The 72,089-nt window shown below is 34.4% G+C and overlaps 7 protein-coding genes and 1 pseudogene across 7 annotated transcripts; 1 reads left to right on the top strand and 7 right to left on the bottom strand.

Annotated features, from left to right (window-relative positions):
* Window positions 1-15,321: 15,321 nt before the first annotated feature.
* Window positions 15,322-16,423, bottom strand: LOC143566769 (uncharacterized). Its single transcript, XM_077053376.1, has 2 exons — window positions 15,491-16,423; window positions 15,322-15,410 (listed from the first exon to the last, which is right to left on the bottom strand). Exons 1-2 carry the CDS (start codon window positions 16,381-16,383, stop codon window positions 15,404-15,406), a joined length of 900 nt encoding a protein of 299 aa, XP_076909491.1. The 5' UTR covers window positions 16,384-16,423; the 3' UTR covers window positions 15,322-15,403.
* A 45-nt stretch (window positions 16,424-16,468) lies between these two features.
* Window positions 16,469-17,916, bottom strand: LOC143566788 (uncharacterized). The gene is made up of 2 exons (XM_077053394.1): window positions 16,623-17,916; window positions 16,469-16,515 (listed from the first exon to the last, which is right to left on the bottom strand). Exons 1-2 carry the CDS (start codon window positions 17,914-17,916, stop codon window positions 16,469-16,471), a joined length of 1,341 nt encoding a protein of 446 aa, XP_076909509.1.
* A 2,812-nt stretch (window positions 17,917-20,728) lies between these two features.
* LOC143566787 (uncharacterized) lies at window positions 20,729-22,945 on the bottom strand. The gene has a single exon (XM_077053393.1). It carries the CDS (start codon window positions 22,943-22,945, stop codon window positions 20,729-20,731), a length of 2,217 nt encoding a protein of 738 aa, XP_076909508.1.
* Window positions 22,946-28,207: 5,262 nt separating this feature from the next.
* LOC143566786 (putative inactive receptor kinase At2g26730 pseudogene) lies at window positions 28,208-28,940 on the bottom strand (annotated as a pseudogene).
* Window positions 28,941-30,311: 1,371 nt separating this feature from the next.
* Window positions 30,312-31,451, bottom strand: LOC143566785 (putative inactive receptor kinase At4g23740). Its single transcript, XM_077053392.1, has one exon. The coding sequence runs from the start codon at window positions 31,449-31,451 to the stop codon at window positions 30,312-30,314; it is 1,140 nt and encodes a 379-aa protein (XP_076909507.1).
* Window positions 31,452-37,372: 5,921 nt separating this feature from the next.
* Window positions 37,373-42,048, bottom strand: LOC143566784 (putative inactive receptor kinase At2g26730). The gene is made up of 2 exons (XM_077053391.1): window positions 41,508-42,048; window positions 37,373-38,044 (listed from the first exon to the last, which is right to left on the bottom strand). Exons 1-2 carry the CDS (start codon window positions 42,046-42,048, stop codon window positions 37,401-37,403), a joined length of 1,185 nt encoding a protein of 394 aa, XP_076909506.1. The 3' UTR covers window positions 37,373-37,400.
* Window positions 42,049-50,497: 8,449 nt separating this feature from the next.
* Window positions 50,498-55,893, top strand: LOC143566768 (transcriptional corepressor LEUNIG_HOMOLOG-like). Its single transcript, XM_077053375.1, has 15 exons — window positions 50,498-50,637; window positions 51,728-51,825; window positions 51,918-52,024; window positions 52,328-52,471; window positions 52,567-52,626; window positions 52,709-52,784; window positions 53,017-53,066; window positions 53,201-53,482; window positions 53,573-53,672; window positions 53,768-53,871; window positions 53,942-54,091; window positions 54,394-54,546; window positions 54,631-54,750; window positions 54,834-55,040; window positions 55,669-55,893. Exons 1-15 carry the CDS (start codon window positions 50,600-50,602, stop codon window positions 55,804-55,806), a joined length of 1,827 nt encoding a protein of 608 aa, XP_076909490.1. The 5' UTR covers window positions 50,498-50,599; the 3' UTR covers window positions 55,807-55,893.
* Window positions 55,894-56,451: 558 nt separating this feature from the next.
* On the bottom strand, window positions 56,452-65,349 carry LOC143566773 (ABC transporter G family member 32-like). Its single transcript, XM_077053380.1, has 23 exons — window positions 65,044-65,349; window positions 64,008-64,128; window positions 63,835-63,923; window positions 63,663-63,747; window positions 63,430-63,589; window positions 63,258-63,334; window positions 63,133-63,186; window positions 62,656-63,048; window positions 62,270-62,551; window positions 61,844-62,160; window positions 61,600-61,760; window positions 61,393-61,496; window positions 61,154-61,310; window positions 60,927-61,049; window positions 60,396-60,487; window positions 59,971-60,303; window positions 59,093-59,383; window positions 58,931-59,014; window positions 58,719-58,852; window positions 58,137-58,364; window positions 57,888-58,059; window positions 57,553-57,807; window positions 56,452-56,828 (listed from the first exon to the last, which is right to left on the bottom strand). Exons 1-23 carry the CDS (start codon window positions 65,316-65,318, stop codon window positions 56,556-56,558), a joined length of 4,260 nt encoding a protein of 1,419 aa, XP_076909495.1. The 5' UTR covers window positions 65,319-65,349; the 3' UTR covers window positions 56,452-56,555.
* Between the last annotated feature and the right edge of the window lie 6,740 nt (window positions 65,350-72,089).

The following is a 72,089-nucleotide window of genomic DNA, read 5'->3' as shown; positions in this document are numbered from 1 at the left end:
TACACCAAGTATAAGCCAAATTTCCTATTTGTTTCAAACACAACCAGAACAAATGCATTTCAGTGATGATAATAAATCTAATCTATAGTTAACATTTTATATAGTGATTATTGTATTGGACACATTTTCATTAGTAGTTATGAGAGGAGTTTTAGTTGTTTCGGTTTCGGTTCAGTTAATCGGTTACAATTTGCACCTCTATCTTTAACATACACATTTATATGTTTTGGAAAGTGAATAATTGCTTTAGAAACGTCAAATCCGGAAAGAATACAAGAACACAAAATGGGCCCCATTAGAAAGCCCAAAACTATACCGAAAGACAAAGCCCGCCTAGCCCAAAGACATTGGAAAAAGTCCAAGAGAAAGCAAAAGTGTGTACATAATTTCTTTATTTTCGTAGAGTGGTCTTAAAGAACCGAAATAACTTGTTTCTTTAATTATTGTTGTGGTTTAGGGCTGTTCACAAGTCAAGTCGAACTAAACGAAGGCTTGCTCGTTGATTGGCTCGTTTACAATTGAACCGAACCAAACGGCCGAAATTCGAACCGAGCGAAAATAGAAACGAACATTTTTCGATAAAACATCGAGAGATTTTCGAGCATCATTTATTTATTTTTCACTTTGAAATTTTCAATAAGAATCGAGTTTTAAGGTTGTAAATAATATATTTTGAAAATAAATTAGTAGTTTTTAGACAAACGTGTAATATTTTGTAAATTTTTATGAGAAATATATTTGAACTGAGATATAATGAACATGCAAACAAACTTCTGGTATTCTGAAAATTTGAAGTAAACAAATTAAACTATAAAATTGATGGAACTGGAAAACTTTTAAAAGGTTTAAAAAGTTGTATAATTATATTTATGCGTGTTGTCTATATATTTATATATTTGTTCATATATAAATTATATATAAAATGAATTTAAAATATTCGAGTCGAACCGAACCGAGCAGACCTTTGCTCGTTGCTAGGCTTGTTTACAAACTGAACCAAGCAGAGCTGCTCGTTACAATCGAACGAAAAACCGAGCTTGCATTTGTTCGAGCAATTTCAAGCAAGCGACAAGCGAGTTTGAACGGTGAGCGGTTTGGACGGCCCTACCGTGGTGTAGAGCTGCACAAATCGGGTACACCTTGAAAACCCGAACCGGTTCGGAACCGGTTTTTTCAACCCGGGTAGAGAATGACACCGGTTCCAGTCAGGAACCGGTTCGGTTCCCGACCCGAACCGGTGCCCAGATATGCGAACTTTTAAGAACCGGGTAGGGTATGAACCGGAACCGGTTTTTACGTAAAAACCGGTTCCACCGGTTTTTTTTGAAATTTATAAATTAGAGCCGTTAGGAACCGGTTCCAACGGCTATATAGCCGTTTTTGACCGTTGGAACCGGTTTTTTTAACTATAAATAGGGTTTTTTAACCGTTTTTGACCGTTTGACCGTTCAAACACGTGACTGACAGACAATAGTACAATTCTTCTTCGTCGAAACAAATAATTTTACCAAAACAAATAATTAGTCGAACAAGTTACAAATAATTTTACCAAAACAAATAATTACAACTCTTCTTCGTCTTCATTCTCTTCACCCTCGTCTTCGTTATCGGAAGAAACCCCGTCCTCCGCCTCCTCATCATGAATATGACGTTATCGGAAGGAACCGGTTCCAACGGATATATTGCCTCAAAAACCGGTTCCAACGGCTATATTATCGTTGGAACCGGTTCCAACGGCTACTTGGTGTCTAAAAAACCGGTTCCAACGGCTATATTACCGTTGGAACCGGTTCCAACGGCTAGTTTGACTTTTTGTTTGACCCTTGAAAAAAACCCGGTGGAACCGGTTTTTCCGGGTACGACCCGAACCGGTTCCAAATAAGAACCGGGTAGGAACCGGGTTGGAACCGGTACTGAAATATATATAGTAGAACCGGTCCCGATTTTCGGGTACAAAAATACCCAAACCGGGTATTGTTCCAACCGGGTTGGAACTGGAACCGGTTCCGGTTCGGTTCCACCGGTTAGGTTCCGGAACCGGTTTTTTTGTACACGTCTACCGTGTGTCCCCAAATGAGGGGGAACCTGCCATTATTGGGCCTGGTGAAAGCCTACAATAATCTGGGCCGAAACCGAACAAGTAGTGGAGTCGGCATCTTTGCTGTCCAACATGAGCGGCCCAAATGATAGTCCATATACATGGTATTGGATATCATCATAGTTAACAAATTATTGGAAAATCATGGTCACTGTTTAATTTAGAAAAAATTAGACTTAATCATGTTAGTGTTGGGAAAACTTGATATTCAAACAAGAAAAAAGAGAATGATGCAATAGGAAAACTTGAAACCCTATACAAGACGAAGTGCCGCTATCAAAACAAATATTGGCCATAAAAGGTACACATATAAATATACTTTTAGTAAACGGATCAAAGTTATAAGTTTAATAAACGTTATAATTAAATTTTAATTTTATCATTTTTGAAAAATATTTCTTGGGACGAGTATAAAACTAGTTACTAAAGATGGGATGATGCCCCCCTACATTTCGAGTATTAGTCATTCACGATATGAGGCCGATAAGTGCCTAACAACCCTCGAGTTACTCCATTTGCTTATCCTGGTGATCTTTGACTTCAGTCATGAACTTTAGTTCTTTAGTACCAACTAGGTTAGAGCCCGTGTTTCACACGGGTGAAAAATATAATAAAAATAAAAAATTATTATATGTAATATGTAAATTCAATTGTTTCATATAATAATTTTTATTTATGACTTTTTATTATTAAGTTTTTGATATATTATAGGGCTGGCATATCGTGTATACCCGTACACGATAAGACATGAACACGAAATGGGTATACCTGTGCACGACACGAAAACTTTTCGTGTACCTGTATACTAAACATGAACACGAACATGTTAATACATGTAAACACGATAATATACGATAAGAGCTGTTTAGTAACACATATTTGACAACCTGTTTAGGGAAATAAAAGTCGTCAAAAGTTCATAAAAGTCTTAAAACAAAACATAAATTCATGATCCTTAACAATTTTAAGACAAAAAACCATAGAAGCAAATAATAACAAGCAAACAAAAGTCGTTGAAAGTTCATAAAAGTCTTAAAATAAAGCATCCGAATTCTAATCAAATAACATCAAGTTCCAAACTTCCAAGCTCCAATTGATCTTTCTTCTCAAATCTTCAATTCCAAGCAAGCAAACAATCAAACCTACACACAAAATAAGTATAGTCAATTAGTCATATTAATCATATGGACAATTGGGCATATTCATATAGTTTTATCAAGCAATATTACTAAGTAGAAGGAAGCACCGGCGGGCGGCGGCGGCTCTGACAACGGAGAGGAGAAGCTGAGAAAGTCCGGTGAGGAAGTGGTGCCGGCTGAGAAGTGGTGGCAGAGGAATAACCGGAGAAGGGCGGCGGGCAAAGAGAGGTTTGGCCGGAGAAGTGGTGGCGGCGATAGAGAAGTGAGTTAGGGTTTGGAAACGTGAAAGTGGAAAAGTGAAAGTGGAAACGTGAAAGGGTTTGGGGATAAATGGATAATAATAGTTTATAATTATAATATTATATATATATATATATATATATATATATATATATATATATATATATATTTAATTATAAAAATCTAACCAAGTACTTACAGGTAAACAAGTATTTTACCTGTTAAGACACGAAAATTAACAGGTAAATTCGCGTCTACCTGTTTAGTACACGAAACCTGTTAAGGCCTTACCGTTACCTGTTAAAGTCGTGTAGGTACGTGTCGTGTATTCGTGTCTTGTGTATAAATTGCCAGCCCTAATATATTATGCACTATAATTTTAAATTGAAAATCAAATCTTGATGTTTGATTTATTTCAATTAAAACATTCATACCGATATTGTTATATTAAATATTGTGTGTATAAAAATGATATTTATAACAAAATGTTGTCATAGATTTAAAAACTAAATTTACAAAGACTAAGATTTTATTGTAAAAGAAAATAAATAAAAATATATTATTTTTTAAAATAAAAAGAGAAATGATGAACAATTTTAAATGGACGTGTTAAAGAGGTATGAGAAAACAATGTCATATTGTGAATTATAAAAATGTTAACAATTAAATGTAATATTGGTTTTATACTTGACGAGAAATCAAATTTAAATATATTAAGTCAAGAAATCAAACACAATTACTATTTTTATGGAGTTGGTAAGCATATTTGGTTTAAAACATGAGGTATTCGGTTCGACAATCGTATCACATAATAATGTATTTTTCAAAATTTTATGAAGCCTTACGGGTCATGGGTTATAATAGGAAAATGGGTCATGGGTCATAATATAATAGGAAATAGTGACATGACATCTATTTGCATCATATGTGGAGTGTCTAGTTAAATGCCGACAACTTATGTTGCTTTTAATAGTATAATAATAATAACAACAACAACAATAAATTCTAATAAACAACCTCACTATCACCAATTTATATGGGAGATGAGGGATGACCCTGACTTGCCAGGGTCGAGTCATAATCTCACCCGGTTTTACCGACTCCTCGCTGTTGTGCCGTTTGGCGGGCATGGGGGTCAGGTTTCATCCGGGGAATCCTCAATAGGTGGAGCGCTAGGGGCTCCGTCCGTCCGGACTCGTGACCAGCTCGGGCTACCTTTAGCCAATGGGGGCCGCGTACGGAGTACCCGACGTTACTTAGTTGGTCGTTTCAAAAAAAAGTATCCGCCAATGTCTTTTTTTTTTTAATTTTTTTTGCCAACAAGTTAAAAAAATAGCACAAATAAAACAAAAGTAACGCAAACCTAAGAACATAACTCCAATGGGCCGAAGCCCACAATAGTGATATCGACAACAACCAGTACTCCCGTAGTGTGCTTCATCAATTAGGTCATACTTCTGCTGCATTCAAAATAATCTTGGTATTCATAATACAAAGAGCATATTTGGGATTGAGTTTGAAAAATGTTTATTGTTTTATTGGCTTTTTCAAAAAGCCATTTTAAAAAGACATGATTTGAGGTTTTTGGAAAACTCACTTTTAACCATTTCAAAAAGCTAAAATAAAAAAGATTTTTGTGATTGCCAAACACCTTTTAACTTATTTGATTTTTGAAAACACCAATAAGAAAATAAGCATTTTTCAAACCCAATCCCAAACATGCTCTGACCTTAGATGCACGGAGAAAATTCCCGCCCAAAATGTCTCATTAATGGAGAGAGATTTCATTTTTGTCATTTTAAATAAAAAGTATTCAGAAATGTCCTCTATAAACACGTCTTTGACGACGTGTTAGGCCTCGTCTTTCACGACCTGTTTGCCTCCAACGCGCGTCTTTCACGACCTGCTAACCTCTAACGCGTGTTTCACGACATGTTAACCCTATTAATTGTTTTTTTTTTAATATTGCATTATTGTAATTAGCATTACTCATATTTGTTTTTTTAATAACTTGTAATACATAAAGTTTTATAAAGTTCCAAATATACCGTTGAGACTTACTTATTTTTATCTGTTCACATAAATTTTACTTAAAACGAGATTGGTCAAATTTTATTAAACATTCATTGAACATTTCGATATCAATTTGACACTCGGTTTTGAGTAAGATTTATGACAACATATAGAAAAATAAACACGTCTCAACGACATATTTAAAATTATATATAAATTTATATATTACCAGCTATAAAAGAAACAACAAATATGTATTAAATTAATTATAATAATGTAATATTAAAAAAAACAATTAATAGGCCAAACATGTCGTAAAAGACGCATTAGAAGCTAATAAGTCGTGAAAGACATGTTAGAGGCTAATAGGTCGTGAAAGACGCGTTGAGGCTTAACATATCGTCAAAGATGTGTTTGTAGAATACATTTCTGAAAACTTTTGTTTAATGAGAAAAAAATAAAATTTATCTACATTAATGAAACATTTCAGAAATTTTTCCTTAGATGCGTGAATGCATCAATGTGGTGTCTTTAATGAGTAATGCCATACCCTATTTCTAAGCTTACTAATAAAAACTTAGGGAAAATTCAAAGTTTTGACTTGGGGTTTTTGTAGAAATAGATTGTTATAACATGATTTAATATAAATGATTGGTAGATATAGGCAGAAATATCATATAAAAAGTGTTGGGAGTTATAAATCATAGTGTTTAGAGATTTGACCAATGAGTTTAAGCTCAACAAACACTAGAGAGAAAGTGAAAATTTGGGTTAGAGACCGTAAGATGTCAAATTTGAATCCGATCCCAACCGTCTTTTACTACAGTGAGCCTTTGGACAGCGGGTTTTTCCCTGAAACAAGAGATGATGAGGCTTAGGCTATCCAACGTTGTCTGCAATCGTGAGCGTATGAGATCGACTTTTGCTATTTGGTTACCCCAGGTAACATGGCTTTATTTGTTGATAGCAATTACTTAAAAAGACGTTTACTTAAACCCTATGCGGATAGGCGGAAAATTATATAAAAAGGTTAAAAATGAGCATCAAGGGTAAAAACTCAAATAACAAAATGAGCATTAGCATGTTAAGAATGTGTAATCTAAATATTGGTTAATTATTTATTTAAAAGGTATTTTGATCATTCATTTAAAATTTAAACTTTATCATAACTTACTGTTACATACAAACATTAGAACTACATATATAAGCAAACGAAAGTATATCAATTGACAACAATTAAATTACTACCAAGTAAATTTAAGAAAACTCTATCTTAGAAGGAAAACCCTTTAGAAATCATATGATATATCATGAAATTATAAGCTATTGAATATTTTCAAAAAGACACTTAACCAATTTCACCTATAACACTACCCTAAATCAAAGGAAACCCAAATAAAACTCATGTAGTTGAGACATATTTATATAAGAAATTACCAAAATACCTCTATGATCATCTACAATTTCTTGATAACTTCATGGCCTACAAAGAACTCTTGTTCTCTTTCCTCTTTAGCATCCTCCTCTTCCTTGCTTCTGATGCTGCCATCCTAACCCTTAAATCATCATCCATCACCAAGCATTCAGTTTGATCCAACGGTTTAGATAAACCAATGAAATCATAAATCCCCTCATGAATCCTGACACATGGCTCACCATGATTGGATAACCCATAACTTGACACTCCCACCAGTTTGCCATTACCAACTGCGGAAGACAATGATGTTGTGGTGTTGGAGGGGCAAACATGGTAATTTGTTGGTGACAATGTTGTTCATGATCAACTGTTTTCATAGGACTGCTCCACGTGTAAAAATCTTCCATGTTTCTTGGAACTCCTTTTGCTTTGAGTTCCATATTGTCAAAACTAAGTTGCTCATGTTTAGTTTCCATTGCTTGATGCATTCTATTGTATACTTCCATTAAATCATCTTTTGCCTGTAAAATAATTTAGAATGAATAAACATTTAAACATCAAAATAACAATAAAATAATCAAAAAATTTGTTTTTAATATGATTAAAAAACAGTCAGTGGCGAAGCTTGGACGAGTTTGTCGTGGAGACCGGACTCAAAATGTATTAAAAATTCATAAACGTAGAGAGCCGGGCTCAAATTTTAAATAAAAAACAGGTAAATTTATACTACGTAAAAAAATTTTCTAGCGAAAAAAAGTACATTTACACCACCGCGCAAAAAACAAGCCCCGACCCCTCATTAACTTCGCCCATGAAGACAGTGATTAAAACATCAAAATAACAATATTATAATCAAAAAATTTGTTTTTAATATGATTAAAAAACAGTCAGTAGCGAAGCTTGGACGTGTTCGTCGTGGAGACTGGACTCAAAATGTAGTAAAAATTCATAAACGGACGGAGCCGACCTCAAATTTTAAGTAAAAAACAGGTAAATTTACGCTACGTAAAAAAATTTTCGAACGAAAAAAAGTAAATTTACACCACCGCGAAAATAACAAGCCCCGGCCCTCACTAACCTTCGCCCTTGAAGATAGTGATTACATAAAAAAGAAGGCAAACGGACAACAAAATGTCAAAATTAATAATAATAATAATAATAATAATAATAATAATAATAATTCATTGTTACCTTTCTTTTAGAAACTGTCGTCATTGCAGACGACGTTGAAGGAGTTGTATCAGCTTCCGCCGCCGCCGTCTTCTTCTCCGGTGAAGATTCCGGTACTGATCGTTTCTTAGTCCGGCCCCATTTAAAACTATATCGATTAATCAACTCTTCTTTCTTGAATAATTTGGGAAGATCAAGCAGAATCTTAGCGACTTCAACCTCATCTTCCGTCGGCAATATCTTCCACCCACTGAAGCCGTGCTTTACCGTCTTTTTCATTGCAGTATTCAAATTCAAAACCCAGATGGAGAACTAGTTTCTAATGGTGAATAAGTGAATGAAATATCAATATTTATTTATACACAAAAATTGAATTACCTGTTTACTTGGAGGCGAAGGGTGTAAAAATAATATTAAGAGTTTTTTTTTCCCTTATAATATTATTTTTTGTGTAAAACAAATATGTAAAAGGGTGAGGAAGTGAAGGGGGTTGTGCCACATGTGCATAAGGGTATTTTAGGGATTAGTTGTGTCATGATTTATATTTATTGGGTTATACATATCTTGATTATTCGATTGTTATTGGTTGGTATAAATGAAAATTATTTTGTTTGATCTTAATTATATCTTATAACAGAATTATAAATATATCTTAGCTTGCACCCTAACTTATTTGGTAAGAGCTTGCACCGTAACTTATTTGGCAAATCTTGCTAAAAAAGTTACGGTGCACGCTGAGATACCTTTCTAGATCTGTTAAGATATAATGATTTTTTTAGTGATCTTGTCGCAAGATTATTAGTGTAATATATTTGTGTAATTTACGGTTCGGTTTTAGGCTTTTAATGAAGGCTTATGTTATTTAAATTAAAAAATTTAAACGCTTGAATGGCTAAATTTTGGTTTTAGTTATCAATTATAACGGTATAATTTTGTTCGGTTATGATTCGCTTAACTACTACTTACATGTCTTTAATTTTGGGTTTAGCTGCATATAGATTTAGTATTTTTTTAATAAAAGAAAACGATTTCAACAAAAATAATACACATGTGACAATGGGAATATGACATTCACATAGACTTTGTCATAGTATCATGAGTTAAAGCCTTAAAGCTAGTATTAATCAAACAAAACAATAAAAACTTTAAATTAACAAACGTTTAAAATAAAGCTTGCAATCCTACAACAAACATTTTTAAGCAAAAACACCACTCAATAGCACAAATTGTTTTCATATGAGTATGCTCGTATTGGCACCACCTACTTACCATTCAGTTCAATGCCCCGAGTGACGAAGAGCCGACATCGAGTTGCCAAACCTTCTTGTCGATATGACTCATATGAGCTTTTGGGAAAGATTAGCATGTTATCCTTTTTCATCAGCAAACTAAACATCTAGAGATTGTTGTACGTATACAAAGTCTAAATTGCTAGTAACCTTCCTATTGCAATTCAGATTGCTAACATTTTGACCAAAGGATTAACATCCACTCGCTTGACTATCCTTCATTTCAAGCTATTATTTGCTACCAGCAAAACTTTAGACAAAATGTTTAATAAGACCTTGTCTTTCAAGTATTCAAGTATTGAGGGTTCAAATACTATATGTGAACAAAACAAAAAAAAAAAAAACCGTTAAAAGAAAAAGATAAATGATTTGAGTTCTTTTCCTACAATGCATGATATGCATCAAACACACGAAGGCCAAGGCCCAATTTTGCCGAGTGGGCTATAGCCTATAAGGCACCACACAATCAGGGCCCTTTTAGTATTGAAAATCCAAAAATTCAACAAACCCAAATACATATCAAACAAATCCGACAATTATAATAATAACTAGGTTAGAGCCCGTGTTAGAGGTGCACAAAAAACCCGAACCCGGAACCGGACCCGAAAATATACCCGGAACCAGTTTTTTTATACCCGAACCCGTACCCAACCCTACCCGCAGGATACGGATAAGGTATGCATTTCGGTACCAAAACCCGTACCCGGAACTGGACCCGATTTATACCCGGGAATACCCGAAAACTGGAACCGGTTTCATACCCGGAATAGGGTTTTTCCAATACCCGAAACTGGGTTTATCAAATACCCAATCTATACCCGAAAAGTACCTGAAAAATACCCAAATATACCCTTAAAAATTGTAACCCCTTAAAAAAATCTAACCTATACCTGAGAAAAACCTGAAAAAACCCAAAAAAAACCCCAAAAATAGGGGTTTTTAATACCCGGAAATAGGGTATTCAAATACCCGGTTTTAGAATACCCGGTTCTATACCTGACCCGAACCCGATTCATAGGGTATGGTTTTTAGAGACAATACATGGACCTGAACCCGACCCGGGTATTACCAATACCCGATTTTCCAATACCCGGTCATACCCGAACCGGATTCCATACCGAACTCGGGTATTTGCAAAACCCGATTTGTGCACCTCTAGCCCGTGTTTCACAGGGGTGAAAAATATAACAAAAATAAAAAATTATTATATGTAATACGTAAATTCAATTGTTTCATATAATAAATTTTATTTATGACTTTTTATTATTAATTAAGTTTTTGATATATTATGCACTATAATTTTAAATTGAAAACCAAATCTTGATGTTTGATTTATTTCAAATAAAACATTCATACCGATATTGTTATATTAAATATTGTGTGCATAAAAATGATATTTATAACAAAATGTTGTCACAGATTTAAAAACTAATTTTACAAAGACTAAGGTTTTGTTTTAAAAGAAAATAAATAAAAATATATTATATTTAAAATAAAGAGATAAATGATGAACAATTTTAAATGGTTGTGTTAAAGAGGTATGAGAAGACAATGTCATATTGTGAATTATGAAAATGTTAACAATTAAATATAATTTTGGTTTTATACTTGAAGAGAAATTAAATTTATATACGTTAAGTCAAGAAATCGAACACAATTACTATTTTAGTGGAGTTGGTAAACATATTTGGTCTGAAACATGAGGTCTTGGGTTTCGAAACCCGTATCACATAATAATATATTTTTTAAAATTTTATAAAGCCTTATGAATCATAGGTTATAATAGGAAAACGGGTCATGGGTCATAACATAATAGAAAATAGTAACATGACATCTACTTGACATCCTATGTGAAATGCCTAGTTAAATGCCATATGAATAATTTATGTTACTTTAATATTATAGTTAGATCGGCTATTGGGTCATAAATCTTGCCGCTTTAGGCGTGTGCAGTTAATAATAATAAAAAGCTTCAAATGGTAACTAATTATATGAATTTTATAAAGTTGACGTTTAATAATCGAGCGTGATTCTAGTTCTACTAATAAATGGGCTTCATAACCATCACATCAAATAGCCCAATAACTAGGTTTGTTCACGAAATCGAACGAGGGTTTGCTCGATGCTTGACTTGTTTACAACCTAACCGAACCGAACGGTTGAATTCAAACCAAGCGAAAGTCGAAACGAGCCAAAATCGAATCAAACATTTTTCGATCGAACATCGAGCGATTTTCGAGCGTTATTTATTTCTTTTTTACTTTAAAAATTTCAATAAGAAACAACTTTGAATGTTGTAATGATATATTTCGTAAACATATTAGTAGTTTTTAGACAAACGTGTAATATGTTGTAAATTTTAATAAATTTGAATTAAGATATAATGAATATGTAAACAAACTTCTGGCATTTTGAAAACTAGAAGCTAATAAAATAAAACTATAAAATTGATGGAATTTGAAAAATTCTAAAGGGTTTAAAAAATTGTATACTTATATTTATGTGTGTTGTCTATGTATTTATATATTTGTTCATATATAGTTATATATAAAATAAATTAAAAATATTCGAGCAAAACTGAACCGAGCGGACCTTTGCTCGTTGCTTGGCTCGTTTACAAGCCGAATCAAGCAGAGCGGCTCGTTTACAATCGAACGAGCATTTTAATTTCGAACAATTTCCGAGCAAGCGACTAGCGATTTCGAGCGGCGGGCCCTAAACATAACTTGGCAAAGAACAAAATATATTATAAAGACAACGAAATCAAAGGACTATTGACATAACTTGAATGTGCTTATTTATTTAGTAATTTTCATAAATATGTTGGAAGTCCTTTTCTTTTAGCAGTAGTGGTCCTAGTTTTATGGGTTGTTTTTTTTATTTAACGTATGTTTGGTATGGGGTAATGAAATAGATGAGAGAATGAAATGGACGTGGTAATAGAATTGATAAAGGAATAAAATGGATCATTACCTTTCCATTGTCATGTTTGGTTATCATGTAAGAATAGAATGATTAATCACTTTATTATTATTAAAATTTTTTTAGTAACAATAATAAAAAATAAATAATAGTAATAATAAATGAATATTCATAATAACTATTTTTAAGACCCTCGTGCTGCAATGAGATCTTTAAACCGTATATGCATGGTGCAATGCTAACTCATCAAATTAAAAAAAAAAAATTATTGATAATGTAGTAATAGTTCTAATATAATAAGGTAGCGTTTGGTATGCAGGAATGGAGGACGGAATGGAATGACCCATTGTGAGGGAACGGAGAAAAGTGTGTTTGGTTGATTAAAGGAATGGAATGACCCATTACCTAGTCCATTCCATTCCCTCTAAAACACTCCAATTTCATTCCATCCATACCCCATGTTTTTTTTTCATTCCAGTCCCTCTTTCACCCTACATCATCTCCACCACCCTCCCACCACCACCAACACCCACCATTACCACCCCCCACCACTGCCACCAACCACCAACCACCACCATCATCCGTCCACCGCCGCCGTTACCACCACCACCAACCATCGCCATCAGTGCTAGCCGCCCACCCCCGCCGCCCGCCTTCCCCCGCCATCAACCATCGCCCCCGCTCCTCACCACCACCACCCGTCGCCCATCGCCCATCGTCACCGCTACCCGCCACCACCTCCACTGTTACCCGCCACTACCTCCACTGTTACCGCCACTACCTACCCCCACCCACCTCCAACCACCATTATCTCCTGTCACCCACCACCACCCGCCACCACCATCCACCATTACTGTCCACCAATGCCACGACCGCCACCTACCTCCCACCACCACCTCCACTCACTACCATTTTAATTTTATTTTTTCTTTATTTTTCCTACCTGCCAAACAATGCAAAGTAATGATTTATTTCATTCTTATGTGGTAACCGAACATCTCATTGGAATGATAATAGCTCATTTCATTCCTTTATCCATTCCATTACCACGTTCATTACATTCCATCAGTCATTCCATTATTTCATACCAAACAGACCCTAATAGTTATATTATAATATACAAAACAATAACGATAATTATATAATAATAATATAATAACTATAATTGGAAAATAATGATTGCTGACTTTTTGATTTTTTCATTCGTTGAAGAAATGAAAAAAAAAAAATACTCATACCCAAAAAAATGAAAATCCTAAAAATGAAAGAAGTTTCATTCCATGTGGAAAGATCCATTCCATTCATGCATGGTAACCAAACATGCTTTTTTTCATTCATTTGGAATGACTTATTCAATTCCACATTCCATTCTTCCATAACAAACACTACCTTATTTTTAATGTTTGAATGAGAATTAAAAAAAACTATCCAAAAAACCTTTCTACTTTTATTTTAAGCTTCCCTTTATTTTCTAACTTGAGCATTGAATCCGATCGACCCACATCAATGGTATCAGAGCATTTGTGATCCATGATCCATGGGTACGTGTAAGAAAACCAATGCCGAGTTCCATCAAGAAACACTCGAAACCTTAGGTCGCCATGATGCTCAATTCCAGCATATGATGGTTGAAACATAGAGTGGCATTGTTGCTATTCAAGCCTTACATTCTTTCAAGACCATACCACCAACTAGGGGTGTCCAAAAAGCCCGAACCCGATTAACCCGACCTGACCCAAACCTGACTAAGCTAATTAGGGTCGGGTTAAATAGGGTCAAAAATTATTAATCGGGTTATTCGGGCTAACCCGATTAACCAGGATAGTTATTGGGTTTCGGGTCCGTTTTAGAAAAATAGTCGGGTTTCGGGTTGACCCGAATAACCCGATTACCTATACTTGTACTGGTTAAATTCTACAAAGTTAAAACCTACAACTTTTCAACTCTCAACTATTAGTTATTTGCAAAACAGTCAACAATATAACCAACTAATTCTACTTTTGTTAAAATGCTAATGATTAGAATTACTATCTTTGTTACACCTTCGTGATTGTTTGACAAAACAGTTATATTTTAAACACATCCAAATACTTCCTATGAGTTCATATATAAGCGTAACTCTAGATTCCATGATGGCAAGAAGCCAGTAAAACCTTTGTAGAAAGCGAGCCACTTCAGTAATAAATTTTATGCATGTGGGGCTCTTAACTTGATTACAAGGTACGATAGATGCCATATCTTAGTTAGGTAATTATGTATGTCTATTTAAATTAACCTCAAAATATAGAGTAACCCGACTAACCCGATCAATCCAACCCGACTAACCCAAAACCCGATTAACCCGAACCCGATAAACCCGAACCTTAATAGGGTCGGGTTGCGGGTTAGTTTTCTTTTAGAAAAAACCTGATTAACTCGAAACCCGATCGGGTTAACCCGATTAACACCCCTACCACCAAAGGGTTAGGTTCGTCTTCCAGGTCAATATCTGGTTTCGTGAGGGGAACCATTTTGTCTCCACCTACAACCCTAACCCCTATCTTAAGCTCCAATTCCCACGTTTTGAGGGCGATGATCAAACCGGTTGGCTTTATCAAGCATAACAACTCATTTAATTTAGACGGTGGCCCCAGCTGATTAGGTTCACTTGTCCTTACAGCTTAATGGCATCGCACTACAGTGGCATCGATGGTTAACCAAATTTCGTGGCTTGTTAACAAGGAACGAATTCTTACGTGCTGTTCTAGGTCGGTTTGGACCCACCGACTATGAAGACCCCATAGAGGCCTTGACACGGCTCAAGCAGATTACCACTACTGCCCAATACCAAGAAGTTATGATAGTAAGATCAACGCGATAAGATAAACACCGCCATAGAGTAAGATAAGACAACGTATTAACACAATATGATAAACACCACCATAGAGTACAATTAGACAACAAAATGCATAAAGATATTCCTCAAACCACACACCACATATATACAACTGAGCAATTTACTAGTAAACAGAAAGGGTAATTAAGAACCAAGGTGTCTTGTTTAACATATATACTTTCTGGATGTTAATCATGCAAAGTAACTTCTTCAAGGAGCTTATTCAATCATCTTGGAAGATCAGACACTGCATGAAGTTCATACATTAATACAACATCTACATTCATTAGAAAATCAAAAGAGGAAAACTAAGTAACATGAACTTACTTCTCTACTTGAGGGAGTTGAGAAATCTTGAAATGAGCACGCCATTTGTCGATAAACGGCAAGTCACTTGGATCCATGTCGTCTGGAGTATCGTCGCGAGCTGCAAGAGTTTCCATTATAGTTTTAGTCCTACCTAGAAGCCTGGCTGCATCTTTAACACTAGCCTCCCTCTTCTCTATCGCGTCAGTGTGGCATTTCTTTATTATAGCTTGTGGTAAGTTGGTGAGACAAGCGGCTATTATGTCAGCCATCATCGACTTTAAATGATCGAACAAATCTTGGTTGCTAACCTCATCAATGTTAGGGTAGGTAAGCATGATTGTTTTTGTTATATGATACATTGAGTTGGCACAAATATACTTGTAATGCAAGTGATCATTATCATATCTTCCTTCATCACTTTTGTCTATGCTTTTAGCTGTGTCCCTAAACCATTTAACAATCTCTCCACCTGTTTTCTCTTTAAAGCCGCCTTTCAACTTGTGTCCTAACCATGTTTTGTGGAGATCAACTTCATTCCACAAATTTTTAGCTTCCTTCTGAATGCTGACATAGTCTTCACCAACATTCAGGCTTTCTTCCACGCGTGTCACGTATTTTATACCATCTCTCACGCTTTTCAACAAGCTACGAACTTCATTCGGTTGAAGAGAAACCGCGATGGCAGTTAGGGTTGCCACCGGTAAGCTCCAGGTTTCCGGATATCGCTCTTTTGATCGTAAACTAGGAACATATTGATCACTGTGATCAAACTTTCCAACTCCGGGATAACCTCTAGTAGATTTTTCTTGAATGAGCGTTATGAGATTTTTGGGTGGGCGATTCACACCCTTTTTGATCAATCGGTTCACCGATTTTAAAAGCCCTTCCAACGTCCTGTCGGCAAGCTCCATCTTCTTTTCAAGATGCAAAACATATTGATCAAGATCCTTCTTGTTAAATTGTTCCAAGAAATTACAATTACTATTAATCCCTTGATCAGTACTCCTTTCTTCCGATGAACGAATTAACACGGACTTGAACCACTTCAAACGTTGATAACAATACCAGACACATATCATAAAGATAAAAGGGAACAACGTGGTTATGTTGCATACCACCACAACTCCCTCTTGAAGCTCTATACAAATACTAAGAATCAGCCTTTTCAAAGTATCTATGACCACTTTGAGTCTATGGCTACCAAATGAGAGATCTATACTTGCACGTTTCCACTCATGTAACTTGTGTGTCCAGTGGTTTTCTACTTTAAAGACCTTAAAATGGTTTTTAATGATTTCAGGGGACACTTTAAAGCTTAAGGTTGCAAAACATCTAGAAAGTGGTGCAATTGTGCCAACCACAACTCCAATATATTGTACTACAAGTATTACTATCATGGACCAAGCATAATCCGATTGACACGAGTTCTTATCGAAAATATCTTTAAAAGTCCAGGAAATAGTAAGAGTGTGTGAGACAATGACCAAAAGACATGTTACCCCGGAAGCAGACGTCGTGCGAAAGCACGCCGCTATGAATTGGGGGCTGCCACTTCCTGCCATGATCCAGTAGTTGGTCACATGCTTTTGTAGCTTCTTAACCTTTCGCTCTTTATCTGTTGCTTGTTGGAACTCTTTTGAACCTTGGTCATCTGGTGCTGGTGCTTGGAATTCTTTTGAAGCTTGGTTATCTGGTGCTTGGAATTCTTTTAAAGCTCGATCATGCGCTTCTTGGTATTTCGATTCTATAATCTTTTTGGATCTTAGAATCGCTAGACACGAACATACATGTACCATCATCAATACGAGTAAGAAAGTCACATAAATGGCTGCTTGTATGATATTGCGATGTTTAATTATGCTCAAAGCATTTTCATCATATTTAGGAGCAACATGTTCAACAATACGAGCATCTTTACCGTATGACACAACTCCCGTTTGTATTTGAATGACAACATTGACAACCATGGTGATCACTAGAATACACAAAGCAGTGACGTTCGACAAAAGTTGATTGTTGTCCATGCTTGCTAAACAAGGTAACAGATTGGCCATCATGGTGCACATAAAGGCCATGCTTCCGAGCTTTCCCGCTTGGTCCACAGTACCAGGCATGGAACCACTTAGATCCACGGGTAATTTCATCGCAATAGATATTATAGCAAGAAAAGCCGCATTAAGTCTAAAATACTTACACGGGAACCATAGCTTCCTGCGATGCAAACCATATAATAGATCAGCCACCATTGCAAGGATGCACACCAGAGACGCTGACGCGATATACATCCCAATGTATAACATAGGTGCCGCGTACTTGTCGTCCATATCTTTTTGGTATACAGACTTCAAGTAACCCAACAACCCTTGTGTGATATTTCCAGGAATAATATCGTTCATATCAATTAATACATCTATAATTTTAAGATAATCATCTGTTGAACCCATAGTGACTGATATGATGAATTAGAGTAGGATTGGATTTTGGGTTTGGGATGGGATTTTGTTGTTGATTAGTTGTTGTATTTCAAGCCTGCATATATATAATTAGATAAGCACAACTATAGATTTACTGATGGTAACAAACTATATATATATATATATATATATATCTCCCACTTGTGGCCCAGTGACAAGAAGTCTTGGGTTATTCAGTGAAGACCCAAGTTCGATCCCTACCTGTTTCACTTTGGGTGGATATTGACAATGAAGGTTCTCAGTTCAAATCCAAAGTCAATCCGGTTTTCATCGCATCGTGTGTTACTCCTGAGAGTTCTGCTCTTGTGGTGGCACAGCGACTGTTAAGTGGCAGCCGGCGGTATGGTTTCCCCTGGAACGCTCAAGCCAAACTCTGAAACCAGCATGGGCCCAGTTAAGACGACATAGTTTGGGTAGAGTGGTACAACGGGGCTATTCAAATTAAAAACGGTGCCATAAACACAAAAAGAAATTCATCGTTCTAAAAACTACTAAACAAATATATTACCGGAAACACACATGAATCATGCTCTTCCTTAAAGCTGCTTTAATTTGCAGCAGTCACTACTTTCCAGCTAAACTTGCATTTTATATTTTTGAGTGTGTCCCGAGAATCAGATGCATGATATCATTTTGTGGGGTTTTATTTTGGAATCCAATATATTATCCAATCATCTGGGCCAACCCTTGAAACTTTATTTGCAATAATTGTTCACTCCCACACAGTGCAGTCTATAAAGTGGATTCTGTTGATTGGTTTCTTTAATTACAAAAGCTTTAAAATAATGAACGAATACATAACATCAATGTGGACATGTCACCATGGACACTATTATTAAAGCTGCTCTTGAATACAACAGAACTTGAATAGCAATATTTTGCAAGATTATGTTGAAGATAAATTTGATTTTAACAATCCTGACTATTACCTACGGATAAAATAAAATATATTGATAATTTAACCAATGATACTTTAAATTTACTTTTGTTTCCAACAACAGTTCTGGTAACATAATCATCAAAGTGATATCCTCATATCCGCGTACTCGATTTCGCTCTCAATGATGTTTATGAATGAAATGAGGAAACTTACAAGTGTATCAAGCGAAAATTAGGTGTAGAGTGAGGGTAATTCTATTATGATTACGTTACTAGGATTGTTCTTGGTAACAAAAGTGAAAGTTATGAGTGCTACTGGTTAAATTGTCATTAATACTACATGTAGTAAGGATGAATTGTACAAGCATGTAATAAGGTTTACTTACTATTGTTATCCAAACCAACCATCATGGCTTTCATCATAAAAATACTCCAATATATTCCTAGCATCAAAATAAACATGGACCGTAGTACCATACATGCGAAGGTAACCGGGCATAGGGTAATTAAGCTCTCCTGCCAAAAGCTATATTTCCACTAACATATACTTAGACCACCTACAATGTACAGGAGGTTTTTATGGGTCGTTCGGATTAGGTGGCACCAGGTGGAGGAGGGAAGTTAGTGAGAGAAGAGGGAAAGTGAAGGAGGTCCAGCAGAGCGGACGTGAGGCAGACAAGGTTGTGATGAGAGAGAAGAGAGAAAGTGAGAGCGGACGTGAGACAGACAAGGTTGTGAGGAGAGAGAGGATGTTGAAGTGGTCTTCTGACGCTGTGGATGCTCTTAGTTAATGTTAATGCAATTTCTAGTTAATAGGAGCCAAACTGGCTAATCTATTTTATGATTGGATTTCTATTGAAGTTTGAATATTGGACTTTTTAACAATTAAGTGGTAGCATTACATTTGTTTTGATTTTTGCAATATTTAGATTTTTGTTAACTTCTGATCATGCGTACATATTAGAGAGTATGATTCCATTATGTTTGATATCTTTGTCATCTCTTTCATCCCTTATTGAATTATAAATCCTTTTTCTAAAAAATTAACATCTAGTGCCCTACATCACACCCTCATCAAATTCAAATGTGACTTTCGAGGTATAACATGGGAAAAAACCGAAATATATTATATACAGGATGAGATGAAATAAAAAAAAATCATAATACTACAAAATTTAGTAAAAGAAATGATTAGTACTAATCACAAGTTAGTTGTAGAGACGTGACATTGTTAGAAAAGAGCTAGTTTTCTTACGAAAATATAAGTTTCGACACATTTATGTCAGGATACAGATTCTAACATATTTCCAACGAAAAAAACCCGAATTTTCGTGACACAATCTCTACAAAATTATGTAATTGCATCGAATTTTCGTGACACAATCTCTACAAAATTATGTAATTGCATCGAAAAGTGTCAAACTATTCCGTTTCACATGAATACTGAATTTTTGGGTCTCCCTTTGTTTTCCAATAATAACTTAATTGTTAACACAATGAACACAAAAGCAGAGTAAGATTATACGAGCAGTAGTAAACCAAGACAACAAACCATAAGTCAATGCATTGAAACATTCCTCAAACCACACAAGAAACCAAATATTTATGCAACAATTTACAAGCTAGCAAACTAGGAAATAGGGTACAAATTATGAGAACCAAGGACTTGATCATCACATATATACTTTCTGGTGCTAATTGTGCACATTTTATTCCTCAAGCTGGAGCATATTATTCGATCGATCTCAATGTTATTAGCTTGACACTGCGGTTCATACTCAAGTGTTAACATAAATGCATAAAGTAGGAGGAAATCAACAAAGTGAAACAAATAAACATGACATTATATTCAGGCAAATGAACTTACTCCATTACTTGAAGAACGAACACGGTTTTTGATGAATTAGGGGTCCCCTAAATAGGCACGCCATTTGTCGATAAACGACAAGTCACCTGGATTCATGCTTGGAATGCCGCGATCTTGAAGGGTTTTGATTATTTGTGTAGTCTCACCAAGAAGCTGGGCTGCGTATTGGACACTGGCCTCGCTTTTCTCTATCACACTAGTGTGGCATTTTGTTATTATAACTTGTGGCAAGTTGGTGAGACAAGCGGACATTATGTCAGCGATCATTGACGATAAGTTATCGAATATGTTCTTTTGGTTAACCTTATCATCAATGTCGGTTTGGAAGGTAAGCAAGATTGTTTTGGATATACGATACATCGAGTTAGCACAAACAGACATGCTAATGCTATCATCCTTACTTATGTCCTCCGTGTAAACTATGTTTCTAGCTGTATCCCCGAACCATTCGACAATCTGTCCAGCTCTAATGTCTTGGAAAGCATGATCTTTCAACTTGTATCCTAACCATTTGTGGTGGACATCAACTTCTTGCCACAAAGTTTCTGCAGCCTGTTGAATGGTCACATAATCATGGGTAGCATTGAGGTTCTCTTCCACAAGTGTGACATATACTAGACCTTCCCTCACACTTTTCAACAAGCTATCAACTTCCTTCTTTTCGATTTTCGGAAGAGAAACCGCGATGGCTGTTAGTGTTACCACCGGTAAGCTCCAACAATCTTGATATTCCACTTTTGATGGAACATCATGATCAATGTGATCAAAACATTTAACTCCTTGAAAACCATAAGATCTTTCCAAAATCAGCTTCATGAGATTGTTTGGTTGGCTTTTTTCGCCCTTCTTGATCAATTGCTTCACGGATTTTGATAGGCGTTGCAGTGTTCTCTCAGCAAGCTCCATCTCATCTTCAAGTTGCAAAGCATACGCACGAAGATCTTTATTTTGTTCCGATGAACTAAATACGACCGACTTCAAACAATACAAGACAAATATCATCAAGGAAAATGGGATCAAGGATATTATCTTGCATACCACCACAATTCCCTCTTGAAATTCTATACAAAAGCTAATAGTAAGCCTTTTCAAAGTCTGGATACTAGCATGTTTCCAAACATATAACTTGTGAGTCCAGTAGCTTTCTACTTCAAAGACATTAAAATGTTTTGCAATGATTTTGAAGGACACTTTAAAGCTTAAGATAGCAAAACATCTAGAAAGCGGCGCCACTGTACCAATCACGACTCCGACAGATTGTACTATGAGAATTACTAGCATGGACCAACTATAATCAGAATTATAGTCCTTCATCAAGCCAGCTTTAATAATCCAGGACATAGTAAGAGTGTGTAAGACAGTGATAAAAGCACATATTACCCCAGAAGCGGATGTCGTTGGAAAGCAAGCGGTTATGAATTGGGGGCTGCCACTTTCTGCCATGATCCAGTGGTTGGTCACATGCATTTGTAGCTTCTCAACCGTTAATAATCCTCGTTGGATGTCTTCCAAAGCTCTATTATGACGTTGTTCGTATTTCGATTCTATAACCTTTTTAGATTTTAGAATCGCTAAAGACGAACATACATGTATCACCAACAACACGAGTAACATAGTCACATAAACGGTGGATAGCATGGTATTGCGATTTTTAGTGATGCCCAATGATTGAACATCAGCATACTTTGGTGAAATAATCTGAATAATAGGGACATCTTCTTTGTAGGACACAACTCTTGTTGCTAGTTGAATGGAAACATTCACAACCAAGGTGATTACAAGAACACCCAAAGCTATGATGTTTGTCAAAAGCTCATTACTACCCATGGTTGCTAAACATGGCAATAAGTTAGCCATCATGATGCACATAAAGGCCATGCTTCCAAGCTTTCCGGCTTGATCCACATCACCCGGTATCACACCACTTCTATCCACAAGTAGCTTCATTGCAACAAATATTATAGCTAGAAAAGCAGCATTCATTCTAAAATACTTGCACGGAAACCATAGCTTTCGGCTACGCAAACCATGTAACAAATCAGCCACCATAGCAAGGATGCACACCAAACTTGCTGACCCGATATACAACCCGATCCATGGCATAGGTGCACTATACTTGTTTTCCATGTCGGATCGGTATATAGGCTTCACGTAACGAAGCAACGAATATATAATATTCTTGGGAAGATTGTAGTCGTCGACGAGGTCATCGACAAGTTCGAGATACTCATTTGTTGAGTAGTTGTAACCCATATTGGATTTGATATTGGAGAGGAATTGAAGTTGGGTCTAAAGGAATATTAGGAATTTAAGCTATATTATAAGTTGTTGTATTTCAAATTTGCATATGAGTTAGACTTACGGACGGTAACTAAATATATTACCGGAAACACATGAATCATGCTCTTCCTTAAAGCTGCTTTAGCAGTGATCACTGATCACTACTTTAGTTTGTGACCCAAAAGCAGATACACATGACAGTTTTGTGGATTTTTTTTAAATTTTTTATTAGAAGAATAAAATATTTTATCCAATCCATGAAACTTTATTTACAATAATTGTGGAATTAAAAGAATTCTTGAAAGCTTCCCACTCATAGTACGGTGGTCTAAAAGTGGATTCCATATGATTTGATTTTTTATTTTTCAGTTTTGAAAGCTTTTATTCAATAATGCATATAGTAGAATATATACGTGGCAGTTTGCAATGTTTGGGAATAATAACAACTTCGATTTTTGAAAAATGTATAAACATTTTGCAAAGCACAGTTGAGATAAAAGTATAGGAGTCAAGATTTGCATGCATAAATATTGTTAGTTTACATATCTAATCTGGATTTATACTTGTTATTGTTAATTAGTATATTGCTATTATTCCCGTTCTTCCATCAAATATTCTGTTTTTTTCTAGAGACTCGGGTTCAAATATCCATGGATTCGCTATTTGCTTAATGGCTTCATATAATTCAGAAAACACCAGTTTTCTCGAAGCTTCTAGTTCATATATATCTCTCATCAAAAGGCGCTATTCGATAATGTCTGTCTAGCAAATCCCTAGCTAACCCGTGTGAAGATTCAAAAATTTGTCATACGTTCATTCGCAAAGGTATTCCTAATGGATTGAAGACCATATCAATAGGTCTTCCATCTTGCAAATAACGCATATCTTGTCTAGGTAAAATTTTTGAAATGATACCATTATTTTCATGTCTTCCAACTACTTTATCCTCTACTTTTATTTCACGTTTCTATAAAATATATACATTATTATGATCACAATAGTTAAATTGACCGATAGTTTGAAGTAGTTAACTTTCAACCGGATTCTCTAATTGGTGTGACCGTGTGATGATGAAATGATGAATATTGTTTGCGACGGAAATAGAGATCGCAAAAACTAATCGCAATTTAGAACTAAACTTGGTTGCTAAATCGCTTGACAAAAAGGTCTTAGATATGTTTAATCGCTAGCAATTCAGTCGCAAATCATTTTCGTCATGATTACGGTCACTAACAGATGGGTTGCAATACTGGTCGTTAAAGGAATAGTAACAAAATCAGCCGTAAGGCAATCCAGACGCTCAGTTTGTGATGGTTATAACTAACACTCTGCAAAATTGGTCACAACAATATTGTGGTCACAAAATTGGTTGCAAGCGATTACCGACAAATGTAACCAGCCGCCAAAACACAGGAGGAGAGATCATAAAAAAATTTACTTTTTATAAGAAAACTTATAAAAACCAATCTTCATAAATCACAAACTAAACACATGAATCACACTCTTCCTCAATGCTGATTAATCTTTAGGCGGTATCTTACTGTTCGACTAACGTCCAAAGATTTCTCATTTCTGCGTTATTGCAGGAAACACATGCTCTTCCTTAAAGCTGCTTTCGCGTCGGTCAATACTTTATTTTGTGACCCCAAATCAGATAGAGATGGATGATAATTTTGTGGATTTTTATATATATTTTATTATAGGAACTAAATAAATTATTCAATCTCCTGGGCCAACCCTTAACTTTATTTGCAATAATAGTGGAAAACAATTTCTTGAAAGCTTCACAATCATTGTACGTGATGTCTAAAAGAGGATTCCACTAGATTTTTTTTCTTTTTTCAATTTTAAAAGCTTTTATTCAATAATGCATATAGAATGTACAGTTTAAATTGAAATGTTTGGGAAGAATAACAACTTTAATATTTGAACAAAAAATGGCGATAGCAATTTTCGAACAGTCGCTAGCTGTTGGGTCGCATGATTGGTCGCTAAAGGTTTGGTAACAAAATCAGCTGCAAGCGATTCTCATTCTATTTATGAGCTTATATGTAACATTGTATCTCATTTTATTGTTAATCCAAGCATGATGTATTCATAATTTACACCATTTAGATCACTTAATCCGCACATAAATAATTACAATTTACAAATACAACCAGTTAGCTTATAAACCGTATATTCTTTTTTCAAGTAATTAAGCCGTGCATTATAAAGAATTACCTGGTATTAAATATAGACATGATTTGGTTAGAGATGTTCTGTGTGATGTATCAAGGATAATAATGAATACAATCCCACGAATCATGGCTAGTCAAAGATGAAGATATTCTCTTCATAAGTTATGCCTTACATATAATTGTAATTAAATGTATTCCTAAAATTAGCTTTCAATTCTTGTATATATATATGTCTTATTGTAATAGACAAAGTGTGTTTGATTCTATTCTTCTTCTAATATTGTGATTGTTCATATTCTTCATATAATCGTGGTTCTGATACCATATTAAAGTTGAGTATATTATGAAACCACGATTATATGAAGAATATGAACAATCACAATTTTAGAAGAATAATAGAATCAAACACACTTTGTCTATTACAATAAGATATATATATATACAAGAATTGAAAGCTAATTCTAAGAATACATTTAATTACAATTATATGTAAGGCATAACTTATGGAGAGAATATCTCCATCTTTGACTAGCCATGATTTGTGGGATTGTATTCATGATTATCCTTGATATGATGTTCTAAACGAGCAGGGTTTTCTACTAAAAATGAGACCCATGTTAACTTTTTGACAGATATGTTTAAAGGGAGGTCTACTTTACGACCAGCCGATATTCTTGTGATTGGGTGGGCAAAGGTGAAACGCGCTTGTGTGGACCTTACAAGAGTGCCTCATCTTGTTGGGCTTAGGGACCATGGGTTTACTGCAGGTCAAGCTGCGTCGAAGACCGAATCAGGCAAAGTTGCTAAATATGAGAAAACTTATTTAGAGAATCAGCATGTGTTTCTCCCAATTTCTTTTGATACATTAGGTTTCCTGACTTCGAAGGCTATGAATTTTCTGAGCATGGTTTATCGGGTCATGCATGGTACTTTTTCGGCTCCTAAGTCTCAAAGCTTCGTTTTTAGAAGGATCGGCTTTGGTATTCAAAAAGGGTTGTGTCACAGCTTCTTGTCCGTTTACACGCCACTTTTATTGTAATTGTTGTTTTGAGTTTAATGAGATTAAATATTTAAAAAAATATCATTTAATAAAAAAAAAAACAAATAATTGCATGAGAATCCTAAGAATAAGCAATTACAAATCATAAAAAACAAACTCACGGTATCACATAAAAAAATCATAACACAAAACAACAATATACACATCAATTACTTCATTTCTTGTCGATTGTAACTGCGACAGCCACGTATTTTTGGTCCCATCACTTGATCTTATACTTATGTAAAGTGAGTGGCTGGGCACCATCGATTAAACTTTAATTGAAACCATTACGTCGAAAAGACATCTCAAAACTCAAAAGCATCTTTGGCTCATCATCCACTAAGTTCTTATCAAATATAAAACGCTAGTGTTCAAATTAAGCCTTAAATATGTAATAATTTTGTTTAAGAATAGTAGAATAACGGATATACTATAATATTTTAATTCTTTTATAAATAGTGTATTATTAGTAAACTAGATAACACAAAATCATACTCATATTAAAGATAAAAAATGTTTGTTATTATGGTTAACTAGATTTTTCCCCCGTATTACGGGGGTTATTTTACATTATTCGTTTTTAATATTTATATATGCATATTTGGATTTTAATTTTATTTATTGTAAGAAAGTTAATAATTAATATACTTGAGGTTTGATGATGAAATGGTTTCACAAATAAATGATATGTTATAATCCGGTTTAAAAGCCATCTGGGTTTGGTGATACCCATTACCCGTTTATTTTCTTTATTATAAAATTGTTTCTTAATTATAAATAATATCCTTTTTAAAAATAAAATAGGATATATATTTTTAGTATATTCCTATTTTATATGATTTTCATATCAAATATTTGATGAGATTATTTTTTAATATAATGAGATGTTATAACCCGTTTAAGAGCTATCTGGGTTTTGTGAGACCTTTACACGTGAATTCGGGTCAAATGCGTGAGAAGCCTTCATTTACAAATAAAGTAATCTGATGGCTTGAGAGAATAGTTGTTTTATATTTTTCGTTTTTTAATATTTATTTTTTTTTATTTTAATTTTCTTTATTGTAAGAAAGTTAATATACTTAGGGTTTGATGATGAAAGTGTTCATAAATAAATGATATGTTATAACCCGTTTAAAAGCTATCTGGATTTGGAGACCCATGACCCGCTTATGTTTTTTACTATAAAATTGTTTATTAATTATAAATAATATCTTTTTCTTTTTAAATTGGATATTAAATTTTAGTATATTCTTATTTTGTAGGATTTTCATATCAAATAATTGGTAAGATTAATTTTGAATTTAATGAGATGTTATAACCCGTTTAAGAGCCATCTGGTTTTGGTAAGACCCATACCCATGAAATTGGGTTAAATCAACGAGAGACCTCCATTTAAAAATCAAGAAATCTGGTGACTTCCATAAAAGGGGGAGCGACCACATCGTGACACATAGGATTTTTGGGTTTTCGTTTATATATATTATAAATTTTTTTTAAAAAATAATATCATATGAAAAAGTTATAAATATTATAAAATGATAGAAGAATTAACATGTGACTTTCATATGAAGAGAGAAAATATGCACTATTACTTTTATACCTTTTTTATTTTGGTCTATACTTGACACATGTTAATTAATTATGGTTTCTTATACTTTGTAGAATAACTCAACCTTTATTCATATTCATATTATTGAATTGACATATAATATGTTAAGCATGCAATGTAACCTACTTATTAAATTAACATGTAAGTGTAAGTATTTAAATAAACGACATGTTTAGTTAAATGTGTCTGGTTTATGTTGCATAATCGAGTTAAATGATTCTTCTCAAACACGAATAAAAAAAATCTTCTACATTTAGAATTTTATTTGCTAATTTATTCATCGATTCAAAAGGTTTAGTTTTTAGAACACATCCCAAACAAAGGCAAACAACCTCCCAAACAACTATTTCATGGAAACTTGTCCCAACCCATAAAAATCACACGCAATTTTAGTAATATAAACCACCAAACCGAAAAGCAATCACATTAGATCATACGAGTTTATGGTGTAAAGATACTTGTACTTGGTGTATCTCGGTTGTCCGTTGAAGGGGTTTCATCATATCCCCTAGAGTGGTCATCAGATGATGGTCTCAACAACCTATGGTCCATCATCCGCACCACATCATGCATTGTTGGTCGTTTATCAGGCACAATCAATACACAATCCTTAGCTATTTGCAACAATTGCAACGTCTCAAAATTATGATCCCTCTTTAATTCCATATCAAAAATCTCAAGGCTTGGGTCCTCCCATATAACTGACTCGACCAAGTTCGAAAAATGGACCCCTTCCTCGCCCAATGAGGCTTGCTTTACGGGTTTTCCTGTTAAAAGCTCCAATAACAAAACCCCAAAGCTATAAACATCAGATTTAAATGTGACTTTCCCGGTCTTAAAAGCTTCAGGGGCCCAGTAACCAGTGACATGACGGTTTAAAGAACCTGGCTCGCCAAAAAGCGTGTTGAGGCCGTAGTTAGACAAGGAAGCTTCGTTGGATTCTTGTTGGAGGAGGATGTTTGATGATTTAATGTTGCCATGAACAACTTCAGCTTCGTGTAAGTATGCCAGTCCCTTAGCAGCACTCACTGCAATTCTAATCCGTTGGTCCCAATTGAGTTGTCGTCGCGAATCTTTGCTTCCTACAAAATAGTCATTTACACCTCTTTGATAAATGGATACAATTATACAACCCATTATTCATTATGAGAGATGATTTACAATCCATCTAAAAGTAGATTAATAATATCAATTATTAAAAATCACCTTTTTCGTGAATATTTATAGAATGTGATCGTATGACAAAAGTTAGTATGCAGGAAAACAAAAAGATAATGGAGACAACACATTTCAAAAGGATTATGACAACTAAAGGACGGGGCAAAAAAATGGGAAAACATTTTGAGCAATTATTATACCTCAAACATCAATTGTAACACCATAATTTTATTATGAATTCAAAATAAACCTATCACTTAGTGATTTAGTGTTATGGTGTTTGCGTTTAACAAATGTATCGTAGGTTTAAATCCTTGCAATTAGAGCATTCCCGGTAGGTCCTTTATCCTATCTTTATAATTATATTAAAAATCACTATATTTGCTCTCTTATTTTTAATTAAATTATACTTTATTATACATTTACCATCAACACTTTCTCATCTCCACTTACAACCACTTTCAACAAATATTAAAAATTTGTATAATACGAATAGTGTTTCTTCAAATTTACTCATAAATAACAACATTTTCTCTATCACTCACTTATAAGTTATAACCAGTTACAATCAATTTATATAATATAGATAACTCACTCACATATATATAGATGTCCTATTGTAAATGCTCTTACAAGATTAAATGGATTTTAGGCGAAAAAAATATGTTCTAGAAAATCTCAACCTAAAAAGTTATGGATACAATCACCCTTAACCGTACGTTTTAAGATGTATTCCTTTCCAATTTATACCTTATTCTCTCTCTAGTTGCAAGAAATATCATCACCGATAAAGTGACAAGTGACAGGGAATTCTACGATCTATCTTAAACTTTGGTATAAATTCTTTTTTAAACACATCTATGTTCTTGTCAAATATTTATCTCTTGTTAAACATTTATATAAAATATTTTAGACTAAAGTTTCAAATTAAATATATCACTACCATTTTTATAGATTATTTTTCTCAATAAAGCTATTGCATAGGGCTGTAACCCACTCATCATTGGCACTAAAGCACAATGTTTCAAATTATTAACATTCATGCTTCACGTGTTTCAAGTTTTTTGAATTAAACCATGTAACATTTTCATCTTATCATTAAACCACAACAAAGTTATATATGGCAAATTTTGTATACAAGCTGTTATATAAACCATGTAACATTTTTTTTTCTCGACATATAACGTCTTGTTAGTGTGTCGTTTTAATAAAAGTTGCCGTTTAAAAAATATATATAAACCTACCTTTAAGGCGGCTCGCAATTGTTATGCGGTTTTTATAACTTTATACGACCAATGTAACCTTATATGACTCTTATAATTCTAGTGAAAACTAACCGATGACGCGTAACTAATTGAATATGAAGAAATTACCATGAAGACGATCAGCTAAGCTACCACCCGACATGTAATCATAAACAAGCCATTTCTCATACTCCGAATAATAAAAAGCTATCAACCGAACCACGTTTACGCTCTTCACTTTCCTAAAACCCTCCATTGTTTTTCTGAATTCGACTTCTTTCGCCTTAACATCTCTCAATCTTTTCACCACAACCATCCTCTTCTTCTCCTCCACCCGCTTTTTCGACCCCCCAACGCTCCCTTCCCCAATTACCACCTCCTTTCCCACGACCGTCTGTTTATACGACGTCCCAATGCTCCCTTCCCCAAGAACCTCCGCGGACACATTCAACAAATCGTCCAATTTGAACCCAAACCCGTCCTCCAAAAACACCAAATTGTTAACCTCTACCAAAAGAGGACGAGGCCGTTTGATCTGACTATACATCATTTTCCGTACAAATAAAAGAAGGATAAATAACACTAGCATTGACGATACGGTAATCCAGACGATTAACCGTACGTCACTACCGTGTTTCTTCGGTTTTACCCACTCCGGAGGTGGATTAAACGAGTTGTTGCATTTGTTTGTGGTCGGAGGACCACATAAGTAATCGTTGTTGTCGAATGACGACAACGAGAACTTAGAAAACGGATGTGGAATGGAACTGACTAATTTATTAGACGAGACATCAAGTTTGATTAAATTATCTGCTTCTATGTATGGAAGCTGACCCGAAATCTCGTTTTTATGTATGTAAAGGCGGGTGAGCGAGGTAAGCTCGGAGAAATCATCGGGGAGCTTGTCGGAGAGGGCGTTATCGTGGATGGATAGCACACGAAGGCTAGGTAGCTTTCCGAGTGAGTCGGGTGGTATTTTTCCTACTAGAGAGATGGCGGGCAAGCGGATATAGAGGACGGTGGTGCTTTCGGGGTCACAAATAACGCCTTTCCAGCTAGAGCAGGCGAGTTCGGATGGGTTCCAGGTGAGCTTAGCTGGGTTATAATTAATTCCATTGATGAAGTTGAGGAGCGCTTTCCGCTCGTTGGATTTTAGGGTTTCTTTGGGGTTGTCGTCGCCGTCGCTGCGCGCGGTTTGTAGTGGAAGAATAATAAGTGAAAGCAGGAAAATGGCTACCGGAGACATGGATGTTTGAGAGTGTGTGTGTGTGTGATGAATAAAGGATTAAGGACTAAGTACAGGATGGGGGAGTGAGGAATATTTATAAAAGGTGTAGGGTTTTACTATAGTTTAATTATATGTATATATTAAAAAGTAAATGGTAGTTTACTAAAAAAAATCACTATTTATGAAAACTAACCACCTATTTTTGTACGTATGTAAAGAGAAATTATCTTTTCTTCTAGGTAGTTAGGAGTTCAACTTATTTCTATTATATATAGATACAATCTTTTAATGCAACAACTACTACATGTATTGAAAACAAACTATGGAAAAGAAAGTAGGAAAAGAATAGTAGTTTCTCGAAGCATTTGAGCTTTTATGTTTCTACATTTATATTTTATTCACATGTATGTACGCTTTCTTATTTATTTTTTATTTATTCATTTAACTATTTTGTTTTGTTTGCTGTAGAAATTATAATACAAAACTTCAAAAAGTAAATAGTTTATTTGTTTTGTATAATATGAAACATAGATAGTTCATTCTGGTAGCATGTTTTTAATGTTTAGGATACGAAATTACTAAAGTTCATAGATCAAAACTGGCATGTTTGCTTATGTTGGAATTCGATGGCTTTAGCAAATTGCGTGGCATGTCATAACGGATCAAAATTCCCACCTCTAACTGAAGTTAGCAAGTCCTAAGACGGACCCGTTTTAGTTTTCCATTTCTTATTTTTCAAAAAAAAAAAATTGGTAATACTTTGTCCATTAGATAAAGTGGCAACCTCAAAAGGAGCCAACATTAGAATGAAGCAACTTATATATCAAATCCTTATGGAAAAAAGAGTGTTCGCTGCATCGCGAGGATCGTAATACCAGTTATTAATTAATTTCACTTGGATATATAGTAGAAAAAGAATAATTTTTGGATATCAATTTTGGAGTTGGACAGGTGTGTTTCAATCAATAGGTAACGCTTGCCATAATAAGAAAGTAAAACGCTTTAAACCTACAAGAATTTTGTCCTATCCAGACAACAGTTTTTGAACTTTTCCTAACAATATATAGTTGGGACAAATCTAAAATACTTATCCCGACTACATGTTGTCGGGAATAGTGTTGTTGGTATAGCTTCGTCCCGAAAAGTAACATAAATAGTTATCCCGACTACATGTCGTCGGGATATATATTACAAAAACTTTTTAAGAAAATGTTTTATTTTTAATAAAAAAAATAAAAAATATTTTATAATTATAATAATATAATATTCATTTATCTATGCCGACGACATGTTGTCGGGATATAATTTAAATATTATTTTATTTATTTATCTATACCGACGATATGTTGTCGGGATAGAACATAAATATTATTTTATTTCTTTATCTATGCCGACAACATGTTGTCGGGATAGATTTTAAATACTATTTTATTTCTTTATCTATACCGACGACATCTAGTTGGTATAGATAAATGAAGAAAATAATATTTAAACTCTATCCTGACAACATGTCGTCGGGAAAAAAATTACATAAAATATTTAAAAAAAAATCATTTATTTGTTTATAAAACGAAAAGGATTAATAATAAAAAAATAAAAAACCTATACCGACGACATGTCGTTGGTATAGGTAAATAGCATCATTAAAGTTTGCTGCTAATGCCTCGCCGGAGATTTTCCGGAGATTTTGCCGGAAAACTTTCCGGGGACAAGTTCCGAGACTTAAAACGTAACAAACGCGAGATACAACGCAATGTCAAACATAATATCCAAACAACAAAGTTTTTAACAACAACAAAACAATTTATTTTTCATTAAATCGGTATTACAAATCACATACACGAGATACGAACAACTTCAAAAATGAAATATAAAAACTAAGAAGATCTTGATGTGGTAGTTTGAAGGAGTTCTTAATGGTGGCAAGACGGAGGCGGAGATGTTGACGGTGGCGTTTGACAGAGGTGGTGGCGTTTGATGATGGTCGTTGAAGGTGACGGTGGTGGTTGAAGGCGGTCTAAATTTAATTGTTGCAAGTTGAAGGTGGTGGTTGATGGAGGGTTTGGTGTTAATGAAGTAAATGGATGAATGATGAAGATTTATTATTGAAATGAAGAAGATGGTGAAAGAAGGAATGTTGCTAGCCATTGGATTAAAATTAATCAAGGGTCATAAAGCATTTTCAATTGATCACACGGATCGTGACTTTTCCCGACGACATGTTGTCAGGATAGCACTCCACAAAAATAATAGCGGGTAAATTTCATTTAAACGCATAAGTTAAATTATTTTCAAAATATTTCAGGAAACTTATCCCGACGACATGTCGTCGGGATAAGTTAGCATATTTTTAATTATTATTTGCTTTTTATTTATATGTATAATGCTTTTAAAAAAATTAAAAACTAAATTTTAATTTTCTATCCCGACAACATGTTTTGGGGATTAGTTTGTATTTATTTAATTTTCATATGTTTTATTATTTATTGTGTATTATGTTTTAAAAAAAAAGTAAAACTAAAATTTTGTTTTTCTATCCCGACGACATGTCGTCGGGATAGGACGATGTTTATAATTTTTTTTTTAATTTATATCTCAAATAATTATTTTTATATTTCTCAACTAATTACTTTTGTATTTGTAATACATACAATGATGGCTATATGCATACATACATATATTGATGATTACATGTCGTCGGTATATAGGCTTTGTCACGAAACGTTTACATACATACATACATACATGCATAAATACACACACATACATAGATTTATACATAATTGCATACACACATGCATACACACATACATATATACATACACACATATACATACATTCATACATAACTACTTACATGCATACATTCACATACATACATACACACATACACACAAATACATACATGCATGCATACATATACTTTACGTGCATCATACATACGTGCATTGATGGCTAAATATATGGTTACATGTATGTATGTATGTAGCCATGCATGTATGTATGTGCGTAACCATGTATGTATGTATGTACGTATCTAACCATCTATAAATGTATGTATGTATGAATGCATGTATGTATGTAACCATCTATGTATGTTTGTATGTACGTATCTAACCATCTATATATGTATGTATGTAACCATCTATGTATGTATGTATATATGTATGTATGTTTGTAACCATGTATGTATGTATGTACGTATCTAACCATCTATATATGTATGCATGTAACCATCTATGTATGTATGTAGGTATGTATGTTTGTAACCATGTATGTATGTATGTACGTATCTAACCATCTATATATGTATGCATGCATGTATGTATGTATGTATGCATGCATGTATGTATGTTTGTATGTACGTATCTAACCATCTATATATGTATGTATGTAACCATCTATGTATGTTTGTATGTACGTATCTAACCATCTATGTATGTATGTATGTATGAATGCATGTATGTATGTAACCATCTATGTATGTTTGTATGTACGTATCTAACCACCTATGTATGTATGTATGCATGTATGTATGTATGTATGTATGTAACCATCTATGTATGTTTGTATGTACGTATCTAACCATCTATGTATGTATGTATGTATGAATGCATGTATGTATGTAACCATCTATTTATGTTTGTATGTATGTATCTAACCATTTATTATTTATTTCTAATTTAAGGTGATTTAAAGAAAAGAAAAGGTAAAATTTAAAAAACTCTATCACGACAACAAATCGTCGGGATTGGAGAGTTAATTTTTTATTAATTTATTTGTAATTTAAGATGATTTAAAGAAAAAAAATAAAATATAAAAAACTCTATGCCGACAACAAGTCGTTGGGATTGGATAGTTATTTTTTTATTAATTTATTTATAATTTAAGAATACTTAAAGAAAAGAAAAAATAAAATATAAAAAACTCTATCCCGACAACAAGTCGTCGGGATTGGATAGTTAATTTTTTAATATTTATTTATAATTTAAGAATACTTAAAGAAAAGAAAAAATAAAATATAAAAAACTCTATCCCGACAACAAGTCGTCGTGATTGGATAGTTAATTTTTTAATATTTATTTATAATTTAAGAATACTTAAAGAAAAGAAAAAATAAAATATAAAAAACTCTATCCCGACAACAAGTCGTCGGGATTGGATAGTTAATTTTTTATTTTTTTATTTCTAATTTAACATGATTTTAAAGAAAAGGAAAATTTTAATATAAAAACTCTATCCCGACAACATATCGTCGGGATAGGGTAGTTAATTTTTTTAATATATCTTTCTAATTTACGATGATTTAATGAAAAAGAAAAAAAAAATTAAAAACTTTATCCCGACAACATGTTGTCGGGATTGGATAGTTCATTTTTTATTATTTGTTTTTAACCTACAATGATTTTAAAGAAAAGAAAAAATAAAATATAAAAACTCTATCCCGACAACATGTCGTCGGGATAAGTGTCGAGTCAAAGGTTTGGTTTAGTCAAACATTCTCTAGCGTATTAAAAAGTGACACGTGTGTTGATTAGTTAAAAAAATTTTGATTTTCTATCCCGACGACATGTTGTCGGGATAGGGTTTGATATAGCGACAACATCTTGTTGTCGGGATAGGTGTCGTCGGGATAGGCTAAAATTCTTGTAGTGAAAATAGGGTTTTTGAGTATTTTTGGTAGGTCTACATAGCACTTGCTAGCTTCTTTTGATTTCTAATCATTAATTTAAATTCTAATGACCCATTTCATCTTCATTACTATTGCTATTGTTCATATGTTACTGAAACAATATTGACGCAATCGTCTTTCTTTTATTGTTCGTTAGATTTATTAGTTTAAACGTAATGATTCATTAGTTAAGGAATTATGTTTTGTTCTGATTTGTTGTAATAGTGACATGTTAGCTATAGCAAAGGGTGCTACATAATTACTTTGTAATAGTGACATGTTAGCTATGTCAACTATGACTATTTGAAATACATATTAGGTGTAATCTGAGCTTATTAGTTAAAATGTAATTTGAGCCTATTCGAAATACATTTTTTTTTGTGAGGACAGGATTCGCAAAATTTTTACAAATGTTTGGTTCGAAAAAACTTGGGCTTTGATAGAAAAAGGTAGTATGTGACATAAAAGAATTGCATGGTCGCTTGACCTTAGATCGTCCCTAGTTACTTGATTTTGAACTAAAATGAGGAAATTATCATAAACTTCGTATGCTTAGGGGGTCATTTAGGATTTAATTGTAACTGCTTACTGAAAATGATATATTATAATAAGTTTGATTTTTTAACTTACATGGAATTAAAATAATTAATCATAATTAATTAAAAAGAATAGTGGATTGTTTGGTTCATAAATAAAAATTAAATGAAAATTATTGTTTGCTAGCTTTTGTTAATTTTTGTTCGCTTTTGTTTGATTTGGGACACACACAAAAAAAATTAAAAAAAAAAGAAAGAAAAAAAAAAGAAAAAAAACGAGTGGATAAAATGGTTGGAAAGGCGATTAACATTGGAGAAGATAAAGGTGATAGCTTACCACTTAAAAGATAATAGTTCCACTTAGTCATCAAAAAATTCATATGTTAGATTAATTTAGTGGTTTAAATATGTATAAGACGAGTAGGACTCTTTTAACAATTAATATGTTAAGCTTGTAATGCAAATTGTTAAATTAAGATTAGCATGTATGTGTTAGTATTTAAATAAACGACATGTTTAGTTAAATGCGTTTTGTTTACGTTGCATATATATAATCGAGTAATTAAACGAATCTACTTAAACACGAACCAAATAAAACCTTCTATATTTACGCTTTCATTTATTAATTTATTCAATCAAAAGGTTTAGTTTTAGAACCCATCCCACACGAAGGAAACCAAAATCACAAACAACTAATTTAGATCATACGCAATTTTTTTAACATAAAATCGAAAAGCAATCACATTAGATCATACGAGTTTACGGTGTAAAGGTATTCGTACTCGGTGTATCATGGGTGACCGTTGAAGGCGTTTCGTCATATCCCCTCGGGTGGTCATCAGATGATGGTCTCAACCAAATATCATCCATCATTCGCACCACATCATGCATTGCTGGTCGTTGATCAGGCACCGTCAATACACAATCCTTAGCTATTTTCAACAATTGCAACATCTCGAAGTTATGATCCCTCCCTAATTCCACATCAAAAATCTCAGCCATCGGTTCCTTCCATGTAACTGACTTGACCAAGTTCGAAAAGTGGTTCCCTTCCTCGCCCAATGAGGCATGCTTTGCGGTTTTGCCCGTTAAAAGCTCCAATAACAAAACCCCAAAGCTATAAACATCAGATTTAAACGTGACTTTCCCAGTCTTGAAAGCTTCCGGGGCCCAATAACCCGAGACATGATGGTTCAAAGAGCCTGGCTCATCAAAAAGGTTGTTGAGACCGTAGTCAGACAAGGAAGCTTTGTTGGTTTCTTGTTGGAGGAAGATGTTTGATGATTTAATATTGCCATGAACAACTTCGACTTCATGTAAGTATGCCAACCCCTTAGCAGCACTCATCGCGATTCTCATCCGTTGGTCCCAATCAAGCCGCGTTCGTTGCGAACCTATACTTCCTACAAAATAGTCATTTACACCTCTTTGATAAATGGATACAATTATGCAACTCATCTGTTCTTTATGAGAGATGATATAAATAATTAAATATCAATATAAATAAATATACTAGCAATAATTTTAATTATTGAAAAATCATCTCTCGTGCATTTTTGTTTTGTAGGGTGTGATCACATGATAAAAGTCGGTATGCAGGAAAGCGAAAACATAATAAAGACAACACATTTTAAGAAGACCGTGACACCGAAAAGTTGGAAAACATTTTAAGCAATTATTAGTCCTCAAAACATCACTTGTAACACCATGATTTGATCATGAATTCCAAATAAAACTCGTTACTTAGCCGTCTTTAAAGGTGGTGTACGTTCAAATCCATCCAACTATACAACAATATTGGTTTTTACATAATCTCAACTATGCCTTATTGGCAAATAATAGTCTTAACTTCACTCTTGGCTGTTGGCATTCTAACTAAAGGTACATTGTTTATAACGGTCTGCGACTAACGGAGGACTAACTTCATTAGTTGCAGGTCGCCGAAAAAACCGTTTTTGGCCGGAAACCTCCCACTTTTTTCCAGAAAATGCAAGCACTTCCATTGCCGGGAAATTGCCGAATTTTACTGTAGTGGGTCTTCGTGCGACAGGTTTTCCCCGAAACATGAGGTGGTGAGATTAGGCTATCTAGTGTTGTATGCGATCGCGGTCGTATAGAGTCGCCTTTTAACATTGGGTTACCCCAGGGCCCGTCTCCAAGAATTTTTATGTCTCGGTCGAGCCAAAATAAAAAGGCCCGTAATTCCTAACGAGTGGCAAAATATATAAACTAATTTTTTGAACAACATTAACATTATAACAATTAAAGGCCCGAAAGTCACACTTAGCATTTAGAAATCGGCCTCTGGTCTCTCAATGTTTCTGGAATTCAATCGGCCATTGCTTGAAGCTTCTTGTAAGTTTATTGTTTATTATTTGAAGCTTCTTGTAAGTTTATTGTTTATTATTAATATGATCATTATTATTTATTTTAAATTTAGTTTGCCCGATACCTTAAATGGATTATGGGTGGAAAAAATGTTACACCCAATATATAAGGAGATTAAGATACTAAAGGGCCAATATATAAAATTTTTATCTAACATAGAATAACAATTGCTTCATTTAACTGATCAAAGTAGTGTATACACAATAACGATCGTTCCTTTTTTTTTAGCTAAAACTATTTTTAAAAAAATGATTAAATCACATATAAAATAAAATTTAAATAAAATTATCAAATATAAATTAAACTAAGATAAAGTAAAATATGTGAAGTAAGTTAATTAATATCTATCCTTTCTAATTTGGTGTAGTGGTAGGAAGCAAGGGTTTTTCAATAGAGATCCAACAGCATTTTGGGGGGGATATGGATGGCTCAATGAAGGAAGACTGGGATCCTTGTGATCTGCGGTTCGATCCTGAGAGTGTCCGAGTTTTACCACTAGTGGGTTTTCAGACGGGTGCGTTTTCCCTGGAACTGGAGATAATTTGGAGGCGCTTAAGGGCTTCGTACGTCTAGGTTGGGCCAGCTGGCGTTGGCCTTTTGCCATTGGGTCACCCTATACGGAGTATCTAGGCATTTTATGTTTGTTGGCCGTTTAAAAAAAAGTTAATTAATATCTTTAAAAAAATTCACTATGGCAAAATTAATTGTGTATACCAAAAGTTTTTCAAAAGCATCAAACAATTTAATTGTGTATAATATTACTTTTTTACACAACACACCTCCATCTACTCTTCCCTGCTCATTTTACATAACACCGCTTCTTCTCAACGGAAAAAAATATAGCCATCAATAATTCCTCTTAACTCTTTTTTAACCACTCAGATCTAATATATAAAAATTTGTGTGCCTCAAAAATTAAGTGGTCTGACACGTTGTCCAGGTTGCACTCTGCCAAAGCCGGCTCTGAGTTACCCTTAGGACTGAACTTAATTTATTCGTTAATCGTTAAAAACAAAAATTGCATCACTACTATTTTAGAAATAGATTATTTTTCTCCACAAAGGCCAAAGGCACAAAGCTATTGCACATGAGTGTACCCAACTCATCATTGGGAACAATAAAGTATTAAATTCATGCCACAAGCACACTATGCTATCAAATGTAATAATGAATTTGAACATAACAATTTTTCCCATATCCTTAAGCCTCTTTTAAATCTTTAACGTTATATGATCCCTATAGTATATGAAAACTATTGTACACTCCAAGTAAAAGTTTTATACATGCAAACTGTTATACAAATCATTTAAAGTCGGTGCAAAGTAATGTCAATATGTATAACCTTATGCGATGCAAGTTGTTTGATGCAAGTTGTTTGCGAGCTGTTATACAAATCATTTAAAAGTTGTTCGCAAAATTGGTGCGAGTTTTGCGATGCAATTGGTTATTCATGGAGTGGGTCTGATTTGGTGTTGGCGGGTTATTTGGTTGATTAATCGTGTTGGTGGTTTGAAGAATTGCAGCTGTTGGGGCAAGAGTCTAAGATTGGTGTTGGTTTTTGTCTGGGATTGGGTTCTTATTGTAGAAAAATGAAAACCCTGTAAGATATATTGTATTATTGATTTATTATATATATAGAAGTACAATATAAATACAAGGAAATATAATCAAATGCAATATCCTAACTGGTAATAATATTATAATCAAACTCTAATAATATATTCTATAACTAGGATAGAGCCCGTGTGATACACGATTGATAAAACAAAATAGAAGGTTGTGAAACTATACCAATTAAGAAAAAGAGAAGGCTAACAACAATTTATCCTAGTTGAGTTGGTAAGCCACAAACATTTAAAAGCAAGGTAGTGAGTTTGATTCCTATCAACAACATATTTTTCATTTTATTATTAATGAAGGGGAAATTGTAAAAATGGAAACGTATACACTTGGCATCCTATGTGGAGTGTCTAATTGAATGACATGTGAAAAATTGTGTTGCTTTAATATATAGGTAGATATTCTCCAATACTTATGGCAAAGTTTAAAGACGTGTTCTTGTCTTCCGAATTCTAATCTTAGTTGGGCTGGAATATATATGTTGATGACAAATTTATTCTTTTTGAACTTTTTGGTGGAAGAGGTTCAATTATTTTGCTTGGTGTGATGATGGTTTTAAAGAAAACATAGCGTATGTTTGAAGGCTTGAAGCTGCAAGTTTTTGTCTTTCTGTTTTTGCCAATTGTGTTGAGTCCTTTGACTTGTCGTATGTGTGTTATAATGATTGTTTGGTGAATGTTTTTTGTGGGCTTGATCCAGTTTGTGGAGGCAAGTTTGTCTACTGATATGTTTGTTTTGGTAGGTTTTTAATTTTTTTTTAACAGATGATTATCCGCACGTCGTGATTGTGTTCATTACTTGATTTTATCTCATTTGGAGATGGATATGAAGTGTTGCATGTGTTATTGGTTGGAATACCACAAAAGTAAGTGTTGTTGTCAAAGAAAGGTAAGGGGAGCTTAGAGAATGGATATAGAATAGAACTATTGAAGTAATTAAACGACACGTTAACTTCGACAAATTTAGCGTCTATGTAAGGGAGTTGGCCAGTAAAGTCATTACTATCTAAGTAAAGACGTGTGAGGGTTGTGAGGTTTCCGAAATCTGAAGGGAGATCGCCCGAGAGAGCGTTAAAATGGAGAGACAAAACACGAAGGCTACGCAACAATCCTAATGACTCGGGTGGTATTTTTCCAACTAGAGAGATCGCGGGTAATTGGATGTAGAGGACGGTGGTGTTTTCGGGGTCGCAAATAACGCCTTTCCAATTAGAGCAAGCGGGTTCGGACTCTTTCCATGTGAGCTTAGATGGGTCGTGATCAACTCCATTGATGAATTTGAGAAGCGCTTGCTTCTCTTTGGGATTCAGCGTGTCATGGTGTTTGTCAGCGCTTCGCGTGCTTTGTAGTCGGAGAATAAGAAGTGACAATAGGAAAATGGCTACCGGAGACATGGCCATTTGAGAGAGTGTGTGTGGAGAGGATGGGAATTAAGGGAGGAGTATTTATAAAAGGAGGCAGGGTTTTACACTTTTGCTATATAATAATAATAATAATAATAATAATAATAATAATAATAATAATAATAATAAATTTTGACAAGGGTGCTTTCAATCAATATGTAACACATTCAATCAATAATTTTTTGGTCGATCACTAGAGGATGTGACGTAAAGCATATGACGTACAACAATCATTTGTTTCCGGTTCGACCCATCGTTACAATTGATTTTTCACACTACCTTAACACGTCTTCAAATGTAGAATGTGAAACCCTTTATTATTTGTGACACGCTCACATTTCATCCATACTACAACAGATAGCCTTAGGTGAATGTGACTGATGTGAGTGGAAGCTTGTTATTTGAGCCAACTAGCTAGGTAGGGTGTACTGCGGTATCAACTTGTGGGGCATAACATTGCGATCAATCGTGTTGAAAATGGTTGTTCGAGTTTGAGTTGAGATAATTTTAGTCTTTGTATTGTTGATAGTCAGTGATATTTGGGTTAAAAGGTTAGACCATGTTTATAAATTGTAAAAAATGAATCATGTGTGGGGTTTTTTTTATGTGAATCTAACCCTTTTGATTTTGATCTGCTCAGTTAATTGGTGTCTTGAATTGGGATGGTTTCTTTCATGGCTTCATTGTGAAATTTTATCTTTAATTTGTTTGTTAATTAAATAATTATAACACAAATATTGATGGAAAACATTAGGAAAGTTACATTTGGGTGTTCATACCGTGTATTTTTTTAATATTTTTTAAAAGTAATTGTGGGTAAAGAAAAAAGAAAAGATAAATTATAAAGATATAAAAATAGTAGTATTTAATTGAAAAAGGAAAAAAATTAATTTTTATTGTAATTATATGAATATGGATATGAAATGCCGAATAGGCTAGAAATGCTTTGATAACCATATGATATAAATTACAAAACCCATTTATTGTTATTCGTAAAGAATGAACTGAGAATACTCTTACTGTCTTAGGCTAAGGGTAATGGGGCGCGGATGGCCACCTGTCTCACGAACACTGTTACCCCCTTCTCGCGGATGGGGGCGCGGTTGGCCGGCGCGGGGCAGTCCGCGTGGGTTGACCGTTGGGGAGAGCTGTTGGGCTGTTAAAATAAAAAAAAAATTTCAAACTTATTATAAATATCACAATTCATTTTTTTTAAATCACCCATCTCATTCTCTTTCTCTCAATATTTCTACTAATACCTCTCATTTGATTTTCCAAAGTTTGTTAAAAAATCATGTCGGGTTCGGAAAATTTCAACTATAACGCTCAATTTCAGATGCAAGAGTTGGACTACATGTCTGACGAGGCCTTTCAAGATCTAATGGCATCTCAAAACGCGACTTTTTTCAACTCGGATACACAACCCGAGTTTTCCGTTCCGGAGACACAACCGGGACCGGATAAACCCACAAAACGCTCTCACAAAGGTAAGAAAATGAATAAAACCGGAGAAGCGGGCGGTTCATCAACACCGGCTGTGACGAAGCAAAAGTCTACTCCTTGGAAAAATGATGAAAAATTAGCGTTGGCTAGAGCTTGGATTGAGATATCTCAAGATCGAAACGAGGGTAATTATTTTTTGGTGCATTTTTTTTAATTTAAATTTTTAGTTTTTGTTTGCACTTTACTAAAGTTTTGTTATTTTTTTTATAGCCGACTTTCATAAACGTCGAGTATTTTAGAGCAAAGTTCGGGAATTGTTTTATGAGCAAGTGGGGAGTAGGGACCGAACCGATAATATGATATCGGGTCAGTGTTTCGATATTCGTAAGTTTGTAGGATTATTTACCAACCTACATAACCGAAATGCAAATCGAATGCGACAGAGTGGGTCCGATGATCTTCAAGTTTTTCAATTCACTTGCGACGAGTGGAAAGCGGAGGTGTTAAGGAAGTACGGGATGGTGAAGACGTTTGACGAGCGCTACTTGTGGGACGTGCTCAAGAAGTGCTCGAAATGGATTATGTTAGTTACTCTGGATGCGGATGTCGGAAAAGAATCGTCTAAACGTACGAAAACTAGCGAGTCCGGCTCCTACGTCTCTTCTAGCGGCTCGGAGACTCAAATTAACTTCGACCTAAACTTGTCCGAGGGCGATTTGAAAGAGCAAGGCTCTAGCTGCCCCCCGGTAGGGAACGTGGGAAAAGAACCGCCGATCACGACTTCGGAAAAGAGATTGCTAGAATGTCAATTGGTCTCGAGTCGATTGGTCAAGCCAAACATAATAGAAACCGGATGAAGAGTTTAGAATTTCTAGCCAAGGACTTTAGCCACCTACCGCCATCCGACCAAGCGATAATGGAGGAAGAAAAAGATCGTATTCGAAAGGAATTGACGAAAAAAAATTAAAAACGCTATTTTTATGTATTTTTTTTAGAGGTTGTTGCATTTTAAATTTATGTTTTTATTTTCCTTTTTATTTATGTTTTAATGAAATGTTTTAATTTAGTATTATTAATATTTATTTAGGATATAGTATTAAAAAAAACTCAACCAAGCCCCGGCTCACCTGGACCATTACACCATTTGAGGCTTGGTCTGGGGGCTTGGTTGACATGCCTAGTCAGCGCCACGTGTCATGAAGATGTTGGTTCACTTGGGGCTCAACCAAGCCCCATTACCCTTAGCCTTACATAATTATATTGTTTGATTTAGTTGGGTGCTCCACAAATCCCTGTCAACTTTGACTACTTGAGATACAATTTAATGTAATTATGAGCTTATTAAATTTAACAAGATGCTCCAAATTTAATTTTTAAGGGTCAAAACACTATCCAACTTCTTTTAAGGCTGGGGCTTTTTTTAAAAAGGCGTTGGGACTTGGGGCTCATAAAATCCTTTTATAAGCTTTTCGTTCAAAAAAAACTCAAGTTTTGATCTACGGTAGCATGTAACATAAATGAATTGCATGGTCGCTTAACCCTAAATCATATATGGCAGATCCGTCCCTAGTTATATGTATGCTGGTTTTGAGTCGGAACGATGAAATTATCATAAAGTTTGTATGTTCTTGGGATCCTCTAGGATCCTAACTACTTACTAAAAAATGATTTATTTTAATAAGTATGATTCATGGATTTACTTACATGGAATCATAACTAAAAGAACAGTGAACTGTTTGGTTCATAAATAAAAACGCAATGAAAATTATTATTTGCTAGCTTTTGTATATTTTTATTCACTTTTGTTTGATTTAAGATAGAGGTGAAAAGCTTACCACTTAAAAGATAGTTCCACTTCCACTTCCACTTCCACTTCCACTTCCACTTCCACTATAACATCCGTATATTGGCCTTTGTCCTCACCTAGTTAATACTGTTCTTATTGGCTTACTGTATGGGTGCTTTTAGTCATTAAAATTCAATGATATGTTAGATTAATTTAGTGGTTAATCTATATATGTATGGCACGAGTAGGACTCTTAGCATATAAGCGAACGAGTGTAGCTGGACTCAGTCTCAAAGGATCACGAACGGAGCTTAAGCTTTAGAAATATAGTTCAAAAAGATCGAGTCGAGCTAGAGCCTTGTGCGATGTGTCAAATGTTTGAAAATCACATCTATGCTATTTGTGATGAATCGCTTGGGTCACTTGTCACTCCTACATCTCATTGAGAGAGCATAGCGATTAAGGAAAGTCATGCAATGGAAGTGCTTGCATTTCCTGTCCGGAGTTGTGACTAATCCATTGATGAGTCCTTGGAAAGACGAGCTCAGTGTCACATATCAAAAGCGAAACAGAATGGTTTGCCCTCAAGGAATGAAATGGGTCTTTTCAAATAAATGAAAAACATGTTTGGTTACCATGAATGAACAGAGAATGAAACTCTAGGATTTTAATTCTTTTAGCCTTTTAGGTATGGATGTTTTTTTTTCATCGTTTAAATCATGAATTACACATAAAACTATATATATGCCTATATGTACGAATCGCATAGAGCTATACAACTAGTATGGTGACCTAGTCAACGCCTTTGGTCAAGTCCATCCATATTTAATGTGATTTGGTAATAAGAAAGAAAGTAAATATATACTCATTATTCAATGATGAACAAGGACAGTTTCAAATTGGTTATTTTAAAACTGAAGAAACCAATCAGATGAAATTCACTTTTAGACCGCACTATATGTGGAAGGAAAGAGTTGTTTTCCACAAAATTATTGCAAATAAAGCTTCATGGGTTGTCCCAGATGATTGGATTGAATTTTGGGATTCCTACAATAAAATATAACAGAAGGGCCTCAAAATGATCATGCATCTGCTTATCTGGTCACCCTCATGCAGGTTTTGCTAGCTGGTTAATTAGCTGGTTGCTGCTGCCATTTTCATCTCTTGTCCTAAGGCCCTACGTAAATATTTGTGTCGCTAAGTTGTGGCAAATTTGTTGGATTAGGGTTGTTCGTAGGAAATCCGTAAGACGTTTTCGTAGGAAGATTGCCTCTTTTGTAGTAGTGTAGATTAAGTTTTAAATCGATCAAGATCCTTTTATTAAAGATTTGACATCTATGTCATATTTCAAACCATGTATCCTATATAAATACTAAACCAATTTTGAGCTTGTATGGGATTGAGTTTGAAAAATGCTTATTGGCTTATTGTCTTTTTCAAAAAGCCATTTTAAAAAGGCAGTATTTAAGGCTTTTGGAAACATGTTTTTTAACCCTTTCAAAAATCTAAAATAAGAAAGATTTTTGTGATTGTCAAACACATTTTAATTTATTGGTTTTTGAAAATACCAATAAGCAAATAAACATTTTTCAAACTCAATCCCAAACATCCTATTAGGGAAACTACCAATCAAGAGGGAGAAATAAAACTGAGTTAGCGTTTGTTATGGAGGAATGGAAGGTGGAATGTAATAAGTCATTCCAAAAGAATGGAAAAAAACATGTTTGGTTACCATGCATGAATAGAATGGATCATTCCAAATGGAATGAAACTCCTTCCATTTTTAGGATTTTCATTCATTTGGGTATGGGTGTGTTTTTTTCATTCTTTCAAGGAATGAAAAAGTCAAAAAGTCAACATCATTATTACTATTATAAAATTACAATTATATTATTATTATTATTATTTTCTAATTATAGTTATTATATTATCATTATCGTTTTGTATATTATAATATAACTATTATTATATTAGAACATTACTACATTATCAATATATTTTATTTTTAAATTAGATGAGTTAACATTTCACAACGCATATACAGTTTAACGATCTCGTTGTAGCACGAGGTCCTAAAAATACTTATTATGAATATTCATTTATTATTAATATTATTTATTTATTTTTTATTATTATTACTAATAAAAATATTAATAATGATAAAATGATTAATCATTTCATTCTTACATAGTAACCAAACATAACAATGGAATGGTAATGATCCATTTTATTTCTTTCTCCATTCCGCTACCACATCCATTCCATTCTCTCATCTTTTCCATTACCCCGTACCAAACATACCCTGAGTATGTGGAATTATAAGATCGATTGTTTCAAAGTGCAAATGTATGTCAGCAATGATGGGCTTGTAGTAATGGGCCAAAAACGATGGGCTTCTAGTAATGGGCCAAAAACGATGCAGTAACTTGGGTATAGAGACTAGAGCTTACACGTTCTAATTGAGATGCACAAAATACCCGGTTCCGGGGTGTATCTGATTCGGAACCGGTTTCTATTCGTAACCGACCTGCGGGTAAGACCTGGTATCCCGGAACAGGACCCGCCGGAACCAGTTCCACCTTTACCCGGTCAAAATCCAACCAAACCCTATCCGAAACCCGTAAAAAACCGGTCAAATACCCGACTATACCCGGAACCGGTTCCTACCCGACCTGGTTTTTGACTTTTGTTGACCATACCTAGAGCCGGTTCCTACCCGACCTGGTTTTTGACTTTTGTTGACCATACCTGGAACCAGTTCCTACCCGTACCCGACCCGCCGGTGAGACCTAGAATCCCGGAACCGGACCCGCCGGAACCGGTTCCACCTTTACCCGGTCAAAACCAACTCGACCCTATCCGAAACCCAAAAAAACCCGGTCAAATACCGTCTATACCCGGAATCGGTTCCTACCCAACTTGATTTTTGACTTTTGTTGACCATACCTGGAACCAGTTCCTACAAAAAACCTGGTTTGTGTACATCTACGTTCTTAAAAATGGGTTCGTCATAGAAAAATCCATGTCAATCGAAATGAGCATCATATGTAACATAAAATGGCTTTAAATCGAGATTATGAAATTATCAAAGCCGCTTAGTCAAAAAAGTTATTTTATAAGATCGATTTTATACAAGGAATAACAAATATCATCACTAAAAGAAATATAGGGTATTGTTTTGTTTATAAATAAAAAATAAAATGAAATCAGAATTATCATGACTTGCTTTTGTGGATTCTTATTCACTTTTGTTTGATTTAAGACAAAACGAAAAAAGAGAATGGTTGAAAAGGCAATGAACATGGGAGGATATAAAGGTGAAAAGCTTATCACTTAAAAGATAGTTCCAAGTTCCACTATAACATCCGAACATAGGAGGAAATATTGGCGACGTTCGGTTGATCTCGAATGAACGGTTTGAGGAGATTATAAAGTCAAAGAAGGCATTGGTGTTAATCATTAACCAAGGCGGGCTATGAGGTAGGACCGGGTGGTCGACTGCCCAAATATTTTTTTGAATTATATATTTTGTTTAAACAGAATATGTATTATTAATGTTTAAAATCAATTACCCAACTAATTTAAGGCCTAAACGTTTTTTTCACATTCGGCCCAAAAAATGTTCACGATTCTCAGAGACAACCCTGATATTAGCTTGGAGAATAAGTTTATATTTATAATTATCGTATTAGTTTTTTAATAAGTTTGTTTTTGTTAAAGTTTCAAATTCCTTAATCATGTTTTTTCTCTGTGAATCGTTGCATTATGTTCTTATTGAGAAATTTTTAGTCATAAAAATTCATTGATATGATGATTAAGTTAGTGGTTTGAATATGTATAACGTGCGTAGGACTCGTAACATATAACTGAGTTTGAAAAACTACGCATGAACCAAGCTTAAATTTTATAAATATAGCTAAAAAAGAGTTGAGTTTGAACTTAGTGTAACGTGCAACGTTTGAAGATCTTGTCTGCAATGAATTGCTTGGGTACAGTGGCTACTTCTACATCTCATCGGGAGAGCTTCAACAATTAAGAAAAGTATAGCAGCTGAAGTGTTTGCACTTCTTCTCATGTAACATTTGTCGAGAGTTGTTATTTGGCATGACAAAGTGCGCGACTCATGTTAATAACAAAGACAAAATTGTATCGTCAATTTGCCTTTGTGTTATCGAGAAAGTTGTTGCCAATCAGTGAGACAGTGACTGAGACAAAATTTGTTACTACAAAATAATCAAAATGGATTTAAAAAACCATAATCAACCTTATTAAATCAAAGGCATAGTGCAAACGGGCCGAGCTGCCTGAGAACTACTCGAGCTCGAACCAAGCCTTAGCCTCAATAAAGCCCGTTTAGAGTTCGAGCCCAAACTTGAGCCAAGCTTTGGCTCGTTTAAGGTATTACACGAGCTCAAGCTGATTTCAAGTTTGTTTACGGTTTTCTCAAAATATATAAAAGCAATTAAAAACTTGAATAAACTAAATCCAAGCCTGAGCCTAGCTCGAGCTTGAGAAAAACTTCACAAACCGAGCTCTAGCTTCTAAAAAGAGCTCGAAACAAGCTGAGCTCGAGCTCTCATAAGTCAAAACAAACCAAACTCAAGTATAGTCAAGCTCGGCTTGACTCGACTCGTTTGCGCTCTAAATCAAAAAGACCATATTTCAAAACAAACAATACATGATATGAGTCTGAAATCATAAAATCATTTAACTATAATAAAAATTGCGCTATTATTATTATTAATAAGTACAAATATAAAACTACAAAACCATAGTCAGAAGAAGTTGGACTAGCGGCACGAGAAATATCCTTTTTTTAATGGAGACGCAAATTCAATTCTTATTTGGGTCAATTCAAAGGATATATGGATGAATGGACGAATCAGAGATTTAATCCCGAGTTTGAACCCGACAGAGGACGAGGGTTTAAGGAATCATCCGGTTCCAGCACATCACGGGAGTATGGTCTTGCAACGATCGAGACATAACCCCGGAAAAATAGGTTTCCATATGAGATTCTTTGTCGTTAAAAAAATAAATATGTATTAAACAAAGTGAGGAAAAAGACTATCATTATTTAACCGCCTTTGGGCCTTCTTGTAGAAGCCAGTCCGTACTCTTTCCAAGTCAAAAAGAAACATTTTTCTAATTTCATATAACTTTATTATTATTATTTATATATTAGAAAAATAATAAAAACATTCTGATTACACTTTTCACCACCATTTCTTTTCGCCTATTTCATCGTATATTGTGGCCGTTTTCATTTTATTATTATTATTATTATTATTATTATTTACTTTCTGGGGTTTAACAATCATGTCTCAATCACCTCACATCATGGACAGTGATGCAATGTAAGCATGAATCATCCATCAATTTTGTATTTTTATTTATGGGTTTGGTTGATTCTATTGAACATGGGTTTACCCTTTTGCATTGTCTTTGTGTTTCAATATTCTTGATGTGTTTCTTGAAATGAGGGTTTTTGGGTCTTTAGTGTGTGATTATGTGTGAAGTTTTGGTTTTTATTTAAGGGTTTTTTTGGGGTTTATTGATCCACTGTTTTTCATCAACTGTGTGTAAAAATATGTGTATGTATGCATATAGAATCACCAATTTCAAGAATCCTAGCTAGGTTAAATGCAAAGTTTTTTATTTATTTATTTATTTATTTTCAAATTTTGAGATGATCAAATGATAGGTTGATGTTTCTTGAAATAGCATTTTGATCATCTGACTATTTGAAATGTAAAATTATTATTATTATTATTATTATTATTATTATTATTATTATTATTATTATTATTATTATTATTATTATTAATGTAAAATGACTATACTCTTGGTGGGTTTGTTTGATTCTATCGAACGAGGGTTTACCCCTTTGCATTGTGATTGTGTTTCAAGATTTTTGGCATGTTTCTTGAAATGGGGATTTTTGGTTCTTAGTGTGTGATTAGGTGTAAAGTTTTGGTTTTTATTCAAGGGTTTTTTTGGGGTTTATTGATCCACTGTTCATCATCAAATGTGTGTAAAAAACATGTATTATTGTGTTCTTGTTTCAAGATTCTTGACATGTTTCTTGAAATGGGGATTTTTGGTTCTTTAGTGTGTGATTAGGTGTAAAGTTTTGGTTTTTATTTAAGGGTATTTTGTGGTTTATCGATCCACTGTTCATCATCAACTGTCTGTGAAATTGTGTATACATATAGACTCACTAGTTTCAAGAATCCTAGATTAAATGCAAAGTTCTTTTTTTTAGATGATTAAAATGCTAAGTTGATGTTTCTTGAAATAGCATTTTGATCGTCTGACTATTTGAAGTGTAAAATGATTATTAGTGATATTAATGTAAAATTACTTGACATTATGTTTTTTTAATGTTTAGAATACTGTTATTTTTGAGGTTTTCTCCAAATTTCAGCTTGTTTTGTTGGAAAACAGGTTGGATGTTTATATTCTTGATTATCTTACAAAGAGGAAACTTAACGCTTCAAGAAGAATATTTGAAGACGAAGCAAAAGTAAACCTTAATTTTCGCGGTAAATGAATATGATAGCTTATTTGTGTTTGTGTTTTTAGCTTTATCTAAATGATTTAACCTTTATATTGTTTTATTGGTTTTTGACACTAGCAATCGATGCTCCGCGTGGTTTCCTATGTGAATGGTGGATGGTTTTCTGGGATACCTTTATTTCTAGGTTCAAACACCACCACGGGTTTATGGAACCAAGCAATGAGGTGAGCTTGCGTTTGAATTCGAAAGTCAAATTGTCAACTGGGATGAGTCAAACTTCACGATTATACTCTTTTAAATCTCCCAGAATGTGTGAATTAACAAATTCAAGTTTATAAGTTTATAGAAAAGATTATTTTACAAGTTGTGGTATGCATATCAATAGAAGTTTATGTCTATTTTGAATTTAAAAGATGATATCTTTGACTTGTAAAGTCAAAGCACATTTCTTTTTATTCTGGCAAATGTTATTCATATAAAGTGAGGTTTATTATATGAATTTTAACTTATGTGGAGTTTAATTACAGAATTTTAGAGTACCACAGCATCAGCAGCAGCAAGGAAGTCAATGTCACAGTCAAAGTCAAAATGTCAATGCAAGTAATGTTGTTACTGGAAGGAACACTTGGGTTGCCGAGGCGTCAGGCCCAATGAGGCAAGCAATTCCTAAGGTAGGAACTATGAAATGGGATTTTCGGTTTTTTTCTTTATGATTTTGCATATAATAATACTTATTAAAAATATATCTTTTTAATTTTTTATATAGCAATGGCATGGAGACAGTGTGAGCTTACTGATGAATCAACTTCAGGAGAATCAATCTTTGGTACCTGCAGCTGTGTGTATCTTTCGGTTATTTCTTTACCGTATGTCATTACTTTATTTTCTAATGTTTCTTGGTGGAACAGGACATAAATGCTATGGTCAATAACTTGATCAATCAAGGTGCTCAAGAGTCCGAGTGTTTACTGAGTGGAGCTCATGGTACTTTTGGATTGACCTTAATACTTATATATATATATGTGTGTGTGTGTGTGTGTGTGTTACTTTTTTAACCTTTTTGAGTAGTTTTGCTGAGTCGGTTTCCATTCTTGTTGTAAAAGACTTGGAAAGTTTGATACTTTCAAGAATGTAAATTAAGCTTTAAATAATCGGAACTGACTTGTTTAATTTCATAAGTTGGATTATTCACTTATGTTTTTGCTGTATGTTTCAGCAGCAAGTGGAGTGTTAAATAATGTGCCTTTAAAGGGAGTGCCACTGACGGTGCGTCCGAACCTAATTTCTACATTAATATATTAATTTCAGCTGATTATTCAATATTGTATAATCACTTTTAGAACTCAAGGTGAAACACATACTACATATTTGATATGTGAGTATATTATGGAAATAAACAGGGACCGGATGGAATGCGGGCACGAATTCATCAGCAGCAAGGTCAGGGTGCACTACACCCGCCCTCACTATCTTACCAAGGTCAAAACGAGGGTCAAAGTCAGCCTCCTAATGAAAGAAAAAGAAGTCAAAGTGATGGTCAACTTAATCATCAGATGGAAAACATGAGAAAGCGGCCATTGATGGCTTTGAGTGTTGCTAATACATCAGGAACTGCAACTGTTACAGGAGACTGCTCAAATTTAGCAGAAGCATCACTGCCTCATTCTCCGCATAACGATAAGGTGCATTTGGTTGCCGGTTTGACCTGTTGGCTAATTTGAGTTGACCCTAATCAACCCATTCTTTATTAATATTATCAAATTATTTTGCAGATTAATATTGATGAGTATTTGAATTATGGAGCATTGGATGGAAATGATAATTCCCAGTTATCTCGGCCGGGTAAAGAAGCTGATGTGGACCCCTCTAACGGTATGTAGATATTGGTTCAGGTCCTGTTTAATGCCATTTAACATTTTATTTTTATGGACCCCGTTGGATAATTAACTTTTTTTGGGGGGTAAAAGGGTTCACATTTTTGGAAATTGGAAGTGTTCACGCAACTAGCGTTAATTGTTGTGACATCTCGTTTGATGGAAAACTGGTTGCGGTTGGCGGGCAAGACAAAAAGGTGTTACCTTGACTTTACTTTTTTTTTCTTTACTTTTTTTTTCTATTAATTTAATAATAATTGTGCGCAGGCGAGATTATGGTGCACAACTTCCCTTGAAACTAAAGACACACTTGATGGACATTCACAAGCAATAACTGATATCCGTTTCAGTCCCTCTATGCTACGCATTGCTACTTCTTCGCTTGACAAAACCGTCAAGATTTGGGATCTTGAAAATGTAAGTCAATTGCTTCTTTTCCTTTTTCTTATATGAATGGTGGGTCGGGTCGACTAAAAAAGGGTGAATTTTGAAATGGGTCGGGTCGGGTCGAGTTGACCTGAAAACTTTGTTCCCTTTTGAACATGTTTATAAATAATTAGCATGTCAAATACGAGTACAGTTATATTGTTTCAGTGACAGTTGGAATAAATGGGTAACTTTTTTGTGGGCTTGAGACAGAGTGGTTGGCCCGCAAATGTTTTTTTTGTAGTTACATTTTTATAATTATATTGATAGACTTGACGAATTGTAATATGCAGCCGGGCAGATTAATCAAGACAATCACAGGGCACACTGGGCCAGTTATGTCGATTGATTTTCACCCTAAAAAAGAGGACCTAATTTGCTCTTGTGATGACTCGGAGACTCGTTACTGGAACATCAAGAATGCTGGTTGTGTTAAAGTTAGCAAGGTACATAAATAAAGAAATAAATAAAAACAAGACTCATAATCACACCTTGTGTTGGTGGTTAATCTTTATTTATTATTTTTTTAGGGTGGTGCGAATCTCGTTAGATTTCAGTCTGGTACCGGGAAGCACATTGCATCTGTTTCTGGAAAGTCTGTTTCTTTATTGGATTTGGAGAATAATCACGCTCGTAGGAATACTTTAAAGGTTGATTATTAGTTTATGTAAAGGTTTAATATTAGTTATTTCAGCCTTATTATATTTTAATTATTATTTTTCGTTTGATGCAGGGACATGGATCAAATGTTCAGTCTTTATGCTGGGATTCATCGGGCGAGCATTTGATATCCGTAAGCGAGGAGTCGCTAAAAGTGTGGAGAATGGATTTGGGTGGGAAAGCAAACTGCATTCATGATCTAAGTGTTCCCGGAAAAAGATTCCGTTGTGGAATATTCCATCCGTGTTATCCTTCTTTGCTCATAATTGGCTGCTATCAGGTACAAAGATCACATTTTTAGAACACTTTTTGTTTATTTTTAAATAAGTTTTAGAGTAAAGTACTCTTTTTGTACCCGAGGTTTGGCCATTTTAACTAGTTACTGTGGTTTCATCTTTTAACCCTTTTCATTTTACATGCGAGTAGAAGGGTAATTTAGTCATTTTACATGTAAGGTACTAGTTATGAAAAATATCAAGGGTATTAATAGTTGGGGGGCTATTTGTGTACTTCACTTTAAAAAACAAAATAATAAAGTATAAACAAAATTAAAAGTTATATTATAATCAAGGTTGCAAAAATCGCTAGGCGGACCCTAGGCGGCCGATTGGGGAGTTGGGAGTACTCGGACATGGTAAATATAAAGAAAATTAGTTTTTGGATATTATATATTTGTCAAAATAAACATAATTCACGTCAAAAAGGTACTCTAGCTGACTCGCCGACTTTTGAATGGCTTTTAACTGTGAGAATCCTAGCCCGACTTTTGACCACCTAGCCCGACTTTTAAAAATTCCCAGCCCGACTTTGACCGCCTCCAACTAATTCAGGCCGACTTGGAATCTGACTTTTACAACACTTATTGTAATCTTTGTTTCTAACATATACTGATTTTGTTAATGTTTAAGAGTATGGAGCTATGGAACATGGCGGAGAACAAGATGATGATGCCGGTTGAAGAACCTATTTCTGCACTTGTGGTATCGGGCTCTGGTTTGGTAGCATCGGCTGGTCACAATGACAATGTCCTTAAGCTTTGGAAGTAGTTTAGTTTCGACACGTTTAGTGTATTTTGGTGTTTTGGAGTAGTAAATAAATCTTTTGGTGACATTGGCGGATTTTATATGAATAGGTTTTTGGCATATAACTATTCATGTGCTTAATAGTAGATTTTCGAAAGGTGATATGATGTGTTCATCATAGTTGCATATAGTTGGTATGAGGTGATGAGGACCGCTTTGTTGGTTTTGCTCAGACCAATATTGTTATATGCGTTACTGTCTGTTTGTTATGCGACGGGCTCCACCTGGACATATGTTATATGCATCATTGTCGGTTTGTTATGCGACGGGCTCCACCCAGACCGATGTTATGCGTGTGATGTCACTGTCGGTTATGTGGTGGAGCGCATTTAGTTATGAGAAGATGCGATGTTTGTCTTTTAGTACTTTTCGTCTTGCTAAGCTGGAGTGATTCAATGTTGCTTTTATCGATCCGATCTTACCTCTACACGAATACTGAGTTGTGTTTTAAAGGGCATATTATATTGACAGATTTTGCACATAGCCAGTGATATAAAAGTATTATAAACCAATGAATTTGCAAGTCACAAACTATGCTGCAAATACAACACTAGGAAAGGATTATTATTCAATCCGAAAACAGAAAGAATAAATCTAAAAAAACTCTACAACATATTCTATATATATAACTAATTTCACAAATTTGAAATGTATTCTATATTGTTTTAGTTGATAAAAAGTACATAACTCCCAACATTCTTGGCTTTCTTCCTTTACCTCTTTTGGAAGACAAACGATTTGATAGCGAAAGCAAAGATAACCGCAAACAAGAAGCAGAAGCCAAACACCATGAAAACCGCAACACCAAGGAAATCATGTCTGTAACCAAACACTTTGCTGACCAATACATTTATAGGCACAGTAGTGACGCCATCTGATAATGTCACATGGTTATCTAAGTCCCCATACTGAGATACGAAGAGCCCGTATAGAGTCCATGCTACCGGGTTGGCCCAATAATACCACCTCCACCATATCGGAATCCTCTGCAATCACCATTCCAAAAATCAGTATGCATACATAATAGATACGAAGAGAAAACTCATTCTTCGTGAGAAAACCAAAAAACTCCATACTACATATATGCAGTATATTATACTACACATATAATATTAGTACTACAAATGTGTAGTATATACTGCAAATTAGGGGTGTGCAAGAAACCCAAAAAACCGAACCAAAACAAAAACTGATGGTTTGGTTTTATGTTTTTGTAAAAACCAAACTAACGGTTCAATTTTGGTTGCATGTAATAAAAACCGAAAAAACCGAACCGAATTTATAGATTTTTATTTTTATTTTAAGTCATTTATAAGAATTTAATATATATGTAACTAAAATACTTTTGGTCAAACGTATAATAGTCTATTAGTTAACAACTAATAAAATTATTTATACTTAAATTCATTATTTTCGGCCAACTTTCTTTTCGGCCTAAAATTTTCAAGCCCAAAACGCTAAAACCGAAAAACTGAAACCAAAGCGCAAACTGAAAAATCCTAAATCGAATGGTTCAAAAATCCAAAAACCGACCTTTTGGTTTTTGGTTTGGTTTTAGCCCAAAACCGCACCATGCGCACCCCTACTGCAAATACAGTATGGAGTTTTTTTAGTTTTCTCATGATCTCTCCCCTATGCATGTGTATTTCATCTAAACACTCAAGAAGTGTTTATACGCTTTCAAAAAAACACAATAAACAGATAGAATACCTTATGAGGAATCATAAAACCACTGAAAAGATTCCACAGCATGTAAAAGGGAGCAGCGATAATGGCGGCTACATTATGATTCGGTGTCACAGCAGTAGTCATCATCCCATAAAATGTGAAGTATAGCATCGTTACATACATGAAATATATGTACCATATAAACTTCCATGTGGTCCATTCAAATACAGCCAGAGAGTAAAATATGGTACTGTAAATAAGTGCTTGTGCTAACACATATGGAAACTCAATTGCACCCTACAAATAAAACATATAGATAATTTAGATAAAGTTTTATATATGTTAATATTATTATTATTTGGAAGATAAAAACCGACCTGTGCAAAGGCAAAGGGTAGAGCTGAATACATGCCGGCAGCTCTTTCTCTGTAAGAAACGAATCTTTCTACAGAAACGACGGGTTGGACAGCTGTCGCGTTAGTAATCCCTATAAATAGTACGGCTATGTACATGGATCCCATGGCATTAAATAAATCCTGCTGACTCTCCCTAATATGTCAAATTAAAACAAATTAAATTAAATCATAGCTAGAATGATGATAGATAATTAAGCATTTGATACACACCGTTTAGAACCGAATTTCCAGCATATTGTTCCAAGCATGAGTGAAATGATAGTGGTGTAGAAAAACCGAACTGCAGTGTACTGCGGGTTTCGCCAGTATGAAAGATATTGCTTCCAAAGACATGTGGCAAACTGATCCGTGTAAGATCGCGAGTACTTGGTTGGAAAATGCAGTTTGTTTGAATTATTTCTTGGTTTCTTTAGCCTTTCGACCAACTCTCTATTGCGTCTGTAAAAACATATAATATGAATTATTTTAATAAATAATTATTTTCTCAAATATATATATATATATACATACATATATATATATATATAGGGTTTGGATAAAAAACAAATTAAATTAGCGTGCTAGCCGGAAGAATCAAGTAGTGTAATTATTATACAACATAGTGTAATTATAGTGTAGTGTAATTACAGCATAGTGTAATTACACTACAATGTAATTACATAATTAAACTGCTTGTATATATAATTACACTACTTGATTCTTGCAGTTAGCACGTTAATTTAATTTGTACGTTAACTTTCCCTATATATATATATATATATATATATATATATATAAAATCACAACACTTACACGAATAATTTGGACTGTCTGTAGACCTCAGCAAAGTCAACACCTAATCGGGCTTCTTCTGCCGGTGAAGTAACCTCTAACATCCATGTTGCGGGATTATATCCGGATTTTATTTTCCTCACTCCTTCAATTGCCTGCATAACATATATATGATGAAACATATTGATATGATCAATCTGACCCGTTAGCTGAAAAATATAAGCAAACCAAACCTCAAAATAATCGACAAGTTTGCATGATTTGGGACCAAGTGGACCTGCGTAAATGAGTTGTCCTCCTCGCTTCATAAACAAGAGCTGCATAACAGTATAAATCAATTTGCTTTAACAATGACATCTTTATTATAAAGGAAATAAGTTTCTTGTATCAATAACCTCATCAAAGGCCTCGAAGATGTCGATACTGGGTTGGTGTATTGTGCAGACAATAGTTCGGCCCGTGTTTACAATGTTTCTAACCGTCCTCATGACTATGGCTGCAGACCTTGCATCTAACCCTGAAGTTGGTTCATCCATGAACACTATAGATGGGTTTGCAACTAACTCAACGGCTATAGTCAACCTTTTTCTTTGCTCGGTTGATAAACCATCAACACCAGGCAGACCAACCAATGCACCCTTTATTGGTGTGAGCTCAACAAGTTCCATCACTTCCTCAACAAATATCTAATAGAGAAAAATAAAAATAAAAAATTTAACTGTAATAAAATGCATACGACATTCTAGAAGGCATGGGTTATTCAGACACCAGGATGTTATATATGCGACTTGTATAGCCACATACAAGTTGTATAGATATTAGACGGTGTGGAAACCCTAAGCAAGTCGTATAGCGTGTAAACGAGTGAAGATGAAAATTTTGAACAAAGAATGAGATATTATGGCTATACAAGGCGTATATGGCCTCTACGAGACATATACTTCATCCGCAAAGAACTATATGAGTCACATAGGGCTAAACGAGGCATATACGAGGCGTATTGGGCCTATATGAGGCGCATAGTTCTTCAGTGATGAACTATATGCCTCTCGTACTATACGAGACGTTAGGGCCTATACGGCTCGTATAGGTCTATACAAGTCGAACAGACATGTCAAACTGCAGGTCAGACACTTCCATACCATTGTCATGCACGCAATGTGTATTCGACCAGTATAGGCCTATACGAGTCGTATAGGCCCTAAAAACACCAGGGGGATGGTGTCCGAATATAGCATCCCTTTTAGATTGCTAATATTTATTAAAGATGTACCTTTTGTGTTTTGCAGTCAACATCTGAAGGTAAACGAAGCCAAGCAGAGAATAGAAGTGATTCAAGAACAGTCAAACAAGGCGAATGAATGTCGTTTTGCTCACAATAACCAGAAACTCTAGCAAAAGTTTCTTGTGACTTCGGATATCCAGAAATATAAATGCTTCCCTCTATTACTCCACCGGTCTTTCTGCCAGCTAATACATCCATTAAAGTGGTTTTACCAGCTCCGCTTACTCCCACTAATGCAGTAAGTACACCGGGCCTGAATGCTCCCGTAACATTCACCAATAACTGTAATCTATCTTCTACAATCCCTTGCTGCTTCAATTCCTGAATACATACATAATCATGTAATGTTAGCCAAATTATTTATTTATAAAATAACAAAAAAAGACTGAGAATAATGATGTCAAGGTACATACCGGAGGGACATCAACGTAATAATTGATGTTGCTGAATGCCATGGAAAGTGGCTGGAATGGTGGAACCATGCCTCTTTGATTAATATTCTTTCCTGATAAATGATAATACACAGTTTTGATTCATCAGCTTATATGTAGAGAATGAGTTGTTGAATTTATACTATTATCGGTAATAAAGTATTCAGATTACATCGAAACAGAAGGTAAGCGGGCAACAAGCTGCACCGCTATCCCTTTTTGAATTGCAAAACCCAATCTTTTAAAAACTACATTTGCGGATCTTGGAGTCATAATGTTGGCACAAATGGAACAAAAACTTATGCCTCAAGGGCCAAGGCCACATAGTGACCCAAACGGGACAAATGCCATCTTTTGGTGACTTAAATGAATGTACAGAAAGAAGTATAACAACTACCATGACAAAAGTAAAAGTACATTGGTATTATCAGTCAATCAAATCCGACCCATTTTGACCCATTAGCCAACAGGCCCATAAGCTGCCTCTAAATGTTATTATGAAGCAATGCTTACCAGTGAAAGAGCCTGAATGCTCCAAAAACTCTCTGAGCTGAATGACAACACTTTCACCGTTCTCTTTTCCATCTTTGTCCTTGACTTCTTCCTTTGAAACGACAGCTTGACTCCTTCCCAAGGCTATAAGTTATAAAGAAAGCTATTAGAATTTTGTTACGCATCTTTATTCCTCAACAAACACTATATTTAAAAACTATATTATATAGAAAGCAGAGATGGCTTACGGTTAAGGTACGATAAAAAGAAAGTGAAAAGGGCATTGAATAAGAGTGTATATCCAAGCAAGGCACCGACACCAATCCAATACCAATAAGTCTGAGGGAAAATACTGCGTGCTTTCAGCACCTTTTCGCCTAATGTCATCATTGATTGATTCACTCTCTGCATGAATACTTCGTTAATAACATACATGCAATTAAAAAATTAACCATATCTAGATATACTTTGAAGAGAGATAGTTTACTTTATCCCAAGAATGCCCATGAAACTCATTCACAGACGCAGCATCTTGAGCATACATCAAAGGTGAAATCCAGAAACCCCAAATCCACCAACTTGGTATGCTATCTGTTACAATGCAGAAAATTTATAAAATAAAAAAAAAGGAAAGAATGTTAAAAAAATTATTAATATTAGTACAGTAATCACCAAAAAAAAAAGATAAATTTACCTCTTGATATAACATATCCACCAAGAGCCATAACAATCAACATAGCAAAAGATCCAAAAGTATTAGCCACAATCATATTACGCCCCAACGATCCCATCAAACGGAAAAGACTGATAGACATTTGGTGTAGGAAGAAATACAGCAGAAACTGCTTCAAGAACCTGAAAAATTTTACAAATTAAAAAAAAAATTATAATCCACCTGATTTTGACTTATGTGGAGAATCAAGCTGTATATAGTGTACCTGATAATATTTGGATCAAGTCCGACAACATAGTATGTAACCACCACCCAAATACCAGACTCAATGAGTGAAGTTGGGATACTTAAAACCCAAGAAGGGAGTGTGTAAACCCAACAAGGGTAGAAATGTAAATCTCTATGCTTGTAGAGCACCGGGAGCTTTGCAACTAACATTGATACTTCTGTGAACCCGTTAAAGAGAAGAATAACCATAGAAAAGTAGAGTTCCCCGAGATATAGCCCTCCATCATCAACCGTGTTATGATGCAAAGTTGTCCGGAAGAAAACACTCATTGTGATGAATGCAACAAACAGAAGCTGGAAAAAAGCATTATATTTAGTTAAATCGTTTAGCTTAATCCATTTGACCCGTTAAAAATAAAACATAACCCAAATCGACTCAACGGGTCAAAACGGGTCACATTACCTGAACGAATTTGAAAACATAGATAAATGAGTTCCGTTGCATGAGTAACAATTGCCAGTCAAAACTTGTCCTAAGAAGTTCGCTTCTCTTTACACCATAACTAGAAGTTGACAATGCTGCTGGATGATTATACCGTCTGTCAAACGGAACATTTAACTCCTCAACTAAGTTCTTCCCAACTCGATATGAACGAAACGCTTCAGAAAACTTTTTGACCGGAATGTAACAATAAGGTCGATTTGGAGAAGACCAATATTGCTCTTGATCCTTCGCAGAAACAACCTGTAGCATATAGTTTATGTAAATAAATGAAATAAAAAAATATGGATATTAGGCATGCTATACATTATACATATTTATATTCACGTATAAAATGTATAACTTACTTCTTGAAGGAAATCTGCAACATTTTTTCTTTTGGGACAGTGAAATCCCATAGACGCAAAGAAATCAAGAGCAGCGTTTCGTGGACCTTGGTATACGATGTGTCCCTCACATATGAGTATAACATCATCAAACAAATCATAAGTTTCGGGAGCAGGTTGAAGAAGAGAAACCACTGTCGTTCCATCAAGTGCACGTGTTGAATGTTTAAGATACTGAATTATTTGGTAAGTGGTTGAGCTATCAAGACCGTTCGATATTTCATCCATGAGAAGAACTCTAGACGGGCCCACCAACAGTTCACTGGTTGTAAGCCGTTTCTTTTGCCCGCCGGATATCCCTCTGAGCATTTCATCTCCAACCAAGGTGTTTGCACATGTATCCAAGCCTAAGATCTTTGTCAGGTTAAAACATTAGTACTTTAAATTTTACATATTATTGAATATCCACAACAAGATATGTTTTATGTTTATAAATACCTTTAGAATGTACTCCACAACAAGAGACGTTTCGTGTCCCCCTAACGCCAACGCCTAGAAAACAACATATGTATTATAAATTTAAATAATGAAGGAAGAAAAGACATGCCTGATGTCTCGCATACCTTCATAAATATATCCAAATCTTCATCAGGTCTAATTCCAGCAATCTTTTCTCTTCTTGTAAGTTCGGTAAGCATATCTACAATGCAGACCTGTCATTCATCATTTTTGCACCCGAAAAAACATGCATATTACATGTAACATACTAAACAAACAGTATCTCCAAGAGCTTACCATACTGAAATCCAACGCCTTGACAACGTGCAGATAAGTCAAGAGTTTCTTTAACTGTCATTTCTGCAATATGCCAATCTTGTTGACTGACATAAGCCGATGTTCTCTGAGGAACAAACTCCTTAAGACCGTGCCCATTGTAGGAGATCTTCCCTGACACCTTTGAGATAATCAAGATGTTAAACAAAGGATTTATAAACGAAACCGTGTTATTGCAGACACAAAGTTAATACCTGCAAATGGTTTCCAAGGCGACCAGCGAGGGCTAACAACAGAGTTGTCTTTCCAGAGCTCGGAGGACCAAGAAGCAATGTCATTCTGCATATATAAAGTTACTAATCGTTAATCATAATCAATAGATTGAAACTTTTACTACCAAAACAATATTTTGACTCGATTTCGCACCTTGAAGGTCTAATAATCCCACTAACATCATCCAAAATGGTCAGTTTTCTTCTATTCCCTTTGTATATCCTCAATTGTCTTAAGAAAGCCTGTTTCAAAGTTAACGAATTGTAACCGATAAAAAGCCGCAAATTCTTAGCTTGATCGATGGATATTCAATTAAGTAATCGTACCTCGGTCATGTTAACAATGAAATTGGTAATGGTTGGCAATGCTCTACTACCAACATGAACAAAAGTTTCTACATTTAAATTCTGAAATCTGACTTCAATCTTTGGAAATTCCAAATCCACACTGCAATTTAAACATAAAAAACTTTAGAAAAAACAAAATGCGTATAAAGTAATGCTTGCAAATTTCATACATGTTTATACCAATTGACTAATTAAGACTTGAATCTAGCATTTCTTTCAACATAAATCACAATCTAGAGTAAAGATTCTAAATTTAATAGATTGTAAAAAAAAAAAAAAGGATGTGCGTGAAACCGAAAAAACCAAACTGAAACAAAAACCAACGGTTTGATTCTATGATTTTTGCAAGCCGAACTTACAGTTCAGTTTTGGTTTTGCGTGTAATAAATACCGAAAAAACAAAACCGAATTTATAGACTTTTAATTATTAATAAATGCGTAACATAAATAATTTTCTCAAATTTATTATAAGCAATTAGCTATTAATTAACAAAATGATTTGAGGCCAAAATTCATTAATTTAGGCCAAAAAAACCCCAAAACTTTCAAGCTCACCTCACAAGACCGAAAAAACCAAAACCCGACACCAATACGACCAAACCCAAACCGAAACCCAAACTATTTTCGATTTTCAAAATTAAAAACCCGAAGTTCCAATTTCATCATAAAACCAACCCAAACAAAAACCGAAATCGCACCCAAACCAAAAATAGAAACCCAAAAAAACCAAAACTGGACCCAAACCGAAAACCAAACTATTTTCAAAATTAAAAAATCCAACGCCTCGATTTCTGCCCAAAACCGACCCAAACAAAAACCGAAACCACACCCAAACCAAAAATAGAAACCAAAAAAAAAAACAAAACCGGACCCAAACCGAAAACCAAACTATTCTCAAAAATTAAAAAACTAATCGCCTCGGTTTCATCACAAAACCGCCCCAAACCGACCCACACGCTCCCACCACCACAAACTCCAAACCAAACACAATACAGATCAAGTTAAATTAAATTACGCATCAAATCTCCGTCTCATCCGGTCAAAAAACCGCCTCCGGTCCTCATCATCATCGCTCAACACCCGGTCCAACACCAGCTTCAGCTCCTCAAGCTGAAGCTTATTAACCTCCACCTCCTTCGAGTCTCCAACAATATCCGTAAATATGCCTTTTCGAACCCGATTATAAGTCGGCAACCGCTCGATTGCCGCCCACCGCAACGCCTCCTCGTCGTCACCGTCTTCACGGAACGAGGATGATCTGGCCGATAGGTTCTCGGCTGAGTTCCACATTGTGGAGAAGAAGATGAAATTGAAACCCTAGATTAGATTTGAATGCAAATGCCAAGGCAAAGGCTTCTTATCATGTACATAATATTAATAATATGTAGTTGTAATTGTGGTTGTTGTTCAAGTAGTTGAGTGAGAGCATTAATGGCGGGTTTTATTTTCTCTCTCTTTCTGTAATAAACTCTTTTGAGCAAAACGTTAACTTTTTATTTTATTATATTATATATATATATATATTATTATATATATATTCCTCACCCTATCACTTTTTTCCCCGGCATAAATTACTTTTATATTTAGGACGGTAAACGAATCTGAGTTTGAGTTCGAGATTCTTTTTACAAATCATCAGCTTGGCTTGTGAGTTGCTTTTCAAATTTGGGTTTGGCTGGTTTAATAGTAATTATTAATTTGTATATTTTTTATATGAGAATATTTCATAGAATGGTAATCAAGTTTTAAAAGTGTTCCAATTAGGTCACTCGTGTAATATTTTCCTAAATCAGGTTACTAAATCTTCAAATGGAGTCTCACCGATTTTTGTGTGTGTCGGGAAATAAATGGAGGATAAGATGTAGGGGTTGGAATTTGCAATATATGTAGTTAAATTTAAATAATTTAAAAAACGTTAACTATATTAAAATTTGAAAATAAAAAATAAAATCCACGTCGCCACTCAACGTCAACATAAAAAAAAGATAAAAAGATTTCCTATGTGAAACAAAAAAGAAAATGGCTAAAAAATCATGTTAAAATCTATAATTTAATAAAATATGAAAGTTTGGTGACTTAATTGAAACACTTTTTAAAATTAAGTTACTTAATTGGAACACTTTTAAAACATGATTACTATTCTATGAAATTGGCCATTTTTTATGTAGTTTCATAAAAAACCTTAAACGAGCCAAAGTTTGGCGTGAGCTCGTGTAGTACCTGAAACGAGACAAAGCGCGACTCGAGTTTGGTCATGGGGCGTGAAATTAATATATTGAAATCCAACAAAGGTGAAAATTTAAAAAATATATAAGGCTGGTTAAGGCTTAACGAGTCTAAACGAGCTTAAGGCTCTCAAGTTCGGACTCAATACCTAAGCGAACTTTATTTGAGGCTCGGGCTCAGCTCAAGCTCGAAAAAGCTCGGTTTGTTTTGAATTTTTTTTATCAATTCAAGTAACTTACGAGCAGCTCGACTCGTTTGCACCCTTATTTTTTAACAATGATTCGTGTTTATGGACCCTAATCTAATTTTTAAATAAATTTAGAATATATTATATCACCAGCTACCATTAGGTCAAATGTGCTTTAGCTATTAAATTACTTATTAATATTGATGTTTTAAAACTAGTTTTTGATAGCATTTATTAAATTGTTTTTGATAAATGTATTTAGTAAATTATTTTTTAATGATATAGCTTTTAAAGTACATTATTTAGTATGTATATAACTTTTAAACTGATAACTTTTTGAAGAAAAGAAAACGAGTACACACATGATTACTGGATAGTACAATTTTGGTCTTTAACCGATAAAGTACATGTAGCAAATAGACCATCAAAATTCTTCATGTGTTTTAGAAGTGTTGTATGCATGTTTTATTGGTGGCAATGGTAAGGTATGGGATGAGTTTTGATAATCTCATTGTTACAGTCCATTACAAAGTTCTATGATCGATAATCCAGATAGGCTTGAATTTCATTTTTTTTAATTATATATATTATTTGAAAAGTCATATACATTCTTAATGTTTAAACTTATTTATCCAATTTACTTAAACTCATATTTATAAGTTGAAAAAATTACAAAGCACCAAATCATAACCTAATAAGCCTATAAAAAGATGAAATTGTTTAAATCCAATTAAAAAAAAAAAGATTTTACTTAAGGTCCAAATTTTCTAGCATTTAGCTCAAAAATTTTTAACAAATTTTGAGGACAACCCTGCCACGGCAGTCTCGTTACTTTTCTTAGGAGAGACCTGGGTTCGAGTCTTATTTCCAGTTGTGGGTTTCCTTCTGAATGGATGGATCGGTTCAATTCACCATATTCTATTATTAGTGGAATGGTGATCTATTTGTCATGTGATTTGGATACCGGACATTTACTGTTAAAAAAAAATTGTAAAAGAATATATGGTTAAAATTTACTGGCTTACATACCACGTGGAGGAAACATTACTACCTGTTTGGGTTTCAGCTGGGCCGTGGGTGGGGTATACATTGCATGAGGATTTTAATTGTGACAGATGGGGAGATTAGTGACGAAAAACCAACGCTATGTGGTCAAATATCTCCACTAAACTTTGACTTTGCTTATAAAGTGTTAATTTATTTATTAATTTTTTTTTTCAAACGATGACTTTATTGTGTGTTGTGTTAAGCTTCCGTACCTTTTAATTTGGAGAGTCATGTTGTCTCGTTATGGTCGGACTATATTATTTTAACCGGGCCCATACAGGATTCAGGATTCAGAGTTTAGCTTCGACATTCCTCCAGGAGACCACACTGCCGGCTGTCACTTGACAACCATGGCAGATTCTGTTAAGTGATATTGTAATGAATTTTTTTAAGGCAAACAAAATTTTTATTAAAACACCAGGAAGAAGCTAGCAACGTCAATTACTATTACAAGAATAATCGGGCTTGACATCACCAAGTCCCGCCACCAAACAGCAAAAGCAAGAACAAAGACTTATTACAACGGAAACCTGGTCCAATCCTCCCATGTTAAACCTTTTCTTTTAGACCTATGCTTGATCTATAGATAACCAAGAGCTTTTATCTCTTCAATTAAACATTGAAGGTTAACTGGCTTCCCATTGTCGACTAGGGCGTTCCTTTTCTTCCAAAGGCACAACATCCTGATCAACCAAATCGCATGGAACACTTTCGCTTTTGCTTTAGGAAACATAGAAAATTTATACAACCCAACCAAATCCGAATTGGAAGATAAACACCATATCGTTTGAGCAAACTCACATGAAATAGAAACATATTCGACCGAGTTCTCCTCACATAGCAGAGACAAACCTTAGACATTACCGGGATGTTATAATAAGTTTAAAAATCATTTTGTAGTATTTAAAATATTTTAAGTTTGATGAAACGTGAAAATAATAGTTGTGACGTAATAAAGGGAGTTTTTATTTTTTTTTGGAATGGCAATAAAGTGAGTGTTTGCATAATCAGGGTTCTGCCAGATTTGAACCAATTAAGTTTGTGGGGTCAGTGTAACCAGCTGGTTTTATAGGCTTTGATGGTTTGTCTATGTACTGTATACATATACAGGGTGATTCAATGAAAAGGCTAGCGCCAAGTGGCTCGACTTGGTTGTACGGAGCCATTAAGTGTTTCCAAGTTATCTTCAGTTCCAGAAAAATCGATCCGCCTAAAGGCTAGCTGGTGGTAAAACCCAGACGCTTCATGATCGAACTAACGATCACAAAAGAGATCAGTCTTCATTCATTGAGCAATGCATGCCCCCAAAGTGTTATTAGTGAGGATTGAACCTGGGTCTCCGTTAAAAAACTCAAGCTTTCTATCACTACGCCGCATTAAAAAAGGATGATTATTTGATGGTTTTGTTAGAGGGTGGAATTTTTTTTATATATAGCAAAGATTAATTAAGATAAAAGATTTATCTTGAAAACAACTTGTTAAATAGATAAACAAACAAATAAACGATAAAGATATGAAATAATCACCAAAAGCATGTAACACCCGGCTCCTTATATCATAAAGAGCTTACGAATTTGTTTTTGGTGGTCTAGGTGGAGATTTCTTAGGAGGTCACCCATTCTGATACTATTTTCATCTAAGCATGCTTAACTGTGAAACTCTCTTATGGTTCACTAACATTAAGCTCAAAACACGTTGGTGATTAAAAAGGCGAGACATTTACTTATGAACAAAGGATCTCTCATGTCCATGGTTGATGTGAGATTTTCCTAATGTGTTACAAAACACAATGGCAAGTTGACAACGTACGTGATCTTTAGTGGTTCTAATAAAGCTTAACTATTTCACCATTCATATATGTTTTAATCGCCTATAAAGAGCTAGTCGTCTTCATTATCAAACGTTTATGAATCCAGGGGGTGTCCATTTGAGATTAATTAAATTGATTCAAAAATTTATAAGCACCTGGTTTAGACGGGTAACTTAAGAATGGTCAATACCATATGTCTAAGTAGTTTAAGAGTGGTCGGGGCACCCTTCGGGTTACATTCCAGGTTCAATCAGGTAGCGCATGCACACAATCGTAAGTCCCTTGGGTTCGACATCTGAGCAAGAATTTTGTTTCACGAATCCATGAATGAAGCCATTGTAAATACCACTTTTCACTCCCTTCACACCAATTTTACAAATACTTCACACACATTTGACATTCCTATCTATAAACACAAGAGCATGGGACCACTAAATCATGTTCCCAACCAAGTAACAGATAGGCAAGAGCGTAAAACTACCTAGAAAAAGTTGCATTGATAAAGGCTTTGGTCGATGTTTTCGAAGACCCAAACACCAAAACTCACAAAGATCGGATGGTTTTTGGAAACGAGTGTTTGATTATTTTATGCAAGAAAGTGGAAGAAGAGATCTTACCATCTATTGAGTGACTTCAAAGTGGAAGAACCTTTTGTGAGAAATTAACATTAGCAATCGTATCGGTGAAGATATGCTACAACTGAAGGTGAAAATCACAAGACATTGGAACTGATAATAGTTTTTTTGATGTTTTCTCTATATTTTTTTAATGTTTATTTCTCTTTGTTTTTGAGATTATTTATTCTGTAAGAGGAGAAGTTGATAAGTTATAACTTATAACTTATTGCTATAAGTTAAAAGGATGCAAAAATAAGGAATCCTAAACACCCCCTATATATCATGATTGGTAGATACTAGTTTCGTGAGTTTTTTTTATTATTAAAGTATTGTTTCAAGTACAAAATTTAAATAATAATATGGATTCATAGTTTATCAGGAAAACTGTTATTTTAAGAGTATTTGAATCAATATTCTATAAAATACTACATTTAAAGGGGTACCTATTTGTTATAAAAATTCATATAATTTTATTTAAAATAAGAGGTGTAACAAAGAATTCTAGTTTGACGAGAACTATCGTTCCTCTTAAAACCGACAATTACCTAGATCAAATACCAAATACTGTTGAACATGTAAGCAAATTAAATTATCCATGTCAAAAAACAGTATATCTGATTATACATATATAACTTTTTGTTGACATTTATCTTATGAAATTTTTGTTGAAAATTAAAAGAGTATATTTGAGGGTATATACGTTGTTTGGTGTGTAGGTCAAAGTCACAACTAAATGTTGTTCTTAACCACCAAATCGGTCATTTACTATTATTAGTTTAATGTTCATTCATTAATGATTTTGATGGACATAATATATCATTTTCTGTTTGCATTTTTAATCAAATAAAATACAATAAGAAACTTTATTTTCCATGTTACAATACTGACAAATGATTGTACTTAATGTAGAAACAAAATTAGGTCGAAAACACACATTTACGTGTGCAATAATATTATAATAACAATTATTATTATATTGTATTAAATGGCATTGTATGCATATATATTTTTTCCCTCACTTTTAAAGAAATCACACCCTTACGAAATCTTAAAAAAGTGAATACGCACGTTAGCTTACAACGAGCCATACCAAGAGTTATATGATCTAAAATATACATATTTGCTCCACCCCCTTTGACTTGACGGCAAAGGTGATTTAACTTAAAATGTAAATATGGAGTTTTGGGTTAGAATATCCCCTTTGAGGGTGTATGGCAATTCAAAAAAAAAAATGCTTGCGTGTGAGAAGGTAATCATGAAAGCTTGACCAATATACCTCGCGGCTCGTAGTGTTTGTTCTTTGTTGACCATAACTCTTGAACTCGGTTAACATAGGAAATATATGAAATTGGATCAAAAGAGTATGTGTAATTTCTAAACTTAAAAATCTCTACAAGCTTTTCAAAAGTATCCCGTTCTTCTCACGATTCACAAATCTTCTTGCATTTTCAGATTATAATTTACTTTTGATATGCTTCCCATAACAAAATTATATAATTTATAATTGTGTAATACGTACATGGCCCATTTATATAAACGAGTTCGAGTTATTGAATTTAATATGGAGTTCTTAAAAGGTAGATCTAAGTGGATATATTTATTTTTATTAAGCTTTAATAAATTCATAAATTTATATTTGTAATTTACAAAAGAAAAAAAAACAAGTTCACGTATAAAAATACAAATTACGCAAATACACTTAAATTTCATTAATTTTTTTTAACGGAATTTTATTAGACACCGACTAGCAAGGGGCTAGCTAGGCAAGAACAAAAAACAACATGAAAATTAGAGGATTTTGTAACCACTCTATCCAATTTAATATGCATTTACTCTTCCGGTTTAGCTATTACCTTTTGGTTACTGCCAGTCCCAACTAGTGAATTGGCTACTGACGGTCCCAACTTTTAATGTATTTGTTTATAATGATCCGCAACTAACAGAATCCTAACGCCGTTAGTTTCAGGTCGCCGGAAAAACTTTTTGCCCGGAAAGTCAAATTTGTTACCGGAAAATACCGCCACCACCACTAATTGACTCACCGCCAACCAACTACCACCACTTAAGCACCATCAACCGATTTCGACAATGGTTCTGGTGTTTCCGGCGATCTCAATAATTGGGGCTTTTACTAGAAAAAGGTTCTTAAAGGTCCGATACAAAGTTACCAAGAT

Source organism: Bidens hawaiensis, unplaced genomic scaffold (genome assembly GCF_021521415.1).
Source record: "Bidens hawaiensis isolate Kalapana, Puna unplaced genomic scaffold, B.hawaiensis_p1.1 tig00023051_1, whole genome shotgun sequence".
Taxonomy (NCBI): domain Eukaryota; kingdom Viridiplantae; phylum Streptophyta; class Magnoliopsida; order Asterales; family Asteraceae; genus Bidens; species Bidens hawaiensis.
The sequence above is the reverse complement of the archived record's forward strand: the minus strand, read 5'-3'. Positions and strand labels throughout refer to the sequence as shown.

Bases quoted from the DNA above. Each gene is read 5' to 3' on its own strand.
- LOC143566768 (XM_077053375.1), top strand. From the start codon at position 50,600: ATGTCTCAATCACCTCACATCATGGACAGTGATGCAAT. The intron at 52,627-52,708 runs GTACCTGCAGCT...TTGGTGGAACAG, and splicing joins TTCAGGAGAATCAATCTTTG to GACATAAATGCTATGGTCAA. The intron at 54,092-54,393 runs GTAAGTCAATTG...TGTAATATGCAG, and splicing joins AGATTTGGGATCTTGAAAAT to CCGGGCAGATTAATCAAGAC.
- LOC143566784 (XM_077053391.1), bottom strand. From the start codon at position 42,048: ATGGCCATGTCTCCGGTAGCCATTTTCCTATTGTCACTTCTTATTCTC. The intron at 38,045-41,507 runs GTATTCCAACCA...ACTATTTTGTAG, and splicing joins CAACAACACTTACTTTTGTG to GAAGTATAGGTTCGCAACGA.
- LOC143566785 (XM_077053392.1), bottom strand. From the start codon at position 31,451: ATGTCTCCGGTAGCCATTTTCCTGCTTTCACTTATTATTCTTCCACTA.
- LOC143566788 (XM_077053394.1), bottom strand. From the start codon at position 17,916: ATGGGTTCAACAGATGATTATCTTAAAATTATAGATGTATTAATTGAT. The intron at 16,516-16,622 runs GTATTTGTATAG...CAACGTTTGAAG, and splicing joins TTTGAAAAGGCTGATTCTTA to TGGTTCAAGTCCGTGTTAAT.
- LOC143566773 (XM_077053380.1), bottom strand. From the start codon at position 65,318: ATGTGGAACTCAGCCGAGAACCTATCGGCCAGATCATCCTCGTTCCGT. The intron at 63,590-63,662 runs GTATTAACTTTG...ATTATCTCAAAG, and splicing joins GCCTTGGAAACCATTTGCAG to GTGTCAGGGAAGATCTCCTA. The intron at 57,808-57,887 runs GTCGGTTTTTAT...TTTTATTTGTAG, and splicing joins TACCCTTTGCCTTTGCACAG to GGTGCAATTGAGTTTCCATA.
- LOC143566769 (XM_077053376.1), bottom strand. From the start codon at position 16,383: ATGGAGCTTGCCGACAGGACGTTGGAAGGGCTTTTAAAATCGGTGAAC.
- LOC143566787 (XM_077053393.1), bottom strand. From the start codon at position 22,945: ATGGGTTACAACTACTCAACAAATGAGTATCTCGAACTTGTCGATGAC.